The 72,089-nt window shown below is 33.0% G+C and overlaps 3 protein-coding genes across 3 annotated transcripts; all 3 read right to left on the bottom strand.

Annotated features, from left to right (window-relative positions):
- Window positions 1–29,050: 29,050 nt before the first annotated feature.
- LOC139484390 (putative uncharacterized protein DDB_G0282133) lies at window positions 29,051–32,726 on the bottom strand. The gene is made up of 3 exons (XM_071268126.1): window positions 32,124–32,726; window positions 30,880–31,814; window positions 29,051–30,155 (listed from the first exon to the last, which is right to left on the bottom strand). Exons 1-3 carry the CDS (start codon window positions 32,724–32,726, stop codon window positions 29,051–29,053), a joined length of 2,643 nt encoding a protein of 880 aa, XP_071124227.1.
- A 1,216-nt stretch (window positions 32,727–33,942) lies between these two features.
- Window positions 33,943–34,737, bottom strand: LOC139484389 (GATA zinc finger domain-containing protein 14-like). Its single transcript, XM_071268125.1, has one exon. It carries the CDS (start codon window positions 34,735–34,737, stop codon window positions 33,943–33,945), a length of 795 nt encoding a protein of 264 aa, XP_071124226.1.
- Window positions 34,738–35,192: 455 nt separating this feature from the next.
- Window positions 35,193–46,601, bottom strand: LOC139484388 (GATA zinc finger domain-containing protein 14-like). The gene is made up of 5 exons (XM_071268124.1): window positions 46,239–46,601; window positions 45,246–45,491; window positions 44,365–45,015; window positions 40,961–41,207; window positions 35,193–35,998 (listed from the first exon to the last, which is right to left on the bottom strand). Exons 1-5 carry the CDS (start codon window positions 46,599–46,601, stop codon window positions 35,193–35,195), a joined length of 2,313 nt encoding a protein of 770 aa, XP_071124225.1.
- Window positions 46,602–72,089: the final 25,488 nt, after the last annotated feature.

Below are 72,089 nucleotides of genomic sequence, written 5' to 3'. Positions count from 1 at the left end.
CGTTGTCTTGTAAAGGGAGTATTAAGCTTTCAATGATCAAAACTGGTGTTTGTCCATCTGCTATATAACCAGTGTATTTTTTCTGATAAAATGGTTGGTTCAAAATTTTTGATATTTATATATTTTGGTTATAGGGTCAAAGTAAATACTTTGTCAAAATTTTATGAAAATTAAACGAGCCAAATTAATTTTAGTGAAAGTGTTGGGTACCACCTTAAATGTCTCTCAAACGACAAAAGATTATCGTTAATTATGTCGTATACGTATTTATATATTTAAAAAAAACTTATTAAGGGGGTTTTTGTGTATGTAAAACAAACTATGAATATCTACCACCAATGTTGCCAGCTTTAGAGATCGGCTAACACCAACTGTTCTCTCGAGCTTTGAATAAACAAATTCAAACCAAAACATATATACATAAAATGCATATTTTTTTTATCACAATCTGTATATACAAACACTTAAATTATTATAACATATTTTTATGGATTTGATCAAGGATTTGTAAAGTTAACTATACAACATCTTTATTTGATTAAATCTTTGTCAATCACACATGCGAAGCAACATGTATTCTTCTATAGTGTGACCTTATTTGACCTTAAAGAAAAAAGAAGAAGAAGAAGTCTGAGATCCTGGCTAACTGTATGACGGTCTAAAGATTATAGTGTGTTTTCTTTCGAGGTGTTCTCGTTGAGGTCCGCGTTCAAAATTCAAAGCATTTCATTAGTCGGTAGATTTGCAATCTTTCAATCCTGGTGTTCTCAAAGGGGTCCGCGTTCATATTTCAATATGATGAACTATATTGTAAAAGTATTCTATCCGAGTCAACTAAATAAAATGTGAGCTGTTTTATATTTATGTAATAGCTTGGACTTGTATAATAGTCCAAGATAATAATGTCTCATAAGTTTTTATAAGGCTGGGTGCTGAATTTTTTTTCAGCGATTGTAACTTTAATACGGGAGAAAGGAAGAAAGACCAATCACAATTTGTCCTATATTTATTATTCTCTTTTTTAATTACATAAAAAAATAACCGTTTCAAATATAGAGTTCATAAGATACAAATATTCCCTGTGGACAACCCCCCCCCCCCCCCCCTTTATTTGTGCTCTCTATTTTCAACCCTCGAATTAAGCTTTCGAATCTAATTAAAATTACAACCTTGCTTTCTAACCAATCTATTCATGTACCGGACCGGCAACTTTCTTTATTTAATACGAAAATCTACAGTGCCGTTATACACATGCATGTTGTTTGCTTGGAGTCTCCACCCCAAAAGAAAGAAATAGTCTAACTCCAAGATATTATATTCTTGCATCACGTGATTTTTACCATGTGGAGCTTACATTTGAATAAATATCGAATATGGAAAGTGAAACTACAATTCAAAACATAAAGTCGGAAGGCACACATAAGAAAAAGAAAGGTTTTTTTGGGCAAAAGGTGCAGGTAAATTATCTCCGTGTTCAAATATACATGACATATTTGCCACTGCCCCTTTTCTGTTCTATGAATTCTAACCCTGAGTTTTCTATCTGTTACCCCATGCCAAGAAATCCTCGCTAAAAATTCCGGTCGACCCTCTACGGCAGCCATTAGTAGCTAAAGATTTGATTTCATTGAAAGAATTAATTTATGACCTTCATGTACGTGTCGCTAAGAACACAGCCATATGCCAAATGGTCAATATTAATCATCCATGTAATTTGCTCTATGGGGTGTTTGCAGAATTTCAACGGAGGCAATTTCTTGGCATGATAAATTTATTTATCAATATACATTTTTTGTTAAAATACACTATTTCACTTTTTTTGTCTTTTGGAAAATGTACTTTCTATATATATTGATATTTTGGGAGACGACTTTCCTGATATGGAACTTGCGCCCTATTTACACTTATCGTGATTGTTTTTTGTAAGAACAAAAAAATCAAAAAAATCTTAGTGTTTCGTGTTTTGTTTACTACACGTGAGTTCTTAAGTTGTGAGTTTTTTTTTCCAAAGTCTTTAATGTGTTGTGGTTTTACTTTTGTAAAAAAAAAAGTGTTTATTTTGTCGTTCTTGCTTTTGTTTCGTTGCATTTCTAATTACATAGATGATTGCTTTGATGTGTAAGATAGTAGTAGTTTATAAATATACACAAGTGTATAAATGAATCTTAATGTCCATCGCTGAAGATAGAGATTAGATACTGCTTCCCGATAGCCCGGTTTTAATTATTTAATGAAAAATTGCCAAAAATGATGTATGCGCCAGAAAAAAAGACTGTCGCATACTTCTGTTACCTACATTGGGATTATTAAAAGAAACAAAATATTATATATGAAATTCCCACAGATACCAAGAGACCAGTTTGAGTCATGGTCCCTTTGTTCAGTGAAGATTGTCGTGGTCTGTGTATTGACCCCGACTGCCCTCACTGACCATGAGACCACCGAATAATCAATCTGGTAATCAAATTCTTAACTGTATCCCATTATTGACACCGTGACTTCGGGAACTACTAATACCATACGTTTTGGACCCAGAGATTGGCGTCTTGATGCAAATGAGGCATATTATGTTTAACTTTGTAGTATAATGAAAGAAACATGTGCGACCAGCAGTATTATTTTCATTTATCTTGCTGCATTTTATTTTTTTAAATCTAAAATAAGTTTAACAAACATTTTATCTTAAACTGTCAAATAAAATAGATCGTTCTGCGTTATATAATTTGCAGTGTAGTAAGAAATGTTCTACTGTTTCTTCAACACGACACTCCTCACACAATTGAGTGTCAGATATGCCTATTTTATGCAGATGTTTGTTCAATGGTAAATAACCAGTTCTTAATTTAAAAATCAGTCTTTTTTTGTATCTGGACATTTTTGGTATTTTTATGTCAAAATTAATTTTTGGACTTATTTGATACAATGCTCTATCTTTCTCTTTATCCCATTCTTCTTGCCACATATTTTTCATTAAATGTTTACACAATGTTTTAAAATCATCTTTGAACAACGGTACAAAGATATTAATATTTTGAAAACTTAATGCCTGTTTAGCATGAAAATCAGCCAACTCATTGCCTTATATTCCTACATGACTCGGTATCCATTCAAAAGTTATATTTGTACCTGACTGATACAATGATCTTAGTAAAAAAATGAATGTCTAGTAAGAATTGGTTTCTTATCTTGTTTAAAGGTATCTTCAGTGCTTGAAGCGCTGATAGAGAGTCTACGAAAATCACAACGTTAAAAGGTAAAAAGTCTTGTAACCATGATATACATACATAAAAATAGAAAGGTGATTGTACAACTTAAATCCCTTATTGATTTTTAACTCTCGAATGACAAAGGCACAACTAGCATTGCTATTTGGATCTTTTGACCCGTCAGTGAATACTTTTAAATGGTGTTTATATTGAGTTTCTATCATAATATTGGCTTCACTTTTAATTATATTGCTATTTGATTTTTATTTGTATATAATCAATTTGCGTTAGTCAAGAATTTTAGTATATTGAAGGACTTTTTGTCTTATTTTAAAAATATGCTTTAAATTGTAAAAATATTCGAATTAGCTCTCGCCGCGATACAGTCTTTTTGTGCTAATGCGGCGTAAAGCAACCAACAATCAATCAATCAATCTATCATAATATTGGCTTCACTTTTAATTAGATGTGGTAAATCCTTTTTAGAAATGTAATCTTTTAAATACATGTTTTCAATAGGTACTGTAAAATGCCATGGGGGGATTCGACTTTCTCTATATATAACTACGTTATTTTCTGAGAAATTATTTCCTTTTAAAGTCTCTTTTGCAATTAATGTAAATGGTTTACGTTTAATATCTTTACTATAAAATTCAAAAGTAGCTGTATCTTGAATTGATTTTTTAGCTGGATGGTTGTTTTCGAATGTAGAAATATTTAAATATGATTTTGCGATTAACGCTTTTCTTCTGATTTCGTAAGGAGGGTCTCCCATTTCCACCTGAAGGGCTTTTAACGATGCTGACTTTATGGAGCCTGTACATAAACGTAAAGATTGTGTTTGTATCTTATCTAGTATATTTTTTAATAGATGCAGAGGCTGTATTGTATACCTCACAACCATAGTCTATTTTTGATCTGAATAAAGCAATATAAATTTTTCTTAGAGTATAACTTGTTGCTCCCCATTTCGTTCCCGTTTCATACAGTTCAAAATTTTTGTACATCTTGTATTAATATACTGAACATGACTATTCCAAGTAAGATGTCTATCAAAAATAATTCCAAGAAATTTATCTTCTTTAACAACTTCTAAAATGTGATTTCCTATTTTTAATACAATATTATTACAATTAGATTTCCTAGCAAAAATAACTGTAACTGTTTTTGAAGGTGAAAGTAAAAAGCCCCAATTTGAGCACCATTTGCTTATATTATTCAAGTCTTCTTCGAATTTTTTTCTGTAAGAATTTCAATGATGATCCTGATTTCCAAATTGCCCCATCATCTGCAAATTGTGACATTTCACAATTTTTTAAACAATCTGATATGTCATTAACCATAATATTAAAAGGCGTTGGACTAATACCACTTCCCTGGGGGTACCATTTTCTAAATCAAAAATATCTGAAAAGGTGTTGTTTATCTTAACCTGTAGTACTCTATCTGAGAGAAAATTATTAACATAATGCCTTTAAGACCCATTTTTTTCATTTTTTTTAATAAACCATGTTTCCATAGCATGTCAAAAGCTTTTTGGAAATCAATAAATATTCCAACTGTTATGTGTTTTTTAGCAAAAGATTTCTGTATTGCATTTTCTAGACGTATACATTGCTGTATCGTACTTTTATTTTTTCTATAACCGTTTTGATTCGGGTTAAATATATTATTTTTCCCAGAAAACACGTTAATCTCTTGTTAACCATTTTTTCCATTATCTTATTAAAATTAGAAGTTAATGCAATAGGTCTATATGATAATGGATCAATGGAATCTTTACCATGTTTAAAACTAGGAATAATTGTTGAATGCTTCCATTCCTTTGGAAGCTCTTGCAACATCCAAATTTTATTAATAAATAGTAAAAATATGCTTAAGGTTTTATAAGATAAATGGCGAAACATACTATAAGTTGTTCTATCTTTTCTCGGAGAGCTATCCTTAGTATCAGCTATTGCATCTTTAAATTCTTGTAATGTAAATTTTTCATTAAAACAATCTGTATTAATTTTGTAATATTCAATAAAATCATTTATCTCTTCTTTTTCTGTTTTAGTCTTAAATTCTTTGAAGTCGTTATTGTAATTTGGTGTACTGCTGACTTTGCAGTAATTTTCTGCAAATACGTTTGCTTTTTCTTTCGTATCTGTAACAAATCTATTAAAATATTTCAATATAGGAATGTTTGTCCTAGTACTTATCTGAAATGTTATTATTACAATAAAGACTAGTACTAACAGTAATGTGACCAATGGTTGTCCTGTGTATCTTTTAATACTTTTTTACAAAATCTTTCTTTATCTTTATAAATTTTAATCCTCAACTATTACTCTTTTCTTTCAGATAGGGAGGCATTTGAAAAAAATGTCTCACTTCCGGTAAAATCCAAAATGGCGGACTTCATACTTAAATCAGCCCAATATAGAAGGCTAGTATTTGAAAAGGTGTTATTATCATGCTACTATTATAGAATTTGGTACAAACCTATGTTTTTTACTACTTTTAGATATATTATATAGATAATATGTCTTCAAAAACCCTTATTCCGGTAAAATCCAACATGGCGGACATTGTACTAAAATAAGCTTATTTTTTAGGGAGGGTAATTGAAATGTGTTTTAACGTATTGCTACTATCATTACATTGTGCAGTAACCTTTCTTTGGTGCTTCTCATGGATACAATGTATAAGAAATCTGTTTTTAAAACCCCTACTTCCGGTAATATCCAAAATGGCGGACATAGAAATATCAATTCATTATTTAAATATTCAACTTTTTTTTTAAATGTAAAGAAAATGTTGTTTTTTGTGCCGGTCATTAAACTTTTGGCTTTACGTTATCCTCAAAACCTTAATTCTATTCTGTTGTAAATGTTTAAATACAAAATTGACACTTCCGGTAAAAAATCTGGCGTAAATTTCAAAGATGAGTCCTCAATCCATATCTTCGATGTAGAGTTTTGGATAGATTGATTAAAACAAAATAAAATCACTTTAGTACTAGAACATTTTTAAAATCACTACTTTTTGGCCAAAAATACATGTTTATTCACAGTCACCACCACATGCACACAAAGCAGTGCACGGGTGACCCGTTTTTCCGCATTAACAACGACCGCGACATCCTTTCTTACATCCACAATGTACACGCTTCTGACAAAATGATGAGGAATCAGAAAGAGTTTTTAAAAAGGATCCTCTTTGTCCAATCACCATCCATTAGCGCCTGGACTGGGTAGCATAAGAGTCAATTCAAGCTCGTCCCCCTAAACACCTGCCCTAGTATATTGCACGTTTTACATGCGAGAAAAATACTAGACCAAGTTGAGGAAATAGCCTCAATAAGCCTTCCCTTTTGTGCAAATATTTATTTTCTTGCTTCGTTCGTTAACTATGTTAGCCCCATCTGATAAGTTTGTGCGATCTTACAGTAAAATCCAGATGATGTGATTTCGGTTGATCAAACATCATTCTTTATGTTAAAGTCACATCTTCAAATGCAATCAATGTCTCCCACGCAGTCTTTTTTTTCTTTTCAAGCAAAGAGAGAACCGTATCACAACCGGTAAAGGCATTGATCACAATAAGTGTGTGTGATCACTCATTGTCTAGTTCATTTGAAAGGCCATTGATAGATATTAATCCAAACACAATCCAAAGTTCGTCTACCCCTATGTCACGGAATAGCGAAACAGTAATGACAGCATCATCAGTAACGACTGTTCGAATCATGACTCGTTTAAGTTCGTGTTTTACGGCACCAGACACATGCACCATAATTCTAGTGTCAGCCTCTTAATGTGAACTTAGTGCTAAACTTGAAATACATCACATGGTGGATAAGATAGAATATCCTGAGCATTTGTTGCTACAACTACCATACGCATCCGATGATTCATTCACTCGTGTTACAGTTTCAAGGTATTTTATTGAGGTAAGGACATAATACCAAATCAGCATACTCGTTAAGCCGCATATACAGGTTTATTCACAATCGGAGAGACGGGTGATTTGCTCAACTCTCCGGTTTAAAAGTATTATAAAATAGTTTCAGATTGGTCAAATGTTTGAAAAGAAAACCCTCGAACATCCTATGAAAAATGTTGGATAAACAATATGCAGGTTCCATGAAATGAATCTTTTGATCTACTGAATTATCTACAGCAGACAAAGTGGAAGCATTATGCGATAGACTGGTAGTGCATACAATGCCTTCTTGGATATAACGACAACAGGCACTATTGACCATCGAAGTAGACATGAATAACACTCTGTCATAAAAAACAAGTACAAGAAGTCAATGAGAAAGTGTCTACTAGATCTTGTTTTATAGTCTTACAGTGGATCATCATTTCCAAATAAGAACAAACTATGGGTTTCTGGTCTTCTTCTTTGTACAACTATACAGCAGCAGCTGTTCTATTGTTAATTTCGACTGAAAATATGAACAATCCCGAATGTTGGATCCAGACTGAATCAAGCTGACAAAAGACAACAATGAATGGGGTACAGATGCTTTTTATGGATTAAATAAGATGCATTTTAGAAAATGTTCATTATCAATATAACTAACACTATGCAAAGTTTCATGCTTTTACTATAGAGTGGTCAATCGACACATATATTGAACTTAGCCTCTTGACTATTGGTGGCCATATTGGAATTGTTCTTGTTCAAAAGTGTTTAAAAAACTCATTACTAACACTGTATAATGCTTCTGGTTGTTACATTAAAGAGATTAATTACACCAACATTGGGTTTACCTTCCTTTAAAATTATTTGTGGCCATTTTGAATTTGGTGGCCTCACGGGATTTTTTTTGTAATGGCTCCATAACCATACCCCTTTGTTAGCGTCATAACTATCACTTTGCAAAATGCATGCTGTTATGATAAAGTTATTAAGTTCACCAATATATTGGACCTGACATATTGCCTATTGGTGGCTATTTTCAATTTGGCGGCAAGTATGGGACTATTTTCTAGAAAAGAGGGGCAAAAGAAACCAGATAGTCAAATGCATTATTATGTTGGCCCTTTTGAGTGGTTAGGGTTCGGAAAGGTCGGGTTTTCTCGTTGCTCGAACTTTTCTGCGTCTAAACGTGTATGATAACACCTTTATAAATATTTTGATATGAGCGTCACTGATGAGTCTTATGTAGACGAAACTTTGATAACTTGATATATTCTAAACTAAAATCTGCTTCAATGTTTTATTACACCATGCAGCAACAATAAAGTTTCCAGGACGTACTACGATTGCAGCAAACTCTCTATGGACAAACTCTCTGAAAAATACAACACTATAAAGTAAGAGACGCATACAAATAACTAACATTTAAGTCAAAAATTTAGATCACAAGGTATATATAAAAAAGAAGATGTGGTATGATTGCCAATGAGACAACTCTCCACAAGAGACCAATATGACACAGCAATTAACAACTATACGTCACCGTACGGCCTTCAACAATAAGTCCATACCGCATAGTCAGCTATAAAAGGCCCCGAAATGACAATGCAAAACAATTCAAACGAAAAAACTAACGACCTCATTTATGTAAATATGTATAGATTAGAAAATATTTGTTAATTATAAAGAACATATACTAGTTTTTTTTCTCTGGCACCCTTGTCGGCTGAATTTGTGATCACATAAAACTTGTATTTTTCTTACTTTCTGCTCTTTAAGTTTTCGTTTTTAAAATTGTCCTAGGTAAAGAGTTAAATTGAACATTTTTACTTCTTCAAAATTCTCTCAAATTTGAAAAGACAATTGCTGGTCCATTGTTAGTTTAAGAGAGTCCATACTGACGATTTGCCTAAATTGCCTAATTTTATAATTAATATTAATCAAAAATGTTAATTTGTTAAAATGTTATGATACTAATTATTCTATTTCATCTAATGCACATACTGGATAAAATAATCAGTTATATTAGCATATATCTATAAATATAACATTACCATGAACTTTTGTGACTTGAAGTTAACAATTTACATTATATTGGAGAAAAGTGCAGAGCTTAGATTTAAATAAAAATACTTCTTTATCAATATTATTTTTATTAAATGATATCCTAAAACAACACAAGATAAGATGGACATTCTTCAAATTGACACATAATTCACAATGAGTGACCGAAAGGAGCAATGACATTTTCGCAGACAGCTGTAAATAATCTACAAAACTCGACATTGACTATTTTAAATGTAATCGGATTATTTAAAACAAAAGTTATCACAATAAGTGTTAAAATACTACTCCCCATAGAACACAATGTTATTGTTAAGACATGTATCTTTCATTGCATGTTTTGTCTTCTGATTGTCCTACCGGAGACTTGTACTAAAATCTTCATGATGTGTTTATTGTAGTTATATATTAATGTTTTTTTACGAATAGATTATTTCCACACATAAGCTAAATGAAGGATCATACTTACTCGTGGATACTCGCATATGTAGTGATTAATATTGACACATCCCTGGTTAGACCATGTCCATGCGATGCCGTCGAACTGTATTGCCACACAGTCATTAACCGTTGGGTCATTAAGTGTACCTGAAATCATTTACCGTCTATTTAATTCGCATTATGTCTTTTTAATTACCACAAAAGGAAGCAAACCAATATAAAAGATAGTCTTGTTCAACCCTCCTACTAAAGTAATGAACCAAAATCAAAATAAACGTTGCGTCGTCTTGTTGAAGATATCACAAATAATCTGTTCTTAACTATTATCCCAGAGGCGCTGTTGTATTCGATTATTTGTTAAAAAAAGATGGAATAATATTCCTCTAGGCTAGTAAATATACTAATAGTTTACAGTCCATATATATATTTGGAAAATAAAATTGAAAAAAACACTCTGCCGCTATCCAATTAAGCATCTTGATCCAGGCAGAAAAATACTTATACTAGTCAAACAAAATAATGTTATGGATATCCTAAACTGAAATTGCAATGTTTCCATAAAAGAAAAACCCACTCCTGTTCACAGTTTCAGTGCTGTTTTAACGTTTATGTATAATAGATAACGGTTCTGTCCCCAATAGTCATCGATATGTGTTCAAGTGTCATAAACCCCAAATGAATGACACATGCGTGTGTTTGTCGTTTGTTTGTTGTCTCATTCCAGTCATATCTATTTATGTCAATTTTCCCGATAGTATGATTTTGCTCCTCTTGAAGAATGAATTGTGTCCAAAAAAATCGAAGGTTTATAACACTAACAAAAATTGACGTAAAAACTAAATTGCTTATCTGTATGATGTGTACATATGCTTTTCCTGAATTATCATAAAAAAGTAAAATTTACCTGTTCCAAATGGGGGAGTAGCTACATTTAATGGACTATTTTCTATGGCAAATGTGAAGGTCGTATCCACGCCTATATCATTTGCACCGGTCCATACAAATTCAAGATCGGCTGTAAAAATAAAGATTATTTGAATGAGTTTCATCGAAAATCAGAAGATTTATTATACATGTTAAAAATATGTTCCTGAAATCGTCTTCGTAGTTCATAAATAGTAGACAACACTAGATTCACTCGTGAAATAAAGACTAAAGTAACAAGATTTCTGACTAAATGTCAATATAATCAGAGGTTATCTTTACGTTATGGAATTAATTGGAACTTATTTCTTTCTTGAGTGAGAATTTATCAGAGCTACATGTAGAAAGTGGAAAATGTTGTTTTGTTCGCTACTGTCTATTTGTCAATATTTCTTTACTGAGTGGCTCTGTGCAATATTGGTATTGATTTTCTTTAAACATAAATGTGTCATTCAAAACGGGAAAGATACTTTATTCTGACCCATTGTAAGTGTTACAAATGTTTAATATTTAATGTATACTGTTCTATTCTACAAGATATATCAAGTAATTGGTAGATTATGTAGAGATAATTTTATTTGAGGATGTTCGCTACTCTGTTTCAAAATAACAAGCTTTTATAACAATTGTTATAAATAAAGGAACCAAAAAAGCAGAAAAAAATCAGTGTCCGTGTGCTTGTTTTTTTTATATATATAAGCCATTGAAAATTTGGCGGGTTATGATTCTCTCTACATTTTTCATGTATTTAACATTGACACCTTTTTTTCTTTAAATAACAATGAAAAAATAACAAGGATTTTATAAAAAAAAATCAAATATGACCCTTTAAACTATAAGTAATAAAATTATGAAAAGAAAAGTAGGGGTCAATGGAAATTTTTTTAAATGCACTACATGGATAAAGATGAATATCTGGCAAAAATAAAAAAAACGCATCACAGCGTTAGAAAAATTTCTAAAGATCTGTAATAAATTGAACTTTTATAGTTGTTAACAGCTGTTTTGTAGTGAAATACAAAGAATTTAATATTATTCCAAGAAAAAAGCAATGAATGAAAAATGTGTGCAAAGGAATATGCATTTTATGTAACCAATTAAAGAACTTACTATGGTTTTTTTTTTTTCAATATGAGAAATTTTGTACGAAATGACACACATATAAATCTTCCGTCAGGTACGACAGGACATACATATAAATAATCCATGAGGTACGATATGTTCATCCTCGGAAATGTTTAGGGCAAGATGTGGTTTGTGTAAGCGTGCAAACAGGGAAACACTATGATTCGGGTACAATAATTCCAGGACTTACACTGATACACAGATACATACATTTAACAATATTAAACTAAATTTAAATTAATTTAGTTGGCTTATCTTTTGCAAGTTCTATTATAATGTCAGTTCTTGTTCAAATAAAGAATGTTTGTACTGTACACCACGTTTTGAGGAACATGTGATACAATGATTTGAAATACTATATTACTGCAAAAATAATAAAAACTGTTGAAATGATGTTAAAATAGATGTTCCTGTATTATTTGGTTGCGACAATAACAATCTACTGCCTTATGAAATGACTGCCTAATGGTTGAGAAATGTTACAGTTAGCTGTAGTGGAACTATCCCCCTTATTTGTCTATGTAATTAGATGACACAAATTCAACATTTAGAAAATGATCAATTCAGAAAAATCCTTTGAACGCAACACATGACCTTATACAATGATTGCGTTAGGGTTTAGATAAGGGACAGTTAAAGTAGATCGAGCCGCTGTCGAGGGACTATGTTTACCTTTTTGTTTTACAAAATTTGCATTGCGCTAATTGAACAATTAAATACAGAACTAATTTTGATCTTTAAATGACTGTCTTACACATTTGTTCTTTTATTTAGAAAAAATAAATAATGCACCCATCTTCCCCCAGCAGCTACATAACCTGTGAACTGTCTTTAGTGTTCGAACGTCTTTGGGAAGAGATAATTGTATCGTAATACAGATTAATGTATTAGTTCAAACATCTTGCTAACGGATTAGATTTGCTATCGCATGTTTTGTTATCTTTGTTATCACATTTATTTCGTAATTCGAGATGACTGAATACATGAATCACTTTATTTTAATAGAAAATACAATAACATTCTCAACTTACCAAAGTTATATTTATTTCTAACAGCATCGGCTTCTGCTTGAGTGTTTGGTCTCCACAGGTAGGCACCTGGTGTCATGGTACAAGCCAACTGAAATTTAGTAAGATGATATTCGTACATTGATGTCACAAAATCTGTATGTGAATACATAGATAGTTGTTATTTGAAAACAAAGTGTTCTTGAATTGTCAAAACGAGTCATCGTTTATCATGTTTATTCCAAGCCAGTTCTTTTCAAGTTTCAGCTGTTTTTCATAATAAACGCCTTATTCATCTTCATATGTCTCCCATATAATGCATCTCATGACTCCAATTATGTCCCAGTATTACGTCAAAGACCATTCAGGTATTTGTTTCTACTATTATACTCTATTATCAAACTATTATCGTGTTGAAAAGATTAAATTATGTCCAATTGATCTCGACTGCGTTCAAATGAACTTTATAGGTCAAATATAGGAACAACTTCAGTGACATGATCAAGAACATTGCACATACACTTTTACAAAAGGATTAGAAAGCTGTCATTCGTCGTATATACAAGCAGATAATACAGTCATTTATAACACTTCTAGGAAATTACTTAAGTCAGGTATTAAGAATTTTATAATGTCACTTGTTTAATAAAACCATCAAATATATCTGTATTGAAATCTTATATTCTGCCTACAGAATATATAATATATTAAACGGTTTTTGGTTCTTTATTGTGTTCGAAGTAACAACCTCGTCTTCCAAATAGTGAATAATTAACACACTCACCAGAGCTTGATTCCAATTTCTATCATTAGTAGCCACTGTACCACTATCAAAATAACAGTCTTCCAAATAGTGAATAATTAACACACTCACCAGAGCTGCATTCCACGATCTATCATTAGCATCAGCAACGGCTGCACCAGTATCAGAATCAAAATAACAGCTTGTACTACTTGCTTGGTTTGGTAAGAACATGAATCCAGGAGGGCAAGTTTCCGAAACACATGGCGGCGCTATTTAAATGGGAAAAAAAACCCATATGTGTTAATTTTTTTTTTAAAACATAATTTATAAAAAAAAAATATTAAGCAATACCGTAATTTCAGAAACGTTACAAATTAATGACAATGCTTAAATGAATCGGAAATACAGAAGCTACATGCATTGTTTTGATAACGAAATGTAGTTTGATTGTCAATGATACAAGTTTCCACAACAGACCAAATTGCTGTGCAATAAACGCATTGACATTTTTATTATACACATCAGTTGATGTTTCTACATTTTAATGTATGTGTTGACCAGCTATTGATTAAATCTTTTATTTTGTACAGTTGATCGGATGGATGGAACTTTAAAGGTAAATAAAACCATAAGCTTCCAGAAGATTTTATAAAACGTTATCCTCATCAGCATACAAAAAAAGACTGTGAACTCATGGCATGGCTTCTCTTAGAAAAATGCTGTATTTTTCAGATTTGGATTACTAGCTGTTTTTCCATTGAACATATTTGTTATGCTGTTGGGCGATGTATAATAGGATTGTCAAACTATACTTACTAGGCGCTACAGGGACAGATACAACCATAACTGGTACTGGCACAGCCGGAGCTGCCGGAGCTGCTGGAGCTGCCGGAGCTGCCTGAGCTGCTGTAGCAGTGGGTGTTGTTCCCGCCAATAGTCCAAGAAGTAACAGCGGTAAAAGAGCCAAAAATGGGGAAAAATCAGTCCCTGTACTACCTCCAAAAATATATTTAGTAAAAATCAATTAAAATCGTCATTTGGTGTTTTATCATAAGTGAGAGTAATATTTTAAATAAACTTAACAAAAATAAATCCAATCAGAAATAGCTAATGTAGATGAATGAAGTCATGTGTGTTTGTTTGAAGAAAAATACACACATAACCAATGTATTAGATTACAATTAAAATCTTCTTATCACAAACAATATATTTATTCCGACAATAAAACAGGTGAGGAAGTCTTTGATCGGACGTCCCTCTGTTATCATCATCAAAGGTGTGTATAAAACATCATACTATTACAACTATGATATGTAATGGATATGCAAATCTGTAATATTCGATGTTCATAATGATGTAAAAATTTATTATTTAATTACCTCCATCCTCGAAAAGTGCTTGTGTGTCGCCCTCTAATATTACCTGTGCATAGCACGTATTACTTGATAGAAATATGACAATCAACAAAACAAAATATATCTGTAAATAATAAAATTACGTAAAACATATTATGTAAATACAATTATATTCCAGTCGTTCGCATAATTATTACTGACATATCTATTGTTATGATAAGCAAGAATCAGATGATCATGTCAACTCAACACTTAACTTTTGATATTTTTGTCTGTTTATTTTATTCACATATAGTTGTCAATATAATCGAATTTTATGTTATTGTCAAACATGTGAGAGGTTTATCTAGCTATAAAACCAGATTCATTCAACTATTTTCTACATAAAAAAAATGTTTTGTACCAAGGAATATGACAATCGATGTCCATTCGTTTGCCGTGTTTTAGCTTTTGATTTTGCCATTTGATTAGGGACTTTGAATTTTCCATAGAATTCTGTATGATTGTAATTTTATGTAACACTTTATGTTAAAACAGGTGTGTGTCGTAGAATTAAATTAATGTTCAAAAATTGTAAAAAGATACTGTTATCAATTTCAATGCATTATACTTTTCATACAATTATTTGAATTATCATCATACCACTTTCATTTGATTTTTATTTCAAAACGCAACCTTCACGAATTTGATATTAATTTGCTATTATTGTTAAGCCAAACATTAATATGTTTGTGAATAAGCATGCGCTTGAAATCATTATAGATTTACGTTTGTTAATTAAATTTGGATCTATTGTTGTTCCAATATTTTTTTTCTTGTACAATGATTGAATCTACATTTACACACGTTATATGGAAAGGAAAAATATATGCATATTCAAACTAATTTAAACATGTTAAAGTAATTTTGAAGAAAAGAACATGCAATTTTGAAATCAATAATGTATTCAAGAAATCAAAATCATTTGAAAATGTAGAGTTTGCATTAATATACGTATTTTAGCAAGCCATATTTTGTTTTCTTAAAATCGAATTAGTTTAACATGTAAATAAATTTGCATAAGGATTAAAGCTAAAATGGTTTGAATAAATTTAAAGGACATATTAAACAGAAGTTCCATGACAATGGTTAGGTACTATCATCATTATTCAAAGACATGTAAAACATGCACAAAAGCAAAGGAAAAAACTACATACTTCTGAATACTTTGAAATCTTACCTTGTAATACTGAGCCATCATGCAGACTATGCCACAGTCTTTGAGAACTTTGATATTTATATGTAGTATTTGAATGGTTGAACGAATATTCAAATAAGCGCCATAGGCTGTATTAACCAACCGCATGTTGTTACAACTCTACACAAACACATCCTGTTATTGATTGATGCATTTCATTTTTTGGTAGAAATGTATCAAGGCCATTTTGGTTAGGTAAAGCGCGTGTATTAGCTATTCCGGTTTTAAGGCGAAACTTGTACATGTTGTAAATGCTATGCATGCTCTGTATTGCAAGAAACATTTTCTGCTGGATTTCTATTACTGTCACATAAAATCATTATGTTTGATTAAGTTGCTCATGTCAATATACCAGAATTGTTTACAACTGTCAATCAAGAAGGCGGTTAAGCTAGCTGTGAAACAGGGTTAATTTATCATTTATTGGGTGATGCTTGCACCGAATAAAAAAAATATACAGTTGTATTAGTTCTGTTGATTGATGAAATGTAATCTGTGAACTTACTTAGACGTACCGTATTTTTTGTAATACTTTTTTTTTTAAATTTCGTGTCTGTAATTGAAAACTTATCTATCTGGTTTTTAAACTTTTGTAAACACTATTCTTACAACACAGCATAGGGTTCGTAAGTGGCCTGTTGCAAGGCAAAATTTCTGTCCATATCAATTATACCCTCATTTCTAGTGCAAATTTCCACGACCCCAGATGGCCTCTTTTGTTACAAGACCCACCTATTGTATTTGTTGTGAACTTGTTCTCGTCCTGAATATGCATGAAATATTAACACTGGACGTTAAGCAACCAACAATCAATCAATCAATACAACACAGCATATACGAAAAAGGACAAAAAGGATACTCTCACGGCTCGGGGCTCTATTTATAAATGTTTGCATATATACTTTTTTTTAGCAAGAATGGAACTAATAGGAATGCTCGTCAAAATCTTATTTTAAAAAGTTATGAACTAAAAAGGCAATGCCCAATTATTTGTTTAATATAGATAAAACGGCAGTTATGATTTGGAAAGGAGTAGAGGTTATTTCAGTTGAACAAGACATTTTAAGAGACTTAAACGTTTTTGGAAAGGACTAATCAACTGCTCAACCACAATGTCTATTTTATAAATAAAAAGATTCATCAATACCAATTAATATGTTATACTGCTTTCTTCATGTAATAATAATAAATCGAAATTGTTAATCAAAGTTTACCGAAAGTTTAAGTCGAATGACATGTGTAAGCTATACAGAATTATAAAAGTATGTTTAGTAACAAAAACAAAAAATACTCAAAATATCAAAAAGATAATAACTAAAAATATGTAAAAATATGAGAAAAAAATATGAATAACCAAACAAAACAACAATAAAGATATCATTTTAACAAAATACGTTATTGCAAATAAACGAAATTATATTATGATATATATTTTTATATACTATTTCTGAGTGTTGATTATAATTTGCCAAAAGTGAATGATCACTGTCACATTGTGTCATATTTGATACTTAGAGGACAGAACTGTTCAAACGTCCTTGAGTTCAATGTTTTAACAAATCTTGATCAGACGAAGGCTGACGATATCTCGCGGGTAGACATAGGAAGAAAATAGATCATAAATATTACAAGTGTTTACCAGACGAACTGTCCGAGATTTAATTTCGGTTAGTTCATAAACAAGACAAATTAATACTCCACGATATCAATTAAAGAGGGGAGAACGATACCAAAGGAACATTCAAACTCATTTTGTTAAATGTTAAGTTATAGTAACAGATTTTTACTTCAGTGAACATTTGCTGTCGAATTAAAAATGTAAAATTGTGTGTAAATTTCTGTGGTTTATTTAGCTACCATGAGCTTTAGAATTATTCCAAAAATACCAGAGGGACATTCAAACTCATGCATCAAACATAAACTGAAAACGCCGTGGTTAAATAAGAAAAAAAAAACACAACCAGAGAAATAACAGTACATAAAACACAACATAGAACACTGAAGCAACACGATCCCCATCAAATTTGTGTGGTGAAAGCAAGTGCTCGGAAACATTCAATGAACTATATCCACCAGTATCTAGTAAATCGGGTTTAAAGTCTTTCTCATATTTCCATAACTGGATCTTTTTAGGAATATAACGGTTCAATTTAAAAAAAGAAATAAAGATCAAAGACCGGCAGACAAAACTATTCCGAAAAGGAAGAGAGGTCAGCCAAACTACAAAGTATAAAAAAGTGCATTAATTTCCATCATTATAAAAGAGGACACAAATGAAACTTGTTAGTTTTGTAATTGATCAAGTGGTCAAAAGAAATAATCATTTATATTTTCCGAAAAAAATGCAAGATGTGGCCGTTTTTATGAAAAAGACGATGGCCGACTTTCATTAACAAGACTCCGTTGGATATAGGTCCATGATAGTTATGGGAAATTAATCAATCATATGGTTTCATGATAATTTTTATATATACATGATGCAGTGACCATAATTACATCTATGACAGTGTATTTGTCCGTTTTTATGGGAAAGACTATCTGCTGTGCGGTTATTTAAGTGGCATCTGATCTTGTTCACTTCCTACATAGTTTTTACATGTCTTCCCGGACGATGTCGACAACCTTCTTCAGATGACGATTTGAAAATACATTGAACTCGGGAAGTTTGAACAGTGTCGTCTTGTACCATATAGTGTACTCCCCTACACATGTACCAAATACAACATAATTGTGAGTGTTTATTTCCGTCTGGTAATTTTCAATCTACTTTCAAACATAACGTCTGATAAATAAATATCATAATATAATTTTCTGATGATAATGCTTACCCTAACCCTAACCCATGTATATATATATACAACTCGTCTAAACATCAACCCAACAATGTTAGATCTGTAAATTTGCTTTCTCAAATTTTTTGTTCTTCCCTCGCCGGGACTCGAACCCATGCTGGGCTTCATAAAAATGATGCTTTAGGTGGCCTGGTGTTACCTTTCCGTGTCAGTTTCAATCTAGCGTTGTACTACAGTACATGATATATAAGGCATGGAGATGTTATTTGTACAGATCAGCTAAATTATCTATAGTAAAGGATCCTACAAATTAATGTAAGATACAGTCAGAGAAAATAATTATATTTTTAAGTACGTCTGAGCCAGTGACAACTCTACAACAGATTTATCCATCGGATCACCAGCAGTGATGGGGATACATGGCTGTTTACATCAGGTATATACAACTCGTCTGAACATAAACCCAACAATGTTAGATCTGTAAATTTGCTTTCTCAAATTTGTTGTTCTTCCCTCGCCGGGATTCGAACCATATCTCTGTCTGTATAAAAATAAATCAAAACATATCTACCGGACCATGATTTAAAAATATCTTTGAATGGTCGAGGGTATCACCAGCCCAGTAGCCAGTACTTCGGTACTGGCATGAAAATTCGGATTTTTTTTGTGTTATTAAAATTTGCTGTTACAAAATGATAGAAGGAATGTATCTCCCTCGTGCAAAGCTCTGATTCCTATCACGGATTTGGCTATACTTTTTGAACCTTTTGGATTATAGCTCTTCATCTTTTATATAAGCTTTGGATTTCAAATATTTTGGCCACGAGCATCACTGAAGAGACATGTAATGTCGAAATGCGCATATGGTGCAAGAAAATTGATACCGTTAATTTTATTACTATGACTGGGTCGATGCCTCTGCTGGTGGACTATTAGTCCCCGAGGGTTTTAAATGATTAAATCAGTTAAAATCGTTCACATATACTAATTGATTCAACTGAAATAGACATTTTAATGTTTTAAAAGTGGTCAAAATCTTTCGTCAGATGAACCTAAAATTTGAGGCCAAAATCGGTCCTTACCGGACCTACTCCTTTTTGCCAAATAGAATGGAGGACAGAAAGTCACGGACAAAAAGTCACAATTTAATTTTTTCTGATTATTTTCTTTGAAGAAAAACCGCTTATTTCTACAAAAATATTTTTTTTTATTTTTACTATTGTATATAAACCAACTTTGTAGCCAAAATTGATCAAAACAATCTCAAAGACGATCAAACAATTGTTAAAATAACAAATTGTCAAAGTGTCTTGGCACTTAAATGGCTTCATGGTGTCAAGAAATATATCTTTTTCATGATTAAAATTAAATAAATCTTGATGTTGCATGTATAATGACACATTTCCTATACTATTTATGAAAATATGTATTTAAAAGTAAATTATTAAAACAATTGTCAACAAATTATTTTTGACTTTATGTCCTGTGACTTTCTGTCCGTTTACCGCCAAATACAGCTAAGGTTTGTTATTGTGACTTGGATGGATCTTCTTTTCTTTTATCTAAAGACATATTAACAGGCCACAGCGGGACATTTACATCCAGACCTGCTTATTGTTCGTCCTTGAACAAAGATTTTCAGATTCCTCAAATATTTATCAAAACTTCCTCCTCAGTAAAGTTTAATTGGTCTTTCTCAAATCGAAATATTTCCTAATCTATAAGATGCGTCTTTTAAGAAATGGACATTAACAATAATATTAGTAAAATTAAAAGAAATTAGTAATACTTAATTTTTATGATGCACATTTACGAAATTGATATAAATCGTCAATTAAAATTACAAAATTATTTCCTCTCTCTATAAATTGGGTAAACAAGAGCTCAAAACATGCATCTTCCAAAAATGACATAAGTTCCGAAATACATTCCTTGTCAATTTTTTCCTGAATGTACATTAACAAGAAGACCAATAGTGTGGTTCTTCACTAATATGAATTATTGTAACCTAAAATTATTGTTATCACCTGGGTTATTTCCCCTGAGACAGATATCAACACATCTTTTGATTTTATCAAATTTCTTTTCCACCCTTTTCTAACATGATGTTCCTGAACCAAACATTTTCTTGTTGTGTAAGACATTGTTATAGTTATAATTTTCCTAGATTGGTGTGTTATTTGAATCATAGACCTTTGTAATGCAGATGATGAACTTCAAGATATTTCTCGTATATATACAAACAATTGTCTAAAAAATATTTGAATTTTTGTCCTGTACCAGAGAGCATGTATTGGCTTTACAAATTTATATTGTCGCCACTGGGATTCGAACCCCGGTAGTCTCCCTGACAGTCAGTGCGTAAACCCACTGAGCCAAAGAATCGATTCCCTTTCTCAATTAAGACTGGCTTTATATGTCCTACCTGTACTAAGGAAGGATGCAACCCATTTTTGTCACTTTCATTGTATTTTTAAGCAGATAATCATTTTATGAATGTTTTAATGATGTTTTGATCATATTGTAAAGGTATTTTATTTTTCTTTTCAGATTTTACCTTATACTAGAAGAATGCACTACGCACCCATGTGATGTCTTCTCGGTGCCTTATATGAATAAAGTTGTGCAAATAAAATTCTTTTTCGTTATCTGGTTGTTTATCATAGAAACAGCACAGTAAAAACACGAGACAATGGATTCACAACATTGGAAAGGTGACACCAGGGATCCAAGAAAACGTACTCTTACGGAACGAGGATATGAGCTTTACAGAGCTAACGTGAATACTCATTCTAAGAAGATGGAACTCGTACAAACTGAGGTAGAACTTTGTCTTGAGAGATTTTCCACGACAAAACAAGAAGACATCAACACATTGTTAGAATTCAAGATAACTTTAAATTTGTGCTACCGTAAGTACAGTCTTTATTCAGACGAATATATGAAATTTCTTAAGAACACTAAAACAGAAGAAAGTCTCCAAGTGTACGAGGAGCACAAAATTGAGGATGCGAATTACAAAAACATTTTATAACGAGCACTTCAACAAATGAAATTGTCTGATCAGAAAGCGTGCAAAGGCATACCAGTCCAGGCTAAGGTTGAATTTGCCATGAAGGAGGCAGTTTACAGAAACAGCATGCTTACATAGAAGAAGTGCAAAAACATTCACTAAAGAAGCTGAGTTGGAAGCTGAATTAACCTTTTCAGACAAAAGTTCGTCTTCGTCAGTAATACAAATGTCTTCTCTAACATTTCCTCCGCCAAGTGTTTTCTTTATAATAACCGGTTTACGGCAATGTGGCGAAAACAGGTAAAAGTCGTAATTTTTTCCGAATTACATCCGGTGATTACTAACTTTTATTTAAATTTTATATCAAATTTTATTAATGATAAATGAAAATCAACTGCGTTGATTAATTTAATCGAAGTTAGGACAATTCAAACTACGTCCGAACTGCCCAAGAGCTATCAGCATACTGAAGTTCACACATGCGCAGCACAATCTCATTTGGTCACGGAAGTGTTACCACGAAATGATCTCATTTGGTCACGGAAGTGTTACAACAAAATAAAATTCAAGAAATATGTACATCATATAGAAATTTATATCTAAAAGTTATTTATTTAAAATTGGCGTTGTTTAGATTAACGTAAGAAAGATCGTTGAATAATATATAGACGTTTGGTTTATAAATATTGCTCTGAGAGAACATACCATATTAAAAAAATGAAATACACAACTTAATGATATTTGAGCGCTTCATGGTTTTTTAAATAATAAATATGATCAATTATAAAAATTAAATCATCCTGTACTTATTTACAAGAAATATTCCGTATATTGAAAAAAAAAATATTTTGATTATGTAAAAATTCGAATCTATTTTCAAATTTAAAATGGTTAAACGTCACATTGACAGATCAGAAAAACTTGAAGTCGATAACAATAAAAAACTGACGATTATGAAACTTACAGGTTTGTAATCTTTTGTCTTCTTTCGAGACATGTGCATGAAGACCAGTGGAACCTGCTTCAAACTGTCTCCCTTTTTAATGAAGGCGTGGATGGACCATAGCTGAGTGAATGGGTCTTACATTACTTTAAAGGTTCCATCACAAAACCATTTCTTTGCATATTTCAAAAGCTGTAACTGCCCGGGCGTGGAAAATACTGAGTGACGCTACTCTGATGTCTTCAATCAAAAAGTTGTCACATTGTAGGTAATCTGTATCGAGCTGTATATAGAACATTGAATTAGTTGAGTGTTTTTCATATTTTTTTCAGAATATCGTATCACAAATAAAAAATAAAAATAAAATAAAAAGTATTCCGAAACAGGCTTTTTGCAGCATTACATTTATTTACTAGAAATAGCTAAACACGTGTGTTGCTATCTAAAATATCATAAATATTTTACCTTGAAATAAAATGAGTTTGGTTCATTTGGCGTAAGTTCTTCTCGGACACGGTTTGCAGTTCTTTTTAAATTATTTTGATTTGGCAGCTGATGATCTTCTGGTTCTATATGGCGAAGCATAGCATCATCCACAATACGACCCGCAGGTCTTTGGATGTCTTGGAGTGCTGTCTGTTTTACCTAAAATTTAAAAGAATATTATTTAAAATTTAAAAGGTATATACATAAAATTCCGAATGTAAATTAATGTTCTCTGAAATGCAATTCCTTCTGAGTGAATCTTAAATATGTACTTACATTTACAGAAATTTTCATATCTAATGTCAGTTTCCTCAGAATTTACATTTCACTTTATGAGCTAATATGTTCCTGTCTAGGCTTTGCATACCTCTTTATGAACTAGAACTTTTTTCAAAGCCCCCATGTCTGCTGGGTAAATGTAGGGATTAGGGTTTCTTTTAAAATTCTCTCCCTTCTGTGACACAGTAGCGGAACAATTTCTGCCTTTTGATCGTTTAATGCATTTACAGTAGGCGCATTCGACTTTAGACATCTAAAATATCAAGAATATACATGTACCGTAGTTAATTTATCTTAGTAAACCGCTAATATTTCAAGGATAGAAGGATAGCAAGTCTTACTTTAATTTTCATAATTCATATTCACACCATTCATAATTTTATGTAGACACCCTTTTGCCAAAGCTTCAAATTGATAATTGTCGAGTGAAATCAATTCTGTACTTGAAAAAAAATATATATACCTTCTTTGTGTATTCGTAACCGTCACTGCTAACCAGTTTTAAATTACTTCTTTGTATCCCCTTTTCTTTGATGGAAAATGTTGATGGACGATCTGGTAAAATTGTCAACTCCGGATCTTGTATGTAATTGTAAAAATAAACGAAAACATAATGAGCATTCTGTGAAAGTAAGGACTAGTTTGGAAGCTATGAAATGCAATATTTATTTGTGTTAATACTTTTCAAATAAATCAATATGATATATTTTATGAAAATCAAAAAATTCATTTAAGTTCAACATTTGTTTAATATATATATCTTACTTTTCAACAATCTCCTGGTCGTCATTTTCATCTTGGTGATGGGTAAAGTCAAATGACGCATCAAGTGGTAAGGGCGATAGAGCATGTACACTGGTTGTTCTGTTTAAATGTGTGAGATGCCTCGGGCAGTGAAGGGCTGGGAATTCTTGATGTTAGATATGTTGTTGGCTGCATTAATGACTGTTCTGGTGCCACACCAACAACGTTATATGTCCTGTTAGGTGACAATGGCGACGGAATACGCCTTGGCACTCGAGGTAAGTTATTTCGACGTGGCGTATAACTTGGTGACGCTGGAGTTGCATCGTTTGTTGAACTGTTTGCAACTGTATTTGATGTTGGTTGTTCTATTGATTACTGTTCTGGTGCCAAACTTGCAACGTTAAATGTCCTGTAAGATGACAATGGCGGTAAAATACGTCTTGGCACTCTTGATAAACCATTTCTGTATGGTGTATTAACTGGCGATGCATAGGGAAGATTTGTTGGATTGCTCGTAACTGAAGGCACTTCTGTGAATGTGGAATTTACAGAGTTTGATTTTCTGCTAATCAAGGAGATAATGAAGGTACCATATCCTGTCAGTATGGAACGTTGATCACTGTCTTGCTCTTATCTGGTGGATTCAACAGGAGCATTTTCTGTTGTGTTCTTGTACAGATTGCAAGTAAATGCAATGTCAAGCTTTCATTTCATAAGACGACGATAGTTTGTTGGCGTTATGCCTGAAAAAGTGATCATAAACGTGCTTTTTTATGTTGAAAATTCAACAATCAATCAATCAATCTAATCAATTGTTCTATTCAACAAGATATATGAAGTAATTGGTAGATTATGTACCCCAAGTGTGACTGGGGTATAGAAATATGGTCACTTGGTCTTCTCCCGACCGGCAGTAAAACGCTTGCCGAAGTGGGGCGTAACATACATCATTAGGGTTAGGAATACCAACATCATTATGGTTAGTATTACAAACATCATTAGGGTTAGGATTACAAACATCATTAGGGTTAGGATTACAGACATTAGTAGGGTTAGGATTACAATCATCATTAGGGTGAGGGTTAAAAATATAATTAGTGTTAGGGTTGCAAACATCATTAAGGTTTTGATTACAGACATCATTAGGTTTAGGCTTTCAGGCATCATTAGGGTCAGTGTTACAGACATCATTAGAGATACGATTACAGTCATCATTAGGGTAAGCATTACAGACATCATTAGGGTTAGGATTACAGACATCATAGTTATGATTACAAACATTATTAGGGTTATGATTACAGACATCATTAGAGTTAGGTTTACAGACATCATCAATGTTATGATTACAGACATCATTAGGGTTATGATTACAAACATCATTAGGGTTATGATTACAGACATCATTAGGGTTAGGTTTACAGACATCATAAGGGTTAGGTTTACAGACATCATTAGGGTTTAGATTACAGACATCATTAGAGTTATGATTACAGACATCATCAGGGTTATGATTACAGACATCATTAGGGTTATGATTACAGACATCATCAGGGTTATGATTACAGACATCATTAGGGTTATGATTACAGACATCATTAGGGTTATGATTACAGACATCATCAGGGTTATGATTACAGACATCATTAGGGTTATGATTACAGACATCATTAGGGTCAGGGTTACAGACATCATTAGGGTTAGGTTTACAGACATCATTAGGGTTGTGATTACAAACATTAGGGTTATGATAACAGACATAATTAGGGTCAGGGTTACAGACATCAATAGGGTTAGGGTTACTAACATCCTATGGGTTAGGATTACAGAATTCATTAGGGTTAGGTTTATAGACATCATTAGGGTTATGATTACAAACATCATTAGGGTCAGTGTTACAAACATCATTAGGGTTATGATAACAGACATTATTAGGGTCAGGGTTACAGACATCAATAGGGTTAGGATTACAGACATCAGTAGGGTAAGTATTACATACATCATTAGGGTTTAGGTTATAGGTTTCATTAGGGTTATGGTTATATAAATCATTAGGGGTAAGGTTGCAGATATCATTCGGGTTAGAATTACAGACATAAGGGTTAGCATTGCATACATCATAAGTGTTTTGGTTATAGGTTTCATTAGGGTTAGGGTTATACGCATCATTAGGGTTAGAGTTACTGACATCATTAGGGTTAGTATTACATACATCATTAGGATTTGAGTAATAGGCTTCATTAGGGTTAGGGTTATAGACATCATTAGGGTTAGGATTACAGACATCATTATGGTTAGGATTACAGACATCAGTAGGGTAAGTATTACATACATCATTAGGGTTGAGGTTATAGGTTTCATTAGGGTTAGGGTTATATACATCATTAGGGGTATGGTTATATACATCATTAGGGGTATGGTTATATACATCATTAGGGTCAGGATTACAGACATCATTAGGGTTAGGATTACAGACATCATAAGGGTTAGCATTACATACATCATAAGTGTTTTGGTTATAGGTTTCATTAGGGTAAGGGTTATAAACATCATTAGGGTTAGGGTTACTGACATCCTTAGGGTTATGATAACATACATCTTTAGGGTTATGATTACAGACATCATTACGGTTATGATAACAGACATCATGAGAGTTAGGGTTACAGACATCATTAGGATTAGGGTTACTGACATCCTATGTGTTAGGATTACAGAATTCATTAGGGTTAGGATTACATATAGCATTAGGGTTAGGATTACATACAGCATTAGGATAAGAGTTAAAGGTATCATTATGGTTAGGGTTACAAACATTAGTAGGGTTATGATTACAGACATCATTATAGTTTTGATTATAGACATCATTAGGGTTAGGATTACAGACATCATTAGGTTAAGGCTTTCATGCATCATTAGGGTCAGTGTTACAGACATCATTAGGGTTAGCATTACAGACATCATTAGGTTAAGGCTTTCATGCATCATTAGGGTCAGTGTTACAGACATCATTAGGGTTACGATTACAGACATCATTAGGGTTAGCATTACAGACATCATTAGGGTTAAGATTACAAACATTATTAGGGTTATGATTACAGATATCATTAGGGTAATGATTACAAACATCATTAGGGTTATGATAACAGACATCATTAGGGTAAGGGTTACATACATCATTAGGATTAGGTTTACAGACATCATTAGGGTTAGGGTTAAACACATCAGTAGGGTAAGTATTACATACATCATTAGGGTTAGGATTACACACATCAGTAGGGTAAGTATTACATACATCATTAGAATTTAGGTTATACGTTTCATTAGGGTTAGGGTTATACACATCGTTAGGGTTAGAGTTACTGACATCCTTAGGGTAAGGAGTAAAGACATCATTAGGGTTAGCATTACAGACATCATTAGGATGAGTAGTACATTCATCATTAGGATTTGAGTAATAGGCTTCGTAAGGGTTAGTGTTATAGACATCATAAGGGTAAGGAGTAAAGACATCATTAGGGTTAGCATTACACACATCATTAGGATGAGTAGTACATTCATCATTAGGATTTGAGTAATAGGCTTCGTTAGGGTTAGTGTTATAGACATCATAAGGGTTAGGGTTACAGGCATCATTAGGGTTAATGTTTATAGACATCGTTAGGGTTGGGATTACAGACATAATTAGGGTTAGAATTACAGACACAATTAGGGTAAGGGTTACAAGCATCATTAGGGTAAGGATTACAAACATTATTAGGGTTATGAGTACAGACATCATCAGGGTTATGAATACAAACATCATTAGGGTTATAATAGCAGACATCATTAGGGTTATTGTTACAGACTTCATTAGGGTTAGGATTACAGACATCAATAGGGTTAGGATTACATATAGCATTAGGGTGAGAGTTAAAGGTATCATTAGGGTTAGGGTTATATAAATCATTAGGGGTAGGGTTGCAGATATCATTCGGGTTCGGATTACAGACATCATAAGGGTTAGCATTGCATACATCATAAGTGTTTTGGTTATAGGTTTCATTAGGGTAAGGGTTATACGCATCATTAGGGTTAGGGTTACTGACATCATTAGGGTAAGTATTACATACATCATTAGGATTTGAGTAATAGACTTCATTAGGGTTAGGGTTATAGACATCATTAGGGTTAGGATTACAGACATCATTATGGTCAGGATTACAGACATCAGTAGGGTAAGTATTACATACATTATTAGGGTTTAGGTTATAGGTTTCATTAGGGTTGGGTTATATACATAATTAGGGGTGTGGTTATATACATCATTAGGGTCAGGATTACAGACATCATTAGGGTTAGGATTACAGACATCATAAGGGTTAGCATTACATACATCATAAGTGTTTTAGTTATAGGTTTCATTAGGGTAAGGGTTATACACATCATTAGGGTTACGGTTACTGACATCATTAGGGTTATGATAACAGACATCTTTAGGGTTATGATTACAGACATCATTACGGTTATGATAACAGACATCATGAGAGTTAGGGTTACAGACATCATTAGGATTAGGGTTACTGACATCCTATGGGTTAGGATTACAGAATTCATTAGGGTTAGGATTACATATAGCATTAGGGTTAGGATTACATATAGCATTAGGGTAAGAGTTAAAGGTATCATTAGGGTTAGGGTTACAAAAATTAATAGGGTTATGATTACAGACATCATTATGGTTTTGATTATAGACATCATTAGGGTTAGGATTACAGACATCATTAGGTTAAGGCTTTCATGCATCATTAGGGTCAGTGTTACAGACATTATTAGGGTTATGATTACAGATATCATCAGGGTTATGATAACAGATATCACTAGGGTTATGATAACAAACATCATTAGGGTTTTGATAACGGACATCATTAGGGTTAGGGTTACAGACATCATTAGGATTAGGATTACAGACATCATTAGGGTTAGAGTTACACACATCAGTAGGGTAAGTATAACATACATCATTAGGGTTAGGATTACACACATCAGTAGAGTAAGTATTACATTGATCATTAGGATTTAGGTTATAGGTTTCATTAGGGTTAGGGTTATATGCACCATTAGGGTTAGGGTTATATGCACCTTTAGGGTTAGGGTTATATACATAATTAGGGTTAGGATTACATACATCATTTGGGTTAGGATTACAGACATCATAAGGGTTAGCATTACATACATCATAAGTGTTTTGGTTATACGTTTCATTAGGGTTAGGTTTATACACATCGTTAGGGTTAGAGTTACTGACATCATAAGGGTAAGTGTTACAGACATCATTAGGGTAAGGAGTATAGACATCATTAGGGTTAGCATTACATACATCATTAGGGTTAGTAGTACGTACCTCATTAGGATTTGAGTAAATGGCTTCATTAGGGTTAGAGTTTCTGAAATCCTTAGGGTAAGTGTTACAGACATCATTAAGGTAAGGAGTATAGACATCATTAAGGTTAGCATTACATACATCATTAATGTTTGGGCTATAGGTTTCATTAGAGTTAGGATTATAGACATCATAAGGGTTAGGGTAACTGACATCATTAGGGTTAGGAGTATATACATCATTAGAGTTAGGATTACAGGCATCATTAGGGTAAGTATTACATACATCATTAGTGTTTGAGTTATAAGTTTCATTAGGGTTACGATTATAGACATCATAAGGGTTAGGGTTACTGACTTCATTAGGGTAAGGGTTACAGACATCATTAGGGTTCGGAGTATATACATCATTAGGGTTAGGATTACAGGCATCAAAAGGGTAAGTGTAACATACATCATTAGTGTTTGAGTTATAAGTTTCATTAGGGTTACGATTATAGACATCATACGGGTTAGGGTTACTGACATCATTAGGGTAAGGGTTACAGACATCATTAGGGTTCGGAGTATATACATCATTAGGGTTAGGATCACAGGCATCAATAGGGTAAGTGTAACATACATTATTAGTGTTTGGGTTATAGGTTTCATTACGGTAAGGGTTATAGACATTATTAAGTTAGAGTTACTGATATCATTAGGGTAAGGGTTACAGACATCATTAGGTTTTGGAGTATATACATTATTAGGGTTAGGATTACAGGCATCAATAGGGTAAGTGTAGCATACATTATTAGTGTTTGGGTTATAGGTTTCATTACGGTAAGGGTTATAGACATCATTAAGATTAGGGTTACTAACATCATTAGGGTTAGGGTTACAGACATCATTAGGGTTAGGATTACAGCCATCATTGGGGTTAGTATTACATACATCATTAGGATTGGGGTTACAGACATCATTAGGGTTAGGGTTATAGACATCAATGGGGTCAGGTTTACAGACATCATTAATGTAAGGATTATATACAGCTTAAGGGTTAGGATTACAGACATGATTAGGGTTAGGATTACAAACATCATTAGGGTTATGATAACAGACATCATCAGGGTTATGATTACAGACATCATCAGGGTTATGATTACAGACATCATTAGGGTTAAGATTACAGACATCATCAGGGTTATGATTACAGACATCATCAGGGTTATGATTACAGACATCATTAGGGTTATGATTACTGACATCATCAGGCTATGATTACAGACATCATTACGGTTATGATTACAGACATCATTAGGGTCAGGGTTACAGACATCATTAGGGTTATGATTACAAACATCATTAGGGTAATGATAACAGACATTATTAGGGTCAGGGTTACAGACATAAATAGGGTTAGGATTACAGACATCAGTAGGGTAAGTATTACATAGATCATTAGGGTTTAGGTTATAGGTTTCATTAGGGTTATGGTTATATAAATCATTAGGGGTAAGGTTGCAGATATCATTCGGGTTAGAATTACAGACATAAGGGTTAGCATTGCATACATCATAAGTGTTTTGGGTATAGGTTTCATTAGGGTTAGGGTTATACGCATCATTAGGGTTAGGGTTACTGACATCATTAGGGTAAGGGTTACAGACATCATTAGGGTTCGGAGTATATACATCATTAGGGTTAGGATTACAGGCATCAATAGGGTAAGTGTAACATACATCATTAGTGTTTGAGTTATAAGTTTCATTAGGGTTACGATTATAGACATCATACGGGTTAGGGTTACTGACATCATTATGGTTAGGATTACAGACATCAGTAGGGTAAGTATTACATACATCATTAGGGTTGAGGTTAAAGGTTTCATTAGGGTTAGAGTTATATACATCATTAGGGGTATGGTTATATACATCATTAGGGTCAGGATTACAGACATCATTAGGATTAGGATTACAGACATCATAAGGGTTAGCATTACATACATCATAAGTGTTTTGGTTATAGGTTTCATTGGGGTAAGGGTTATAAACATCATTAGGGTTAGGGTTACTGACATCCTTAGGGTTATGATAACATAAATCTTTAGGGTTATGATTACAGACATCATTACGGTTATGATAACAGACATCATGAGAGTTAGGGGTACAGACATCATTAGGATTAGGGTTACTGACATCCTATGGTTTAGGATTACAGAATTCATTAGGGTTAGGATTACATATAGCATTAGGGTTAGGATTACATATAGCATTAGGATAAGAGTTAAAGGTATCATTATGGTTAGGGTTACAAAAATTATTAGGGTTATGATTACAGACATCATTATGGTTTTGATTATAGACATCATTAGGGTTAGGATTACAGACATCATTAGGTTAAGGCTTTCATGCATCATTAGGGTCAGTGTTATAGACATCATCAGGGTTAACATTACAGACATCATTAGGTTAAGGCTTTCATGCATCATTAGGGTCAGTGTTACAGACATCATTAGGATTACGATTACAGACATCATTAGGGTTAGCATTACAGACATCATTAGGGTTAGGATTACAAACATTATTAGGGTTATGATTACAGATATCATTAGGGTAATGATTACAAACATCATTAGGGTTATGATAACAGACATCATTAGGGTTAGTGTTACATACATCATTAGGATTAGGTTTACAGACATCATTAGGGTTAGGGTTAAACACATCAGTAGGGTAAGTATTACATACATCATTAGGGTTAGGATTACACACATCAGTAGGGTAAGTATTACATACATCATTAGAATTTAGGTTATACGTTTCATTAGGGTTAGGGTTATACACATCGTTAGGGTTAGAGTTACTGACATCCTTAGGGTAAGTGTTACAGACATCATTAGGGTAAGGAGTAAAGACATCATAAGGGTTAGCATTACAGACATCATTAGGGTGAATAGTACATTCATCATTAGGATTTGAGTAATAGGCTTCGTTAGGGTTAGTGTTATAGACATCATAAGGGTTAGGGCTACTGACATCCATAGGGTTAAGGTTACATATATCATTAGAGTTAGGGTTACAGGCATCATTAGGGTTAAGGTTTATAGACATCGTTAGGGTTGGGATTACAGACATCATTATGGTTAGATTTACAGACACAATTAGGATAAGGGTTACAAGCATCATTAGGGTAAGGATTACAAACATTATTAGGGTTATGAGTACAGACATCATCAGGGTTATGATTACAAACATCATTAGGGTTATAATAGCAGACATCATTAGGGTTATTGTTACAGACTTCTTTAGGGTTAGGATTACAACCATCAAAAGGGTTAGGATTACATATAGCATTAGGGTGAGAGTTAAAGGTATCATTAGGGTTAGGGTTATATAAATCATTAGGGGTAGGGTTGCAGATATCATTCGGGTTCGGATTACAGACATCATAAGGGTTAGCATTGCATACATCATAAGTGTTTTGGTTATAGGTTTCATTAGGGTAAGGGTTATACGCATCATTAGGGTTAGGGTTACTGACATCATTAGGATTAGTAATACATACATCATTAGGATTTGAGTAATAGACTTCATTAGGGTTAGGGTTATAGACATCATTAGGGTTAGGATTACAGACATCATTATGGTCAGGATTACAGACATCAGTAGGGTAAGTATTACATACATCATTAGGGTTTAGGTTATAGGTTTCATTAGGGTTGGGTTATATACATCATTAGGGGTGTGGGTATATACATCATTAGGGTCAGGATTACAGACATCATTAGGGTTAGGATTACAGACATCATAAGGGTTAGCATTACATACATCATAAGTGTTTTTGGTTATAGGTTTCATTAGGGTAAGAGTTATACACATCATTAGGGTTAGGGTTACTGACATCATTAGGGTTATGATAACAGACATCTTTAGGGTTATGATTACAGACATCATTACGGTTATGATAACAGACATCATGAGAGTTAGGGTTACAGACATCATTAGGATTAGGGTTACTGACATCCTATGGGTTAGGATTACAGAATTCATTAGGGTTAGGATTACATATAGCATTAGGGTTAGGATTACATATAGCATTAGGGTAAGAGTTAAAGGTATCATTAGGGTTAGGGTTACAAAAAATATTAGGGTTATGATTACAGACATCATTATGGTTTTGATTATAGACATCATTAGGGTTAGGATTACAGACATCATTAGGTTAAGGCTTTCATGCATCATTAGGGTCAGTGTTACAGACATCATTAGGGTTACGACAACAGACATCATTAGGGTTAGTATTACAGACATCATTAGGTTAAGGCTTTCATGCATCATTAGGGTCAGTGTTACAGACATCATTAGGGTTACGATTACAGACATCATTAGGGTTAACATTACAGACATCATTAATTTTAGCATTACAGACATCATTAGGGTTAGGATTACAAACATTATTAGGGTTATGATTACAGATATCATTAGGGTAATGATTACAAACATCATAAGGGTTATGATAACAGACATCATTAGGGTTAGGGTTACAGACATCATTAGGATTAGGATTATAGACATCATTAGGGTTAGGGTTAAACACATCAGTATGGTAAGTATTACATACACCATTAGGGTTAGGATTACACACATCAGTAGGGTAAGTATTACATACATCATTAGGATTTAGGTTATAGGTTTCATTAGTGTTAGGGTTATATGCACCATTAGTGTTCGGGTTATATACATAATTAGGGTTAGGATTATATACATCATTAGGGTTAGGATTGCAGACGTCATAAGGGTTAGCATTACATACATCATAAGTGATTTGGTTATACGTTTCATTAGGGTTATACACATCATTAGGGTTAGAGTTACTGACATCCTTAGGGTAAGTGTTACAGACATCATTAGGGTAAGGAGTATAGACATCATTAGGGTTAGCATTACAGACATCATTAGGGTTAGTAGTACATTCATCATTAGGATTTGAGTAATAGGCTTCATTAGGGTTAGTGTTATAGACATCATAAGGGTTAGGGCTACTGAAATACATAGGGTTAAGGTTACATATATCATTAAAGTTAGGGTTACAGGCATCATTAGGGTTAAGGTTTATAGACATCGTTAGGGTTGGGATTACAGACATCATTAGGGTTAGAATTACAAACATTATTAGGGTTATGAGTACATACATCATCAGGGTTATGATTACAAACATCATTAGGGTTATGATAGCAGACATCATTAGGGTTATGGTTACAGACTTCATTAGGGTTAGGATTACAGACATCATTAGGGTTAGGATTACAAACATTATTAGAGTTATGATTACAGACATCAATATGGTTTTCATTAAAGACATCATTAGGGTTAGCATTACAGACATCATTTGGTTTAGGCTTTCATGCATCATTAGGGTCAGTGTTACAGACATCATTAGGGTTATGATTACATATATCATTAGGGTTATGATAACAGACATCATTAGGGTTTTGATAACAGACATCATTAGGGTTAGGGTTACAGACATCATTAGGATTATGATTACAGACATCATTAGGGTTAGGGTTACACACATCAGTAAGGAGTATAGACATCATTAGGGTTAGCATTACAGACATCATTAGGGTTAGTAGTACGTACATCATTAGGATTAGAGTAAAAGGCTTCATTAGTGTTAGTGTTATAGACATCATAAGGGTTAGGGCTACTAATACAAACATTATTAGGGTTATGATTACAGACATCATTATGGTTTTCATTATAGACATCATTAGGGTTATGATTACAGATATCATCAGGGTTATGATTACAGATATCATCAGGGTTATGATTACAGATATCATCAGGGTTATGATTACAGATATCATCAGGGTTATGATAACAGATATCACTAGGGTTATGATAACAAACATCATTAGGGTTTTGATAACGGACATCATTAGGGTTAGGGTTACAGACATCATTAGGATTAGGATTACAGACATCATTAGGGTTAGAGTTACACACATCAGCAGGGTAAGTATAACATACATCATTAGGGTTAGGATTACACACATCAGTAGGGTAAGTATTACATTGATCATTAGGATTTATGTTATAGGTTTCATTAGGGTTAGGGTTATATGCACCATTAGGGTTAGGGTTATATGCACCATTAGGGTTAGGGTTATATACATAATTAGGGTTAGGATTACATACATCATTAGGGTTAGGATTACAGACATCATAAGGGTTAGCATTACATACATCATAAGTGTTTTGGTTATACGTTTCATTAGGGTTAGGTTTATACAAATCATTAGGGTTAGAGTTACTGACATCATAAGGGTAAGTGTTACAGACATCATTAGGGTAAGGAGTACAGTGTTTTCCTTTTTTCACTAAGGTAAGGTGGGTGTTTTAAAATTATAACTTGCAACCGGGTGGTTTTTTTTTAAATGTCCAACCTTTTTTAATTTACTGTGGGTGCACGTGGGGGTCACAGAAGTAAAGATTAGTATAATATTCACATTTTATGGAGTTGAACAAACATAAATAGAAGTAGTCATATTAATTGTCAAATATTCTTAGATTTTATTTTTCAAAAATTTCTATTTTATCTCTTCTTTCATTTACAATTTTATGCATCAGCATGGATTTAAGGCCTTTCGATCCAGGTTTCTGTTCTGTTTTTTGCTTTTGTGCCATATTTTTGGCACACAGAACAGTAGTATCCTTCCTCTGTGACTATAAGTCATTTTGAAGTCTTGCTCATATTTGTCTTCACTTGCGTGTCTTTTCCGTTGTTTGGTTGATTTTTGTTCAATTTCCTTAACACTACATTACTATCAATTTTATTTAACTTATTTGGTCTAGTATTTCCTTTATCATCATCGTCATCTTCCTTTCTTTTCCCCGATTGATTAATGAAAACATTGAAATTTGACGATTGGACGCCATCTTTGTCAATGAAAACAAGGCCGGATTAGTATTCAAATTTTAACGGTACGGAACCGAAAAAAATCCGGATTTTGAAAAAAAAGCCGACCACCTTTCGATTTTAGGAGGTGGTCGGCTTTTTTTTCAAAATCCGGATTTTTTTCTTCAAAAGAAGGTGGTCGGCACACCAGGCTTAAATGATGAATGGAAAACACTGGAGTATAGACATCATTAGGGTTAGCATAACATACATCATTAGGGCTAGTAGTACGTACATCATTAGGATTTGAGTAAATGGCTTCATTAGGGTTAGAGTTTCTGAAATCCTTAGGGTAAGTGTTACAGACATCATTAGGGTAAGGAGTATAGACATCATTAAGGTTAGCATTACATACATCATTAATGTTTGGGTTATAGGTTTCATTAGAGTTAGGATTATAGACATCATAAGGGTTAGGGTAACTGACATCATTAGGGTTAGGAGTATATACATCATTAGGGTTAGGAGTATATACATCATTAGGGTTAGGATTACAGGCATCATTGGGGTAAGTATTACATACATCATTAGTGTTTGAGTTATAAGTTTCATTAGGGTTACGATTATAGACATCATAAGGGTTAGGGTTACTGACATCATTAGGGTAAGTGTTACAGACATCATTAGGGTTCGGAGTATATACATCATTAGGGTTAGGATTACAGGCATCAATAGGGTAAGTGTAACATACATTATTAGTGTTTGGGTTATAGGTTTCATTACGGTAAGGGTTATAGACATTATTAAGTTAGAGTTACTGATATCATTAGGGTAAGGGTTACAGACATCATTAGGTTTCGGAGTATATACATTATTAGGGTTAGGATTACAGGCATCAATAGGGTAAGTGTAACATACATTATTAGTGTTTGGGTTATAGGTTTCATTACGGTAAGGGTTATAGACATCATTAAGATTAGGGTTACTAACATCATTAGGGTTAGGGTTACAGACATCATTAGGGTTAGGACTACAGCCATCATTGGGGTTAGTATTACATACATCATTAGGATTGGGGTTACAGACATCATTAGGGTTAGGGTTATAGACATCAATGGGGTCAGGTTTACAGACATCATTAATGTAAGGATTATATACAGCATAAGGGTTAGGATTACAGACATGATTAGGGTTAGGATTACAGAGATCATTAGGGTAAGCATTTCATACATCATTAGTGTTTGGGTTATAGGTTAAATTAGGGTAAGGGTCATAGACATCATTAAGGTTAGGGTTACTGACATCATTAGGGTAAGGGTTACAGGCATCATTAGGGTTAGTATTACATATATCATTAGGGTTTGAATTACAGGCATCATCAGGGTTAGTATTACATACATCATTAGGGTTTGAGTTATAAGTTTCATTAGGGTTACGATTATAGACATCATAAGGGTTAGCATAACAGACATCATAAGGGTTAAGGTTACATACATCATAAGGGTTATGATTACAGACATCATAAGGATTGAGGTAATACGTTTTATCAAGGTAAGGGTTATATACATCATTAAAGGTAGGGTTACTGCCATGATATGGATTAGGGTTAGGGTTAGAAGCATCACTAGGGTTAGTGTTACAGTTATAATTAAGGTAAGGATAGCAGACAGCATTAGTGTGAGCATTACATACATAAATAGTGTTGGGGTTACAGACATCATAAGGGTTAGGAGTACAGACATCATTAGGGTTAGGATTACAAACATCATTAGGGTAAGTATAACATACATCATTAGGGTTAGGGTTACTGACATTATTACGGTTAGGGTTACATTACTCATTAGGGTAAGGATTACAGACATCATTAGGTTTAGGCTTTCAGACATCATTAGGGTAAGGATTACACACATCATTAGGGTTATGATTACAGACATCATCAGGTTTATGATTACAGACATCATTAGGGTTATGATCACAGACATCATTAGAATTATGATAACAGACATCATAAGGGTTAGGGTTACAGACTTCATTAGAGTTAGGATTACTGACATCCTATGGGTTAGGATTACAGACATCATTAGGGTAAGGATTACATATATCATTAGGTTTAGGCTTTCAGGCATCATTAGGGTCAGTGTTACATACATCATTAGGGTTAGGATTACATACATCATTAGGGTTATAATAACAGACATCATTAGGTTTAGGGTTACAGACATCATTAGGGTTAGGATTACAGGCACCATTAGGGTTAGAATTACATACATCAGTAGGGTATGTATTACAAACATTATTAGGGTTTGGGTTATAGGTTTTATTAGGGTTACATACATCATTAGTAGTAGGGTTATATACATCATTCAGGTTAGGATTACAAACATCATTAGGGTTATGATTACAGATATTATCAGGGTTATTATTACAGATATCATTAGGGTTAGGATTACAAACATTATTAAGGTTATGATTACAGACACCATCAGGGGTATGATTACAGACATCATTAGGGGTATAATTACAAACATCATTAGGGTTAGGGGTTCAGACATGATTAGGGTAAGGGATACAGATATCATTAGGGTTAGGATTACAGACATTATTAGAGTTAGGATTATAGACATCATTAGGGTTAGCATTACATACATAATTAGTGTTTGGGTTATAGGTTTCATTAGGGTAAGGGTTATAGACATCATTAAGATTATGGTTACTGACATCATTAGGGTAAGGGTTACAGGCATCATTAGGGTTAGGAGTATATACATCATAAGGCTTAGGATTACAGCCATCATTACGGTTTGTATTACATACATCATTAGGGTTGGGGTTACAGACATCATTAGAGTTATGACATCAGACATCATTAGGGTTAGGGTTACAGACATCATTAGGGTTAGAATTATCAGACATCATTAGGATTAGGATTACATACATCATTAGGGTTGGGGTTACAGACATCATTAGAGTTATGACATCAGACATCATTAGGGTTAGGGTTACAGACATCATTAGGGTTAGAATTATCAGACATCATTAGGGTTAGGATTACAGCCATCATTGAGGTTAGTATTTTATACATCATTAGGATTGGGGTTACAAACATCATTAGGGATATGATATCAGACATCATTAGGGTTAGGATTACAGACATCATTAGGGTTAGCATGACAGACATAATTAGGGTTAGGGTTATAGACATCAATAGGGTCAGGTTTACAGATATCAATAGGATAAGGATTATATACAGCATAATTGTTAGGATTACAGACATTATTAAGGTTAGGATTACAGTCATCATTAGGGTTAGCATTACATACATCATTGGTGTTTGGGTTATAGGTTTAATTAGGGTAAGGGTCATAGACATCAATAAGGTTAGGGTTACTGACATCATTAGGGTAAGGGTTACAGGCATCATAAGGGTTAGGAGTATATACATCATTAGGGTTAGGATTGCAGCCATCATTAGGGTTATTTTTACATACATCATTAGGGTTTGGCTTACAGACATCATTAGAGTTATAATATCAAACACCATTAGGGTTAGGATTACAGACATCATTAGGGTTAGCATTACAGACATCATTAGGGTTAGGGTTACAAGCATCATTAAGGTTAGGATTACAAACATCACTAGGGTTATGATTACAGACATCATCAGGGTTATGATTACAGACATCATTAGGGTTATGATAACAGACATCATAAGGCTTAGGGTTACAGATATCATTAGGGTTAGGATTACAGACATCATTACGGTTAGTATTACATACATCAATAGGATTGTTATTACAGACATCATTAGGGTTATGATATCAGACATCATTAGTGTTAGGGTTACAGACATCATAAGGGTTAGACTTATCAGAAATCATTAGGATTAGGATTACAGACATCATTAGGGCTTGGATTACAGGTTTCATAAGGGTTAGGATCATAGACATCATAAGGGTAAGGGTTACTGACATCATTCGAGTTAGGGTTACATATATCATTAGGGTTAGGGTTAAAGGCATTATTAGGGTTAGAGTTACAAACATTATTAGGGTTTAGGGTATAGGTTTCATCAGGGTAAGGATTATAGACATAATAATGGTTAGGGTTACTCACATCATTAGGGTTAGGGTAACTGACATCATTTGGGTAAGGGTTACAGGCATCATTAGGATTAGTTTTACAGACATCATTAGGTTAGGGTTACAGGTATAAATATGGTTAGGGTTACAGACATCATCAGAGTTAGGTATACAGACATCATTAGGGTAAGGGTTACTGATATCATTAGGGTAAGGATGAGAGACAACACAAGGGCTAGCATTACAGACATCATTAGGGTTAGGGTTACAAACATCATAAGGGTTATTATTACAGACACCATTAGGGTTAGGGTTATAGGTTTTATCAGGCTTAGGGTTATAGACATCTTAAAGGTTAGGATTACAAGCATCATTAGGGTTAGGGTTACAAGCATCATTAGGGTTAGTGTTACAGTTATAATTAGGGTCAGGATAGGAGACATCGTTAGTGTTAGCATTAATGACTTCATTAGGGTTAGTATTACATACATCATTAGAGTTTAGGTTATAGGTTTCATTACTGTAAGGGTTATAGACATCATTAAGGTTAGGGTTACTGACATCATTAGGGTAAGGGTTACTGACATCATTAGGGTTAGGATTACAGCCATCCTTGAGGTTACTATTACATACATCATTAGGATTGGGGTTACAGACATCATTAGGGATATGATGTCAGACATCATTAGGGATATGATGTCAGACATCATTAGGGTTAGGATTACAGACATCATTAGGATTAGCATTACAGACATAATTAGGGTTAGGGTTATAGACATCAATAGGGTCAGGTTTACAGACATCAATAGGATCAGGATTATATACAGCATAAGGGTTAGGATTAGAGACATTATTAAGGTTAGGATTAGAGACATCATTAGGGTTAGCATTACATACATCATTGGTGTTTGGGTTATAGGTTTAATTAGGGTAAGGGTCATAGACATCAATAAGGTTAGGGTTACTGACATCATTAGGGTAAGGGTTACAAGCATCATAAGGGTTAGGAGTATATACATCATTAGGGTTAGGATTGCAGCCATCATTAGGGTTATTTTCACATACATCATTAGGGTTTGGCTTACAGACATCATTAGAGTCATAATATCAGACATCATTAGGGTTAGGGTTACAGACATCATTAGGGTTAGCATTACAGACATAATTAGGGTTAGGGTTACAAGCATCATTAAGGTTAGGATTACAAACATCACTAGGGTTATGATTACAGACATCATCAGGGTTATGATTACAGACATCATTAGGGTTATGATAACAGACATCATAAGGCTTAGGGTTACAGATATCATTAGGGTTAGGTTTACAGACATCATTACGGTTAGTATGACATACATCAATAGGGTTGTTATTACAGACATCATTAGGGTTATGATATCAGACATCATTAGTGTTAGGGTTACAGACATCATAAGGGTTAGACTTATCAGACATCATTAGGATTAGGATTACAAACATCATTAGGGCTTGGATTACAGGTTTCATAAGGGTTAGGATCATAGACATCATAAGGGTAATGGCTACTGACATCATTCGAGTTAGGGTTACATATATCATTAGGGTTATGGTTAAAGGCATTATTACGGTAAGAGTTACAAACATTTTTAGGGTTATGATTACAGACATCATTTAAGTTATGATTACAGAAATCATTAGGGTTAGGATTACAGACATCATTGGATTTAGGCTTTCAGACATCATTAGGGTTAGGATTACATACATTATTAGGATTTAGGGTATAGGTTTCATTAAAGTAAGGATTATAGACATCATAATGGTTAGGGTTACTGACATCATTAGGGTTAGGGTAACTGACATCATTTGGGTAAGGGTTACAGGCATCATTAGGATTAGTTTTACAGACATCATTATGTTAGGATTACAGGTATAATTATGGTTAGGGTTACAGACATCATCAGAGTTAGTACTACAGATATCATTAGGGTTAGAGTTACTGATATCATTAGGGTAAGGATGAGAGACAACATAAGGGTTAACATTACAGACATCATTAAGGTTAGGGTTACATACATCATAAGGGTTATTATTACAGACATCATTAGGGTTAGGGTTATAGGTTTTATCAGGGTTAGGGTTATAATCCTGGTACCTTTGATAACTATTATAGACATCATAAAGGTTAGTATTACATACATCATTAGAGTTGGGGTTACAGACATCATTAGGGTTAGGAATACAGATATCATCAGGGTTAGCATTACATACATCATTAGGATTGGGGTTATAGGTTTCATTACGGTAAGGGTTATAGACATCATTAAGGTTAAGGTTACGGACATCATTAGGGTTAGGGTTACAGCCATCATTGGGGTTAGTATAACATACATCATTAGGATACGGGTTACAGACATCATTAGGGATTTGATATCAGACATTATTAGGGTTAGGATTACAGTTATCATTAGGGTTACCATTACAGACATAATTAGGGTAAGGGTTATAGACATCAATAGGGTCAGGTCTACAGGTCTTTGTATCGGAACTAAACACATTTATTCTAAAAACAGTTGTTGGCATGACACGGGTTATGTTCGTCTCATATATGTTATGATGGTATGATACTAAACCCCTAACTGGAAGGATTGTGCCTGATGTTCATATGATGAAATCATAATCTTTCAGTCAGTTTAATTGAAGTCTGGAGCTGGCATGTCAGTTAACTGCTAGTAGTCTGTTGTTATTAATGTATTATTGTCATTTTGTTTATTTTCTTTGGTTACATCTTCTGACATCAGACTCGGACTTCTCTTGAACTGAATTTTAATGTGCGTATTGTTATGCGTTTACTTTTCTACATTGGTTAGAGGTATAGGGGGAGGGTTGAGATCTCACAAACATGTTTAACCCCGCCGCATTTATGCGCCTGTCCCAAGTCAGGAGCCTCTGGCCTTTGTTAGTCTTGTATTATTTTAATTTAATTTCTTGTGTACAATTTGGAAATTAGTATGGCGTTCATTATCACTGGACTAGTATATATTTGTTTAGGGGCCAGCTGAAGGTCGCCTCTGGGTGCGGGAATTTCTCGCTACATTGAAGACCTGTCGGTGACCCTCTGCTGTTGTTTTATATTTTGTCGGGTTGTTGTCTCTTTGACAAATTCCCCATTTCCATTCTCAATTTTATCATTAGGGTAAGGAGTATATACAGCATAAGGGTTAGGATTACAGACATTATTAGGGTTAGGATTACAGACATTATTAGGGTTAGGATTACAGACATCATTAGGGTAAGCATTACATAATCATAAGTGTTTGGGTCATAGGTTTAATTAGGGTAAGGGTCATAGACATCATTAAGGTTAGGGTTAGGATTACAGACATCATTGCGGTTAGTATTAAATACATAATTAGGGTTTAGGTTAGAGGTTTCAGTAGAGTTAGGGTTATAGATATAGGGTTAGGGTTATAGACATCATTAGGGTCAGGGTTACAGACATCATTAGGGTTAGGGTTATAGACATCATTAGGGTAAGGAATACAGACATCATTAGGGTTAGGATTACGCACACCATAAGGGTTAGCATTACATACATCATAAGGGTTTTGGTTATAGGTTTCATTAGGGTTAGGGTTGTAGACATCATTATGGTTAGGGTTACTGAAATCTTTTGGATAAGGGTTACAGACATCATTAGGGTTAGAATTATCAGACAGCGTTAGGATTAGGATTTCAGGTTATAAGTTTCATTAGGGTTAGGGTTATAGACTTCATAAGGGTTAGGGTTACTGACATTATTAGGGTTAGGAATACAGACATCATTAGGGTTAGCATTACATACATCATTAGTGTTTGGGTTATAGGTTTCATTAGGGTAAGGGTTATAAACATCATTAAGGTAAGGGTTACTGACATCATTAGGGTAAGGGTTACAGACATCATGAGGGTTAGGATTACAGCCATTATTTGGGTTTATATTACTTACATCATTTGGGTTGGGGTTACAAACATCATTAGGATTAGGAATACAAACACCGTTAGTGTTAGCATTACATACATCATTAGGGTTAGGATTACAGACATCATTAGTGTAAGCATTACAGACATAATTAGTGTTAGGGTAATAGACATCAATAGGGTAAGGATTATATACATCATTAGGGTTAGCATTACATACAACATAAAAGTTTTGGTTATAGCTTTCATTAGGGTTTATAGGGGTACAGACATCGTTAGGGTTAACAGTATATACATCATTAGGGTAAGGGTCATAGACATTATTGAGGTTAAGGTTACTGACATCATTAGGGTAAGGGTTACAGACATCATTAGGGTAAGGGGTATAGGTTTCATTAGGGTTAGGGTTGTAGACATCATTAGGGTTTGGGTTACTGAAATCTTTTGGATTAGGGTTACAAACATCATTAGGGTTAGCATTATCAGACTGCGTTAGGGTTAGGATTTCAGGTTATAGGTTTCATTAGGGTTAGGGTTAAAGACTTCATAAGGGTTAGGGCTACTGACATCATTAGGGTTAGCATTACATATATCATTTGGTTTTGGCTTTCAGACATCATTAGGGTAATTATTACAGACATAATTAGTGTTAGCTATAGGGTTATAGACATCAATAGGGTCAGGTTTACAGACATCATTAGGGTAAGGATTATATACATCATTAGGTTTAGGATTACAGACATTCTTAGGGTTAGAAATACAGACATCATTAGGGTTAGCATTACATACATCATAAGTGTTTGGGTTATAGGTTTCATTAGCGTTTATAGGGGTACAGACATCGTTAGGGTTAGGAGTATATACATCATTAGGGTAAGGGTCATAGACATTATTGAGGTTGGGGTTACTGACATCATTAGGGTAAGGGTTACAAACATCATTAGGGTTAGGATTACGGCCATACTTAGGATTAGGATTACAGACATTATTAGGGTTAGGATTACAGACATCATTAGGGTTAGCATTACAGACATAATTAGTGTTAGGGTTACAAGCATCATTAAGGTTAGGATTACAGACATCATCAGGGTTAGGAGTACAGAATCATTACGGTTAGTATTACACACATCATTAGGGTTTGAGTTATAAGTTTCATTAGGGTTACGATTATAGACATCATAAGGGTTAACATAACAGACATCATAAGGGTTAGGGTCACATACATCATAAAGGGTTATGATTACAGACATCATAAGGGTTGAGGTTATAGGTTTTATCAAGGTAAGGGTTATATACATCATTAAAGGTAGGGTTACTGACATAATATGGATTAGGGTTAGGGTTAGAAGCATCACTAGGATTAGTGTTATAGTTATAATTAGGGTAAGGATAGCAGACAACATTAGTGTGAGCATTACAGACATCATAAGGGTTAGTATCACATACATCAATAGTCTTGGGGTTACAGACATCATTAGGGCTAGGAGTACAGACATCATTAGGGTTAGGATTACAAACATCATTAGGGTTAGTATTACATACATCATTAGGGTTAGGGTTACTGACATTATTAGAGTAAGGGTTACATTAGTCATTAGGGTGAGATTTACAGACATCATTAGGGTTAGAATTACTGACATGATTAGGTTTAGGCTTTCAGACATCATTAGGGTTATGATTACAGACATCATTAGGGTTAGGATTACAAACATCATTAGGGTTATGATTACAGACATCATCAGGGTTATGATTACAGACATCATTAGGGTTATGATTACAGACATCATAAGGATTATGATAACAGACATCATTAGGGTTAGGGGTACATACATCATTAGTGTTTGGGTTAAAGGTTTCATTAGGGTAAGGGTTATAGACATCATTAAGATTAGGGTTACTGACATCATTAGGGTAAGGGTTACAGACATCATTAGGGCTAGGAGTATATATATCATTAGGGTTAGGATTACAGCCATCATTACGGTTAGTATTACATACATCATTAGGGTTGGGGTTACAGACATCATTAGGGTTAGGGTTACAGACATCATTAGGGTTAAAATTATCAGACATCATTAGAATTAGGATTACAAATGCATTATACTTTTCATAAACATGTTGAAATTATCATCATACCACATTCATACGATATTATTTTAAATCATTATCTTCAAAGAATTTGTTATTAATTTGCTATTATTGTAAAACCGAACATAAAATGTGTTTTTGAATAAGCATGCGCTTGGAATAACTATAGATTTACGTTGATAAGTTAAATTTAAATCAATTGTTTAAGTCTCATATTTTTTTCTTGTACAATGAATGAATCTTCACCCACACACGTTACAGGAATAAAAAAAACTAAATGCATATTTAAACTAATTTTAACATGTTTAAAGTAATTTTGAAGAACACTTAATGTATAAGGTACTTTAAGATAATTCTGCATTTGGGCAAATCATGAATAATATGTGTAATAGTTTCATTGAATTTGTTAAATCCGAAAATAACATTTAAAGATTTCTACGTTTTAGTCGAAATGGTGTGAGTAAATAAAATGGACATAATAAAAAGTGTAATGACAAATATGTCAGCTACTATCAGCATATTCATAAAGATGAGAAACATTAACAAAAATAAGGAAAATGCTTATAATTATATACTTCTTAATACTGTAAAATCTTACCTTGTAATGTTGAACCGTCCTGCAAGGTATGCCACGGTGTTTGAGGACTTTGATATTCATATGTAGTAATTGAATGGTTGAACAAATATTCAAATACGTGGCATTTGCTGTATTAACCAATCACATGCTGTTACCATGCTGTTACAACTCTACAAATTCATCCTGTTATTGATTGATGCATTTCAATTTGTTTGTAGAAATGTATCAAGGGCATAGTGGCTAGACAAAATGCGTGTATTAGCTATTCCGTTTTTAAGGCGATATTGTACATGTTGTATATGCTAAAATTATAAAAGTCGAAAGTCAATGACTGGTTTATGTAATGCATATATTTTACCTTACATTGATAGCAGAAATTTTATACCGTGATGGAAACTGTATGTGCCGTTGGCAGAAGTATCTACAAGAAACTAAATGACATTGATATTAACAAGTTATGTTAAGCAATACCACTTGGGAAAACCGAACAACTTTTTAAACACATAAGCTTTCTAAAGTTGCAACATGTCAAAATGTAAAGCTATTGAAATGGTAAACATGGTAAAGCAAAAATCATAAACCGAAACAAAATATAACAGAGTACGACAGCAATATTACAAGTTCGTGAAGAATTCGATTATCTTGACCATGTGTTACTCATTATTGTGTTTGTGTTTGTGTGTTTCTTAGTCTCTGATGAGTTTGATGATAATGGGGAAGTAGGAGATAAAATAAAGTGAAGATAAATTTGTCATCGAAGTGCAGATTAGTAAAAACATTAAAATTGTATAAACAAAATTCTTTCAGACAATTACAAAAAGTATTTTGGCCGGAAGATTAGTCGGTACCAATCGTGCTTCTGATTTCACAATGATATACGGGAATCACATTAGAGTACTATAAATCAAAACTAATAATATTTAAAAACCAATTGTTCAGAGAATAATTGAAGGTCTTTCCACATCAAAGTTATCAAAGTCATTGAAAAGAAGGTAGTTCCTGTTGACTCAAAGATAAAATTGGCATCCAATCACAAATTTATTCATAAAGATGCGATAAATAAGTGCTTTCTATATACCTTAGAGTGAAATAAGAGAGATACTATGCTACTTCCGGTAAATTAAGTGTCACTTCCGGTCTCATATGATAGCTTATTTCACACTGATTCAAAAAATATAAAGTTTTATATTCTTTTCCTTGTAAACCAGGCCAGGAGATAATTGGCCACTTCCGGTTTACCGAAAGTCACTTTTAGTCCCTAGTAATAAGTCAATGTATTTAAATTACAAAATGTATGGATTCTGAGTACTTTTGAACGAAAAAAGTGCAAAAACGACTACTTCCGGTTTTCTCAAGGTCAGTTCCGATTGTCATTTTTCAAGGTCATATGTCACCAACCCTTTGTTTAAGGTCATATGGCCTTATAATGAAACATGTTAAAGTAAAAATCAATCAACCTTATTATAAGACATTTCTGGGGCACTTACTCCTATAAGATGCCATTAGATTGTATCAGACCAAATGTAACATATCTGTATTACCAAAAAGCAATCATTTTGCACGTATTCTTCTATACATAATTTTTAAAGTGTTGGAGAAAATGCAAAAACAAGGAAAAGTCACAATTGAGATCTCGACCTTGACCGTTGACCGTGTTCTCATTTTCTATGTTAGGACCTAGGTGTCTCAAATAAAAACATTCCAGGATTATACGGGAAATGTTGTATAAGTAAAAAACACATACCGACAAATTTATTTCGTAAAGGTAGATAACTCATTCAAAATTTCATCAAATCGCTTTTATTCAAATTAGCCATAAAATAGACATTGTGGTTGAGCAGTTGATCAGTCCTTTCCAAAAACGTTTAAGTCTGTTAAAATGTCTTGTTCAACTTTTAATAAAAGATTTAATCAATAGCTGATCAACAAATACATTTAAATGTAGGAACATCAACTGATGTGTATAATAAAAATGTCAATGCGTTTATTGCACACCAATTTGGTCTGTTGTGGAAACTGGAATCATTGACAATCAAACTACATTTCGTTGTCAAAACAATGCATGTAGCTTCTGTATTTCCGATTCATTTAAGCATTGTCATTAATTTGTAACGTTTCTGAAATAACGGTATAGCTTAATCTTTTTTTTTTATAAATTATGTTTAAAAAAAAAAATTAACACATATGGTTTTTTTTCCCATTTAAATAGCGCAATGTGTTTCGGAAACTTGCCCAGCTGGATTCATGGTCTTACCAAACCAAGCAAGTAGTACAAGCTGTTATTTTTATAGTGGTGCAATGCCTGCTAATTATTTAAATTGGAATACAGCTCTGGTGAGTGTGTTAATTATTCACTATTTGGAAGACGAGGTTGTTACTTCGAACACAATCAAGAACCAAAACCAAAAAAAAAGATTACAATACAGATATATTTGATTTTTTTATTAAACAAGTGACATTATAAAATTCTTAATACCTGACTTAAGTAATTTCCTACGTTATCATTACATAAGAAGTGTTATGAATGACTGTATTATCTGCTTGTATATACGACGAATGACAACTTTCAAACCCTTTTGTAAAAGTGTATGTACAATGTTCTTGATCATTTCACTGAAGTTGTTCCTATATTTGACCTATAAAGTTCATTTGTTGATAGTCTGGTTAATGTACGGTAATAGAAAGAGATAATTTGTTTTATGTTTGAAGAGCATTTGACGCTTTTTATGATGTTGATCGCAGTCGAGATCAATAGGACATAATTTAATCTTTTCAACACAATAATAGTTTGATAATAAAGTATGATAGTAGAAACAAATACCTGAATGATCTTTGACGTAATACTGGGACATAATTTGAGTCACGAGATGCATTAAATGGGAGACATATGAAGATGAATATGGAGTTAATTATGAAAAACAGAAACTGCTAAAACTTGAAAGAAACTGGCTGAGAATAAACATGATAAACGATGACTAGTTTTGACAATTCAAGATCACTTTTTTTCAAATAACAACTATCTATGTATTCACATACAGATTTTGTGACGAATATCATCTTACTAATTTCAGTTGGCTTGTACCATGACACCAGGTGCCTACCTGTGGAGACCAAACACTGAACAAGAAGCCGCTGCTGTTAGAAATAAATATAGCCTTCGTAAGTTGAGAATGTTATTGTATTTTCTATATTAAAATAAAGTTATTCATGTATTCAGTCATCTCGAATTACGAAATAAATGTGATAACAAAGATAACAAAACATGTGATAGCAAATCTAATCCGTTAGCAAGATGTTTGAACTAGTACATTAATCGGTATTACTATACAATTATCTCTTCCCAAAAACGTTCGAACACTAAAGACAGTTCACAGGTTATGTAGCTGCTGGGGGAAGATGGATGCATTATTTATTTTTTCTAAATAAACGTGTAAGACAGTCATTTAAAGATCAAAATAAGTTCTGTATTTAATTGTTCAATTAGCGCAATGCAAATTGTGTAACACAAAAATGTAAACATAGTCCTTCGACAGCGGCTCGATCTACTTTAACTGTCCCTTATCTAAACCCTAACGCAATCATTGTATACGGTCATGTGTTGCGTTCAAAGCATTTGTCTGAATTGATCATTTTCTTAATGTTGAATTTGTGTCATCTAATTACATAGACAAATAAGGGGGATAGTTCCGCTACAGCTAACTGTAACATTTCTCAACCATTAGGCAGTCGTTTCATAAGGCAGTAGATTGTTATTGTCGCAATCAAATAATACAGGAACATCTATTTTAACATCATTTCAACAGTTTTTATTATTTTTGCAGTAATATAGTATTTCAAATCATTGTATCACATGTTCCTCAAAACGTGGTGTACAGTACAAACAGTTTTCATTTAAACAAGAACTGACATTATAATAAAACTTGCAAAAGATAAGCCAACTAGATTAATTTAAATTGAGTTTAATATTGTTAAATGTTTGTATCTGTGTATCAGTGTAAGTCCTGGAATTATAGTACCCGAATCATAGTGTTTCCCTGTTTGCACGCTTACACAAACCACATCTTGCCCTAAACATTTCCGACGATGGACATATCGTTCCTCATGGATTATTTATATGTATGTCCTGTCGTACCTGATAGAAGATTTATAGGTGTGTCATTTCGTACAAAATTTCTCATATTGAAAAAATAAACCATAGTAAGTTCTTTAATTGGTTACATAAAATGCATGTTCCTTTGCACACATTTTTCATTCATTGCTTTTTCCATGGAATTAAATTCTTTGCATTTCACTACAAAACAGCTGTTAACAACTATAAAAGTTCAATTTATCACAGATCTTTAGAAATTTTGCTAACGCTATGATGCATTTTTGAATTTTTGACAGATATTCAGAATCCTCTGGTTTTATCCATGTAGTGCATTAAAAAAAATGTCCATTTACATCTAATTTTCTTTTCATAATTTTATTACTTATAGTTTAAAGGGTCATATTTGATTTTTTTTATAAAATACTTGTAATTTTTTCATTGTTTTTGAAAGAAACAAAGCTGTCAATGTTAAATACATGAAAAATGTAGAGAGAATCATTTCACGCCAAAATGTCAATGGCTTATATACCACTTTCTACATGTAGCTCTGATGAATTCTCACTCAAAAAAAAAATAAGTTCCAATTAATTCCATAATGTAAAGATAACCTCTGATTATATTGACATTTAGTCAGAAATCTTGAAAACTTAAATCTTTATTTCACGAGTGTATATAGTGTTATCTATTATTTATGAACTACGAAGAACATATATATAATAAATCTTCTGACTTTCGATGAAACTCATTTAATTTTTCTTGTTTTTACAGCCGATGGTGTATATGTGTGGACCGGTGCAAATGGAAAAGCAGATGCGAAGTTCAGATTTGCCATAGAAAATGGTCTATTAGATTTTACAGACCTCCCATTTGGAGACGGTAAATTTACTTTTTTATGATAAAAGCAGCCGTTTATGTAATATGAACACACCATTCAGAACAGCAATTTAGTTTTTACATCAATTTATGTTGGTGTTATTAACCTTTGATTTTATTTTGACACAATTTATTCTTAAAGCGATGCAAAGTCATACTTTCGGAAAAATGGACATAAGAAGTTATGATTGATGTATGTAAATGCGACAACAAACACACACAAGTATCATTCATATGACATCACATTGTATTGAACAATAGATACATATGCATGAAAAAGGTCGTTAACAATTTTATAGAATAACCAGGATTAGCCATCAAGACTCTTTCATCCGGTCAACAAAAGGCTTAAAAATAAATATTGATTGATTGTTGTTTGCTTTGCGCATTAGCACAGAATGGCTAAATCGCGGCGAGGGCTAATTCGAATATTTTTACAATTTAAAGCATATTTTTGAAATAAGACAACAAAACTTTCAATATACTAAAATTCTAGACTAAAACAAATTGATTATTTACCAATAAAAATCAACAGTAAGATAACGTGATAAAAATTTAAAACGATTTAAATATAATAACATTTTTATATTCTATAATAAATTCCAATTTCTTTTAAAAATGTAATAATATTTGTAAATGGATCATTAGTAAATAAATCATACATATTATTGACATTGAAATGCTTCTTACGAATATCAGCAAAGTCAATACAATTAATTAAAACATGTTTAATAGTGTACTTGCAGTTGCAAGGTACACATTGTGGTTCATCTTCATTGCATAAAAGATACTCGTGTGTTATTCTATGACCAATACGACATCTAGAAATAACACATTGATCTTTTCTGCACATAAAATTATTGAAAGGTTTACCTAAATTAAGTTTAATTTTATGTAATTTATTATCATCTGTTTTACTCCATTCATTTTTCAATATACTAAAAACATATTCTCTAATATAAAATTTAAAATCAGTATATGGTATATCACAGTTAGATAAAGGGTCACCCAGGGCATTCTTTGCCTCGAGGTCTACAGCTGTGTTTCCAAAGATTCCAACATGACTCGGCACCCATAGAAATATGATTAAATTCCTCATTACATATGAAATTTTGAGAATTGTTGGGTTTTTAATTTTAGTATTTTATATAGCTTGTAAGCATGAAAATGAATCAGAACATATAATAAATTTGGATTTATCTGAAGAAGCAATAAATTTCAAAGCCAACATTATTGCTTCTGCTTCAGCAGTAAAGATGGATGCATCAGATGGCAAACGGAGAGTTTAAAAAATAAATAAGAAATACTTTTGTTTCGAATTTGACATATCGATTTAGACTGACTTTAGTTGTCAGAGGCACTAGGATTATAATTTGATACCCCAGACGCAAATCAAATTGTCACTGGTATGCATTACAATTTAAAAAAATCATTAGATTATTTTTGACAAATCTGGAGATTGTTATCAGAGCAAACAATGGGGTTTATGCCACTTGAACACATATCGATGACTATTGAGGGCATAACCGGTATCTAGTTATATAAGGAATCTGAAATACAGTAGTTGTCGTCTGTTTATGTAGTTTATAAGTGTTTCTCGTTTTATATAAATTAGGTCGTCGGGATTCCCGTTTGATTAGTTTTACACTAGTATTTTTGGGGGCCATTTTTAGCTTGCTGTTCGGCGTGAGCCAAGGCTTTGTGTTGAAGGTCGAACCAATAATGGTTTACTTTTATAAATTGTCACTTGGATGGACAGTTGTCTCATTGCACTAATACCACATCTTCCTATATCTATTAAAAAACACTGAAACTTTGAACAGGAGGTGTTTTTTTTCTTTTGAGGGAACATTACAATTTCAGTTTAGGATAGTCATAACATCATTTTGTTGCTGCCTGGTGAAAAACCAGAAGGAATATATCAAGTTATCAAAGTAACCAGGATTATAATTTAGTATTCCAGACGAACGTTTTGTCTAAATAAGACTCATCAGTGACGCTCATATCAAAATATTTATAAAGGTGTTATCATACACTTTTAGACGCAGACAAGTTCGAGCAATGAGAAAACCGACCTTTCCGAACCCTAACCACTCAAAAGGGCCAACATAAAAAAAGAAAATTTGCACAGTGCTAATTGTGACGCTAACACACATTTTTGGATATAGAGCTTCATTGTAATGTGTACTAGTGTTTGTCTGTTTGTCTGTTTGTCTTTGTAAGCCATGGCGTTGTCAGTTTTTTTTATCTATACATTTGACTATCTGGTTTCTTTTGCCCCTCTTTTCTAGAAAATAGTCCCATACTTGCCGCCAAATTGAAAATAGCCACCAATAGGCAATATGTCAGGTCCAATATATTGGTGAACTTAATAACTTTATAGTAGCAGCAGGAATTTTGCAAAGTGATAGTTATGACGCTAACAAAGGGGTATGGTTATGGAGCCATTACAAAACAAATCCCGTAAGGCCACCAAATTCAAAATGGCTACAAATATTTTCAAATGAAGGTTACCCCAAAGTTGGTGTAATTGATATCCTTAATGTAACAACCAGAAACATTATACAGTGTTAGTAATGAGTTTTTTAAACACTTTTGAACATGAACAATTCAAATATGGCCACCAAATTCAAAATGGCTAACAATAGTCAAGAGTCTAAGTTTAATATATTTGTACAACTGACCACTCTATAGTAAAAGCATTAAACTTTGCATAGTGTTAGTTATATTGATAATGAACATCTTCTTAAATAAAGGCATCTTATTGAATCAATAAAAAGCATCTGTACCCCATTCATTGTTGTCTTTTGTCAGCTTGATTCAGTCTGGATCCAACATTCGGGATTGTTCATATTTTCAGTCGAAATTAACAATAGAACAGCTGCTGATGTATAGTTGTACAAAGAAGAAGACCAGAAACCCATAGTTTGTTCTTATTTGGAAATAATGATCCACTGTTAGACTATAAAACAAGATCTAGTAGACACTTTCTCATTGACTTCTTGTACTTGTTTTTTTATGACAGAGTGTTATTCATGTCTACTTCGATGGCCAATAGTGCCTGTTGTCGTTATATCCAAGAAGGCATTGTATGCACTACCAATCTATCGCATAATGTTTTCACTTTGTCTGCTGTAGATAATTCAGTAGATCAAAAGATTCATTTCATGGAACCTGCATATTGTTTATCCAACATTTTTCATAGGATGTTCGAGGGTTTTCTTTTCAAACATTTGACCAATCTGAAACTATTTTATAATACTTTTAAACCGGAGAGTTGAGCAAATCACCCCTCTCTCCGATTGTGAATAAACCTGTATATGCGGCTTAACGAGTATGCTCATTGGGTAATATTTCCTTACCTCAATAAAATACCTTGAAACTGTAACACGAGTGAATGAATCATCGGATGCGTATGGTAGTTGTAGCAACAAATGCTCAGGATATTCTATCTTATCCACCACGTGATGTATTTCAAGTTTAGCACTAAGTTCACGTTAAGAGGCTGACACTAGAATTATGGTGCATGTGTATGGTGCAGTAAAAACGAACTTAAACGAGTCATGATTCGAACAGTCGTTACTGATGATGCTGTCATTACTGTTTCGCTATTCCGTGACATAGGGGTAGACGAACTTTGGATTGTGTTTGAATTAATATCTATCAATGGCCTTTCAAATGAACTAGACAATGAGTGATCACACACACTTATTGTGATCAATGCCTTTACCGGTTGTGATACGGTTCTCTCTTTGCTTGAAAAGAAAAAAAGACTGCGTGGGAGACATTGATTGCATTTGAAGATGTGACTTTAACATAAAGAATGATGTTTGATCAACCGAAATCACATCATCTGGATTTTACTGTAAGATCGCACAAACTTATCAGATGGGGCTAACATAGTTAACGAACGAAGCAAGAAAATAAATATTTGCACAAAAGGGAAGGCTTATTGAGGCTATTTCCTCAACTTGGTCTAGTATTTTTCTCGCATGTAAAACGTGCAATATACTAGGGCAGGTGTTTAGGGGGACGAGCTTGAATTGACTCTTATGCTACCCAGTCCAGGCGCTAATGGATGGCGATTGGACAAAGAGGATCCTTTTTAAAAACTCTTTCTGATTCCTCATCTTTTTGTCAGAAGCGTGACCCCCAAGGGTGACTGGGGTATAGAAATATGGTCACTTGGTCTTCTCCCGACCGGCAGTAAAACGCTTGCCGAAGTGGGGCGTCCATTTGGCTGTGCGGGATGTATCAAGTTCGCAGTCACGTCCGGTCAGAAGGGGGACGTTAAATCCGATGTCTCGTGTAAGGAGAGTGCCACGCTCTTTGCACGTTAAGAACCCTTGCAACAACTCTTTTAGGGGTCCGTAGGTGGCCTGTTGCAAGGCAAAATTTCTGTCCCTATCCAATATACCCTCCTTTTCCGGTGGCAGTCCAAATTTCCCCGACCATCATCCCAGATGGCCTCTATTGTACAACCTACCTATTGTATTTATTGTGAACTTGTTCTCGTCCTGAATATGCATGAAATATTTGCCACTGGACGTTAAGCAACCAACAATCAATCAATCAATCAGAAGCGTGTACATTGTGGATGTAAGAAAGGATGTCGCGGTCGTTGTTAATGCGGAAAATCGGGTCACCCGTGCACTGCCTTGTGTGCTTGTGGTGGTGACTGTGAATAAACATGTATTTTTGGCCAAAAGTTAGTGATTTTAAAAATGTTTTAGTACTAAAGTGATTTTATTTTGTTTTAATCAATCTATCCAAAACTCTACATCGAAGATATGGATTGAGGACTCATCTTGAAATTTACGCCAGATTTTTTACCGGAAGTGTCAATTTTGTATTTAAACATTTACAACAGAATAGAATTAAGGTTTTGAGGATAACGTAAAGCCAAAAGTTTAATGACCGGCACAAAAAACAACATTTTCTTTACATTTAAAAAAAAAGTTGAATATTTAAATAATGAATTGATATTTCTATGTCCGCCATTTTGGATATTACCGGAAGTAGGGGTTTTAAAAACAGATTTCTTATACATTGTATCCATGAGAAGCACCAAAGAAAGGTTACTGCACAATGTAATGATAGTAGCAATACGTTAAAACACATTTCAATTACCCTCCCTAAAAAATAAGCTTATTTTAGTACAATGTCCGCCATGTTGAATTTTACCGGAATAAGGGTTTTTGAAGACATATTATCTATATAATATATCTAAAAGTATTAAAAAACATAGGTTTGTACCAAATACTATGATAGTAGCATGATAATAACACCTTTTCAAATACTAGCCTTCTATATTGGGCTGATTTAAGTATGAAGTCCGTCATTTTGGATTTTACCGGAAGTGAGACATTTTTTTCAAATGCCTCCCTATCTGAAATAAAAGAGTAATAGTTGAGGATTAAAATTTATAAAGATAAAGAAAGATTTTGTAAAAAAGTATTAAAAGATACACAGGACAACCATTGGTCACATTACTGTTAGTACTAGTCTTAATTGTAATAATAACATTTCAGATAAGTACTAGGACAAACATTCCTATATTGAAATATTTTAATAGATTTGTTACAGATACGAAAGAAAAAGCAAACGTATTTGCAGAAAATTACTGCAAAGTCAGCAGTACACCAAATTACAATAACGACTTCAAAGAATTTAAGACTAAAACAGAAAAAGAAGAGATAAATGATTTTATTGAATATTACAAAATTAATACAGATTGTTTTAATGAAAAATTTACATTACAAGAATTTAAATATGCAATAGCTGATACTAATAATAGCTCTCCGGGAAAAGATAGAACAACTTATAGTATGTTTCGCCATTTATCTTATAAAACCTTAAGCATATTTTTACTATTTATTAATAAAATTTGGATGTTGCAAGAGCTTCCAAAGGAATGGAAACATTCAACAATTATTCCTAGTTTTAAACATGGTAAAGATTCCAGTGATCCATTATCATATAGACCTATTGCATAAACTTCTAATTTTAATAAGATAATGGAAAAAATGGTTAACAACAGATTAACGTGGTTTCTGGGGAAAATAATATATTTAACCCGAATCAAAACGGTTATAGAAAAAATAAAAGTACGATACAGCAATGTATACGTCTAGAAAATGCAATACAGAAATCTTTTGCTAAAAAACACATAACAGTTGGAATATTTATTGATTTTCAAAAAGCTTTTGACATGCTATGGAAACATGGTTTATTAAAAAAAATGAAAAAAATGGGTCTTAAAGGCAACATGCTTGCTTATGTTAATAATTTTCTCTCAGATAGAGTACTACAGGTTAAGATAAACAACACTTTTTCAGATATTTTTGTTTTAGAAAATGGTACCCCCCCCCCAGGGAAGTTGTATTAGTCCAACGCCTTTTAATATTATGGTTAATGACATATCAGATTGTTTAAAAAATTGTGAAATGTCACAATTTGCAGATGATGGGGCAATTTGGAAATCAGGATCATCATTGAAATTCTTACAGAAAAAAATTCGAAGAAGACTTGAATAATATAAGCAAATGGTGCTCAAATTGGGGCTTTTTACTTTCACCTTCAAAAACAGTTACAGTTATTTTTGCTAGGAAATCTAATTGTAATAATATTGTATTAAAAATAGGAAATCACATTTTAGAAGTTGTTAAAGAAGATAAATTTCTTGGAATTATTTTTGATAGACATCTTCCTTGGAATAGTCATATTCAGTATATTAATACAAGATGTACAAACATTTTAAACTGTATGAAACGGGAACGAAATGGGGAGCAACAAGTTATACTCTAAGAAAAATTTATATTGCTTTAATCAGATCAAAAATAGACTATGGTTGTGATGTATACAATACAGCCTCTGCATCTATTAAAAAAATACTAGATAAGAGACCCTCCTTATGAAATCAGAAGAAAAGCGTTAATCGCAAAATCATATTTAAATATTTCTACATTCGAAAACAACCATCCAGCTAAAAAATCAATTCAAGATACAGCTACTTTTGAATTTTATAGTAAAGATATTAAACGTAAACCATTTACATTAATTGCAAAAGAGACTTTAAAAGGAAATAATTTCTCAGAAAATAACGTAGTTATATATAGAGAAAGTCGAATCCCCCCATGGCATTTTACAGTACCTATTGTAAACATGTATTTAAAAGATTACATTTCTAAAAAGGATTTACCACATCTAATTAAATTGATTGATTGTTGGTTGCTTAACGTCCAGGGGCAAATATTTCATGCATATTCAGGACGAGAACAAGTTCAAAATAAATACAATAGGTAGGTCTTGTCACAATAGAGGCCTTATGGGATGATGGATGGGGAAATTTGGACTGCCACTGGAAAATGAGTGTATGTTGGATAGGGACAGAAAATTTGCCTTGCAACAGGCCACCTACGGACCCCTCAAAGAGTTGTTGCACGGGTTCTTAACGTGCAAAGAGCGTGGCACTCTCTTTACACGAGGCATCGGATTTAACGTCCCCAATCTGACCGGACGTGACTGGGAACTTGATACATCCCGCACAGCCAAACGGACGCCCCACTTCGGCAAGCGTTTTACTGCCGGTCGGAAGAAGACCAAGTGACCATATTTCTATTCCCCAGTCACCCTTGGGGAGGACATCTAATTAAAAGTGAAGCCAATATTATGATAGAAACTCAAAATAAACACCATGTAAAAGTATTCACTGACGGGTCAAAAGATCCAAATAGCAATGCTAGTTGTGCCTTTGTCATTCCAGAGTTAAAAATCAATAAGGGATTTAAGTTGTACAATCACCTTTCTATTTTTATGTGTGAATTGACAGCAATTTATGTATGTATATCATGGTTACAAGGCTTTTTACCGTTTAACGTTGTGATTTTCGTAGACTCTCTATCAGCGCTTCAAGCACTGAAGATACCTTTAAACAAGATAAGAAACCAATTCTTACTAGACATTCATTTTTTACTAAGATCATTGTATCAGTCAGGTACAAATATAACTTTTGAATGGATACGGAGTCATGTAGGAATATACGGCAATGAGTTGGCTGATTTTCATGCTAAACAGGCATTAAGTTTTCAAAATATTAATATCTTTGTACCGTTGTTCAAAGATGATTTTAAAACATTGTGTAAAAATTTAATGAAAAATATGTGGCAAGAAGAATGGGATAAAGAGAAAGATAGAGCATTGTATCAAATAAGTCCAAAGATTAATTTTGACATAAAAATACCAAAAAAGTCCAGATACAAAGAAAGACTGATTTTTAAATTAAGAACTGGTTATTTACCATTGAACAAACATCTGCATAAAATAGGCATATCTGACGCTCAATTGTGTGAGGAGTGTCGTGTTGAAGAAACAGTAGAACATTTCTTACTATACTGCAAATTATATAACGCAGAACGATCTATTTTATTTGACAGTTTAAGATAAAATGTTTGTTAAACTTATTTTAGATTTTAAAAAATAAAATGCAGCAAGATACATGAAAATAATACTGCTGGTCGCACATGTTTCTTTTATTATACTACAAAGTTAAACATAATATGCCTCATTTGCATCAGGACGCCAATCTCTGGGTCCAAAACGTATGGTATTAGTAGTTCCCGAAGTCACGGTGTCAATAATGGGATACAGTTAAGAATTTGATTACCAGATTGATTATTCGGTGGTCTCATGGTCAGTGAGGGCAGTCGGGGTCAATACACAGACCACGACAATCTTCACTGAACAAAGGGACCATGACTCAAACTGGTCTCTTGGTATCTGTGGGAATTTCATATATAATATTTTGTTCCTTTTAATAATCCCAATGTAGGTTACAGAAGTATGCGACAGTCTTTTTTTCTGGCGCATACATAATTTTTGGCAATTTTTCATTAAATAATTAAAACCGGGCTATCGGGAAGCAGTATCTAATCTCTATCTTCAGTGATGGACATTAAGATTCATTTATACACTTGTGTATATTTATTAGCTACTACTATCTTACACATCAAAGCAATCATCTATGTAATTAGCAATGCAACGAAACAAAAGCAAGAACGACAAAATAAACATTTTTTTTTTACAAAAGTAAAACCACAACACATTAAAGACTTTGGAAAAAAAAACTCACAACTTAAGAACTCACGTGTATTTTTGATTTTTTTGTTCTTACAAAAAACAATCACGATAAGTGTAAATAGGGCGCAAGTTCCATATCAGGAAAGTCGCCTCCCAAAATATCAATATATATAGAAAGTACATTTTCCAAAAGACAAAAAAAGTGAAATAGTGTATTTTAACAAAAAATGTATATTGATAAATAAATAAATTTATCATGCCAAGAAATTGACTCCGTTGAAATTCTGCAAACACCCCATAGAGCAAATTACATGGATGATTAATATTGACCATTTGGCATATGGCTGTGTTCTTAGCGACACGTACATGAAGGTCATAAATTAATTCTTTCAATGAAATCAAATCTTTAGCTACTAATGGCTGCCGTAGAGGGTCGACCGGAATTTTTAGCGAGGATTTCTTGGCATGGGGTAACAGATAGAAAACTCAGGGTTAGAATTCATAGAACAGAAAAGGGGCAGTGGCAAATATGTCATGTATATTTGAACACGGAGATAATTTACCTGCACCTTTTGCCCAAAACAAACCTTTCTTTTTCTTATTTGTGCCTTCCGACTTTATGTTTTGAATTGTAGTTTCACTTTCCATATTCGATATTTATTCAAATGTAAGCTCCACATGGTAAAAATCACGTGATGCAAGAATATAATATCTTGGAGTTAGACTATTTCTTTCTTTTGGGGTGGAGACTCCAAACAAACAACATGCATGTGTATAACGGCACTGTAGATTTTCGTATTAAATAAAGAAAGTTGCCGGTCCGGTACATGAATAGATTGGTTAGAAAGCAAGGTTGTAATTTTAATTAGATTCGAAAGCTTAATTCGAGGGTATCTTATGAACTCTACATTTGAAACGGTTATTTTTTTATGTAATTAAAAAAGAGAATAATAAATATAGGACAAATTGTGATTGGTCTTTCTTCCTTTCTCCCGTATTAAAGTTACAATCGCTGAAAAAAAATTCAGCACCCAGCCTTATAAAAACTTATGAGACATTATTATCTTGGACTATTATACAAGTCCAAGCTATTACATAAATATAAAACAGCTCAAATTTTATTTAGTTGACTCGGATAGAATACTTTTACAATATAGTTCATCATATTGAAATATGAACGCGGACCCCTTTGAGAACACCAGGATTGAAAGATTGCAAATCTACCGACTAATGAAATGCTTTGAATTTTGAACGCGGACCTCAACGAGAACACCTCGAAAGAAAACACACTATAATCTTTAGACCGTCATACAGTTAGCCAGGATCTCAGACTTCTTCTTCTTCTTTTTTCTTTAAGGTCAAATAAGGTCACACTATAGAAGAATACATGTTGCTTCGCATGTGTGATTGACAAAGATTTAATCAAATAAAGATTTTGTATAGTTAACTTTACAAATCCTTGATCATAAAAATATGTAATAATAATTTAAGTGTTTGTATATACAGATTGTGATAAAAAAAATATGCATTTTATGTATATATGTTTTGGTTTGAATTTGTTTATTCAAAGCTCGAGAGAACAGTTGGTGTTAGCCGATCTCTAAAGCTGGCAACATTGGTGGTAGATATTCATAGTTTGTTTTACATACACAAAAACCCCCTTAAAAAGTTTTTTTTAAATATATAAATACGTATACGACATAATTAACGATAATCTTTTGTCGTTTGAGAGACATTTAAGGTGGTACCCAACACTTTCACTAAAATTAATTTGGCTCGTTTAATTTTCATAAAATTTTGACAAAGTATTTACTTTGACCCTTTAACCAAAATATATAAATATCAAAAATTTTGAACCAACCATTGTATCAGAAAAAATACACTGGTTATATAGCAGATTGACAAACACCAATTTTGGTCATTGAGAAGCTTAATACTCCCTTTACAAGACAACGTTATTAAAACGTTTGGCTGATTTTACAGAGTTAACTCCCTGTAGTGTTAGGTACCACCTTAAATGTGCATAGACGTAATACTATTACATCTATAGCATGTGTAACGTGGACTTATATATATATATATGTTACATTAAGTCGTAAAATCTTGTCTGTCTTAGAACAGATATATAAAAAGATAAGTTATAAATAATTGCATATATATATGATTTCACCTTGAGTGATGCACACGCCTGATGAAGCTTATTTGTTTAGCGAAATAATGCGTATTTCTATTTAAAATCTATTAGAACTTTTATAATGTATTATTTATCGTCTTTAATTATATTCTTAGACATTTATATAATAAGATCACCATACAAAGAGCAAAACCCAAGTTATTTAGATTTAATGACCTTATATTAAAGGGTGCGAAAAAATATATTAATATAACTGTTTCAAAGTTCATGTTAATCAATTATTGATTTAAGGTCAAGGATCAGTAAATAAACTAGTCCATAGATTTTTTTAAAACTTATAACTCAATTAGATAATGAAAATATACATCAGAAAATGTAAAAAAAAGTATATTTCACCGACTTCGTTTTCAAGAAAAATCCATTTTTAAAATGGTCCGAGAGGGTACTAAATTACATTGAATATATAGGGTAAATCTATATTTTTCTTCTACAATTTTCGGTTTCTGGTATAAATCACGAGAACCGCTCCATAGAATTTTTTTTTAAATTAATGTTTTTTTCCTCTTTGTCTTACGAATTAGATGATATTAAAAAAATATATGGTCACCGACTTCGTTTTCCCTGTAGACATGGTAGAAGCGACGCAAACCCAACATTTTGACAAAAAAAAACATCAAAATTCGTGACGTCGTAATTTTTATTATATAACGTCAAGTTATCATGCTAATAATTTCCAACGTTCTTCGTGTTGATTATGCACGATGACTATGTGTTTCGTATTGATAGATTCTTTTTATCATAAGAGTCTGGATAATTATCATAAATTTTTATTTAGTATTACCAATATTCTTTATATTTTAGCACCTCATTATATACTTTTTCTTTTTTTTTTCTTTTTTGCATTTTATTCTGCAATTTTTGCCCATTATTCTGTATTCCGGAAACCCCAATCAGAACCTCTTTTATTGAACATTTTAAAAAGAAATTATACGTTGTAAAAAATGTGATACATGTATGTTTATTATCAATATACATATCTAAATCAATTACTAATTAAGACAAAAATACGTTTTAAGTACATGAACGCAAAAATGGTAAAATCTTAAAAATAGAAATCATCAAGGTTACTGTCTACAAGTTGACGCAATAAAAGATATAAATGAAGCTATATTTTTTATGCCCCCTCAACTACCCATGTACGTCTATCCGTCCGTCATTCTGTCTGGCCGCCCGTCCTTCCGTCCTTCCCCCTTTATAGTTTATAGTTATTCCGCAAAACATCTACAGTTTGAATCCTAGAATGTACTTTGCTGTCTGTTTGCATTTGGTCAGGGTTTTGATCTTTATTAATATTTGCTCTAATGAGAGATAGTTGAACTTTGTCATTTTTGGATAACCAATTCATAAATCTCTTAGACTATCTTGTAAGTCATCTGTTTACACTTTTTCTCTGTCCGATATATGATTTGGCCACTTTTGAAAAAAAAACGTTTTTTTCAGCAGCGGAACATGTAAAAGCTTGTGTTTTGGTACTATATCACGACAGAACGTGTTCTGTCCATATACTGCTGCTTAACATCGCATATACAAACAAACATTATATCAATGATTCTACAAATTCTTGAAAGAGTGTCGTGTGGTTATTTATACATCTTCAAGTTAACAAGTAAAACATGCAGACAAACTGACATCTTTGTTAATATCTTTTTTATTCTGTATAAAATTTATTGTATACAAGTCTACAAAAACGTTTTAAAAAGGTTTACTAAATGGTTATTGTTCCATAAATTTACATATGTATGCTCGAAGTATATATAGAATCAGTACATGATACACAACATGCGACAAATAAAGGGGGGGGGGGGTAGTAATGACAGGAAACTAAATTAAACTAAGGCTTCGATGGATGTAAACTTTAATAAAACTGGAAGTTACATAAGGGGAACAGGAAAATAAGAATATATTGCATCACTTACAACAACCTTTAAATTGACCAGAGATTTTTTATTCATTACTGACCAGCAACACCGAGATAATCCAATGATTTTTAAGGGTCCATATGAAGTTCGGACCTAAATGTTCTTTATCTTTAGATATAACGCTTATTCTGTAAAATCTTCAATTAACGATTTTGTAAAATTCTGTACATGGTCTACACTATTATATTAAATAATTATTTTATTTTCCGTTGTTATTCTTTATAATTTTGCACTTTTTTGTTCAATTTTGACATTCGCCAGTATTTCTTATTCTGCAACTCCCTTTGAGATCTAATCATGTGTGACAATAAATTATTGTGCTTCTCTCTTTGAATTTCCCTTTCTCTCAAGAAATTTGTAGTCTTTGTAGTACAGTGTATTTTCCAGAAAATACATCGTGTAAAAACATTTCCGAGGAAACCAAATTAACGGAGGTTGAGACATATGACATAACAACAGATGTACATATTTATGTTTGATATGTCTACAACCACCCCCCCCCCCCCCAAACCGAAAAAAAACCCAAGAAAAACACAATCGCACACAGGCTGAGACATGACTGGTAATATTGTGTTTTGTTATTTAGTCCATCTACACAAATGAAGGGGGACCTTAAACGGGACTCCGGGATCGGGTGTTTTTCAGCACGGGATTTCAGGATTGATCCTTTATGGATCCGGCTATTTTTTTTCGAATTTCGGTATGGTAGGATTGAAATTTCTATAAATTCGGGACCTCGGGATTTCATGTTTTTAAGTCCGGGATTTCGGGATCAGGACCCCTCCACCCCACCCCCGTCAAATGCATATCATAAGATGTCTTTTCCTTTTTAATTTTCTTTTGGCCTTGTGTTGTTGTCTGGTTACTGTCTTATTGAAGTACTCACTATTTACGGGATTTACATTTAACTTTAGGTACTGAAAGTCTGTGACACTGTGCATATTTTTCAGTCGGTATATATAGTAGTACTATGATATAGAGGTGATCGATATAATCTCGTTCTCAACCTTCAAGTTTTATGAGTGAAATAGAATGGAGAACAGTTCTATTGTATAGTTGAAATGCTACTTTCAGCTAGGGTACATTTTTTTTATTCGGTTAATTTTTACCCATATATATATATTACAAATTTCCTTTTAGGAGACAACCGTACGAATCAATACTATTAGGATACTAAGCCCTGTATAAATCTTTAAACCATAGACTATTTATACATGTATCTATTTAAAGATTTGTGTTCTATTTTTAACATCGAAATTGCGGACGTGAAAGAAAGCACCATTACAAAAACAAAAAAAAGAACGTTAGATTACAAAATGTAGCGATGGATTAATGATCGTGAAACATCATTTTTGCTTATTTTTAATTTGTTATATTCTAAAAACTGTGTATGAATATTAAACTATTGTTCCAACCGTGACCAAGGTTAATTAATTTAAGTGTATTATGATAGTTTAGTGCCAGCTATGACTGACGCAGCTGCGAATTTATGACCAGTATTAGTTTATGTGTTTCATTTCCTTTTCTCTAATTTGAAAATATTTTTACTTGTTCCGACTAGTGTGATAATTTTCAAAATATGGGAGATATTATAGTTTTACCGTACAATACTAAGTTTTAACTTTAGTATTAATGTACCAAACTTGCACCCCTAGCTTCTGCTTATTTTCTGCTAGACGATGTCTTTTCCCAGTGAATATAGGGTTTTTGAAAGGACATTTTTGACATACTACATATAGAATACTTCCGAGACCACACTGTTTTTTCTCATTACAATTATGTAGAAATAGTAGTGAGCAACAGTTTTCACACTTGTTGTAACTGGTCGGCAGATATACAAACTCTACCACCCTATGTCCTGATTTTCATTTTGAAGATCGTCTTCAGGACTGTTTTCATATTCATTTTCAATTTTTAATTTTAGAAAAACAAGTTCATTCTCCTAGAAGTAACATACTTTCCGTCAAATTTACCGTTGAAGTTGTCCCATCGAAAAGTCGCCGGGTGAAATTTTAACATAGCAAAATCTGGTCAAAGGGACGTAATTCGTACAAAACGTCGCAATATTTCGCGGAATCCGCTAGACGGCGTTCATTTACTGTTACTTGACCTTAAGTGAATAAATAGAATTTATTTTCTCGAGGAACGAATTACATATATAATTCTTAGCTTGTTCTGATATTATTAGTAATCATTTTCATTACTGAAAAAGATAGTTACTTTAATTTGTTGTGTTGGAAGAATCGTAAAAGTGTTATTTTTCTAAATTCTATTTGTTAACTCGGACATCGTAGAGTCTAAACATGTTAACCATATTGGACAACAACAAATGGAAGTTTTTAACGACCTTGACTGGCTATACAGCTCTTGCACAGTCGGCCCTGGCTTACGCATATTTGGGCATTAAGCAATTTCTTTTTTATCATGTGGTAATTAACATGATTTAGAATGGTAATATTGGACTTCATATTGTGTATCGAATTGAAACATGAACGCGGACCTCGATAAGGACACCTGGATTGAAAGTTTGCAAACTTTCCGACCAATGAAATTCATTTTAATATGTAACGCGAACTTCAACGAGAGCACCTAAATGAAATATTAATTTGTATTAAGAAACTACCGCTAAAATATAGCTAATAAAATAATATGAGAGCAACATCGCAGAATTGTTTTTTTTTTTCCATTTTTGTTTTTTTACAATGTGCATGGTCATTTTAATTTATAAGGTAGAATTAGATGCCCCAAACGTTAATATCAGTTTTTTGAAATGCATTAAAAGGCGTAAGATAATGCCGACTAATAGCCAGTCAAGATCGTTTAACTTAAACCTACCCGTCGTTATCGCAGACTAAAATTTATCTCATATATACAGGATACATGTTCTTTTATTACAAGAATTTTTGTACGTCACGGTTCATGATAGCACGATAATATACCTTTTCCAGAATCGTAACAACGCTTCAATATGCTCGTTTGATTTTGCTGCTCTTCCACAATTTACGCCTGTTTTGCTCCAGTGACCGGTATTACAATTTAACACAGTTTTGAAAGTTCATTGATCTGTTACTTCATTTACAATTTTGAGCAAGACTAAACTGTTTATTAAATGCAACAAATGTCAACATTATCTTCATCAATTTTATTATTTAACAAAAGATTGTTTTTCATTACAAGCTATTTCATATATCAATATACAGCTAGTGAATATTTGTTGTTTACCGAAAATATAAAATTATAAATTATACATGTTATATACGCAATGAATAATTTCTGTAAAGTTACTTTTATTTCCGTGACATATTTAATTTACGAGTACAATATAGTAAAACAGAAAAAGATAAACGGTAAATACACAGGAATACCTAAAGTTTCGTAAGTAATTGCAAGGGACCACACGTTACTTACATCCACGAGTTTTCATAGCACTTAGCAATTTTTTAAACGAATATGTGAGATAATATCAACTGTAATCTGGCAAATTCAAATTATGTTATACATTTATACATCTTACTATTTTATTTTCAACAGATTCACATTTTTTAAACCGTGCATCAATATTTTAATGTTTTTAATTTAAATTCCTTAAATGTCACGTGTATTGTTCATTCATTTTTTTTAAATTGTAAAGCATGAGACTTTACTAAGAATACACGCATTTAACTTAATTCGATAAAATTTGAAAAAATAAAAGATACATAAATCAAGGTTGTTTTGCTTGAGTGATTTACCTATACAATGCTCGGGTCTCAACGATGTTTAAATCGAATTGATGCCAGTTTGAAATAGTTTAACGGGGGCGTGGCCTATTAGTTTAACGTATATTACCACCAACTTGATTTCAATTGATTGACCACAAAGAAATCTATTTGACTGGCGTTAAAATGAATTGATATGAATTGAAATAAATCAAAACTTATTTTTAATTTTTGTCAATCTTTATCAAATGACGATTAATCTCATTTAAATAGCGTTAACACGTTTTTGTCCGTTCAAGCTAAATTCGGGTTACTAGTGGGTGTCAACACAGAAGTACTTTCCACTGAACTAATGAGAATAGCTTCTTTAACCGAAATTTTTGAAAGAAACAAGTACACTAACATTGGGAGATTTATAGGCATCGCATACCAATCGACATTTCATGTTAGTCCCACACTACCCACTGAATACTTAATATGATTTTATACCGTTTATACATTTCTATAGAAAAAAATCAACAGAATAATTTGTAGAATTAGAAAATACAAAAACATAGCATATATAAAAAGTATTGATCATGAGGAAACTAAGTAAAATGTTACTGAAATTCTATGAGAGATTTGACCGCCTTTAATAAAATTAACGGTATCAATTTTCTTGCACCAGATGCGCATTTCGACATTACATGTCTCTTCAGGGATGCTCGTGGCCAAAATATTTGAAATCCAAAGCTTATATAAAAGATGAAGAGCTATAATCCACAAGGTCAAAAAAGTATAGCCAAATCCGTGAAAGGAATCAGAGCTTTGCACGAGGGAGATACATTCCTTAATTTATAATAATTTCTATCATTTTGTAACAGCAAATTTTAATAACACAAAAAAAAATCCGTATTTGCATGCCAGTACCAAAGTACTGGCTACTGGGCTAGTGATACCCTCGACCATTCAAAGATATTTTGAAATGATGGTCCGGTAGATATGTTTTGATTTATTTTTATACAGACAGGGATATGGTTCGAATCCCGGCGAGGGAAGAACAACAAATTTGCGAAAGCAAATTTACAGATCTAACATTGTTGGGTTGATGTTTAGACGAGTTGTATATACATGATGTAAACAGCCATGTATCCCCATCACTGCTGGTGATCCAATGGATAAATCTGTTGTAGAGTTGTCATTGGCTCAGACGTACTTATAAATATAATTATTTTCTCTGACTGTATCTTACATTAATTTGTAGGATCCTTTACTCTAGATAATTTAGGTGATCTGTACAAATAACATCTCCATGCCTTATATATCATGTACTGTAGTACGACGCTAGATTGAAACTGACACGGAAAGGTAACACCAGGCCACCCAAAGCATCATTTTTATGAAGCCCAGCATGGGTTCGAGTTCCGGCGAGGGAAAAACAAAAAAATTGCGAAAGCAGATTTACAGATCTAACAATGTTGGGTTGATGTTTAGACGAGTTGTAAATATCGTAATATAATTTTCTGATGATTATGCTTACCCTAACCCTAACCCTAACCCAATATAATTTTCTGATGATTATGCTTACCCTATCCCTAACCCTAACCCATATATATATATTTATTTATCAGGCGTTATGTTTGAAAGTAGATTGAAAATTACCAGACGGAAATAAACACTCACAATTATGTTGTATTTGGTACATGTGTAGGGGAGTACACTATATGGTACAAGACGACACTGTTCAAACTTCCCCGAGTTCAATGTATTTTCAAATCGTGATCTGAAGAATGTTGTCGACATCGTCCGGGAAGACATGTAAAAACTATGAAGGAAGAGAACAAGATCAGATGCCACTTAAATAACCGCACAGCAGATAGTCTTTCCCATAAAAACGGACAAATACACTGTCATAGATGTAATTATGGTCACTGCATCATGTATATAGAAAAATTAACATGAAACCATATGATTGATTAATTTTTTCATAACTATCATGGACCTATATCCAACGGAGTCTTGTTAATGAAAGTCGGCCATCGTCTTTTTCATAAAAAACGGCCAAATCTTGCATTGTTTCGGAAATATAAACGATTATTTCTTTTGACTACTTGATCAATTGGGACAACATCCCTAATGCGTCTCGAAATGAGGAACTCAAAAGTCACGTGTAAAGAAAAAATCTCTGTGTAGTGATATTGGACATGTTTCTATTTTTAACAAATGACTGAACTTAATTATTTGTGGTGATTAGGAAAGTAGAGGAACATAGAATAAATGTGTAAAAACTATGGAGCTATTGAATGTGTTCAAAGTATTAAATTTTCAAAGAACTTATTGTGTTAAAAAGGGGATATTTTACCACAAGGAGCTACAGGAAAAAACGTTACCATTACCGCCTATGTAAAAACAATTAAAGATATTGAGCCAATTACAAAACTAACAAGTTTCATTTGTGTCCTCTTTTATAATGATGGAAATTAATGCACCTTTTCTATACTTTGTAGTTTGGCTGACCTCCCTCCCTTTTCTTAATAGTTTTGTCTGCCGGTCTTTGATCTTTATTTCTTTTTTTAACTTGAACCGTTATATTCCTAAAAAGATCCAGTTATGGAAATATGAGAAAGACTTTAATCCCGATTTATCAGATACTGGTGGATATAGTTCATTGAATGTTTCCGAGCACTTGCTTTCACCCCACAAATTTGATGGGGTTCGTGTTGCTTCAGTGTTCTATGTTGTGTTTTATGTACTGTTATCTGTCTGGTTGTGTTTTTTTCTTATTTAACACGGCGTTTTCAGTTTATTTTTGATGCATGAGTTTGAATGTCCCTCTGGTATTTTTGGAATAATTCTAAAGCTCCTGGTAGCTAAATAAACCACAGACATTTACACACAATTTTACATTTATAATTCGACAGCAAATGTTCACTGAAGTAAAAATCTGTTACTGTAACTCAACATTTAACAAAATGAGTTTGAATGTTCCTCTGGTATCGTTCTCCCCTCTTTAATTGATATCGTGGAGTATTAATTTGTCTTGTTTATGAACTAACCGAAATTGA

This window comes from Mytilus edulis, chromosome 8 (assembly GCF_963676685.1).
Source record: "Mytilus edulis chromosome 8, xbMytEdul2.2, whole genome shotgun sequence".
NCBI classification, from domain to species: Eukaryota; Metazoa; Mollusca; class Bivalvia; order Mytilida; family Mytilidae; genus Mytilus; species Mytilus edulis.
This window is presented reverse-complemented; position numbering and strand designations above follow the sequence as displayed.

What these genes read in the sequence shown, in the direction of transcription:
- LOC139484390 (XM_071268126.1), bottom strand. Translation starts at nt 32,726, where the DNA reads ATGTCTATAAACCTTAACCCTAATGATGCCTGTAACCCTAACTCTAAT. An exon ending in GTAATCGTAATCCTAATGAT is followed by an intron (nt 31,815 to 32,123) that starts GTCTGTAACACT and finishes CCTAAACCATAG; the next exon opens with GATGTCAGTAACCCTAATCC. An exon ending in TGTAATCATAGCCTGATGAT is followed by an intron (nt 30,156 to 30,879) that starts GTCAGTAATCAT and finishes TAATGATGTCAG; the next exon opens with TAACCCTAACCCGTATGATG.
- LOC139484389 (XM_071268125.1), bottom strand. Translation starts at nt 34,737, where the DNA reads ATGTCTATAAACCTTAACCCTAATGATGCCTGTAACCCTAACTTTAAT.
- LOC139484388 (XM_071268124.1), bottom strand. Translation starts at nt 46,601, where the DNA reads ATGTCTGATAATTTTAACCCTAATGATGTCTGTAACCCTAACCCTAAT. An exon ending in GTATTCCTAACCCTAATAAT is followed by an intron (nt 41,208 to 44,364) that starts GTCAGTAACCCT and finishes AGTAACCTCAAG; the next exon opens with GATGGCTGTAATCCTAACCC. An exon ending in CCCTAACCCTAATGATGCTT is followed by an intron (nt 35,999 to 40,960) that starts GTAATCCTAACC and finishes ACCTTACCTTAG; the next exon opens with TGAAAAAAGGAAAACACTGT.